General features: G+C 49.2%; 2 protein-coding genes across 2 annotated transcripts; one reads left to right on the top strand and one right to left on the bottom strand.

Moving 5' to 3' along the window:
* Positions 1 to 22,612: 22,612 nt before the first annotated feature.
* LOC144487903 (nodal-like) lies at positions 22,613 to 32,114 on the top strand. Its single transcript, XM_078205954.1, has 3 exons — positions 22,613 to 23,418; positions 28,097 to 28,908; positions 31,504 to 32,114. Exons 1-3 carry the CDS (start codon positions 23,124 to 23,126, stop codon positions 31,654 to 31,656), a joined length of 1,260 nt encoding a protein of 419 aa, XP_078062080.1. The 5' UTR covers positions 22,613 to 23,123; the 3' UTR covers positions 31,657 to 32,114.
* A 16,442-nt stretch (positions 32,115 to 48,556) lies between these two features.
* LOC144487904 (eukaryotic translation initiation factor 4E-binding protein 1-like) lies at positions 48,557 to 57,093 on the bottom strand (the record flags this gene model as incomplete). The annotated part of the gene is made up of 2 exons (XM_078205955.1): positions 48,557 to 49,215; positions 56,905 to 57,093. Coding segments are annotated over 2 exons (221 nt in total), but the record flags the coding sequence as incomplete, so codon positions are not given.
* Between the last annotated feature and the right edge of the window lie 6,036 nt (positions 57,094 to 63,129).

Below are 63,129 nucleotides of genomic sequence, written 5' to 3' on the forward strand. Positions count from 1 at the left end.
AGACAGACAGACAAACAATAGACAGACAGATAGAGAGGGATAGAGAGATAAAGAGAGAGGGATAAAGAGATAGAGAAATATATAGAGAGAGATAGAGAGAGAGAGACAGAGAGATAGATAGATAGATAGATAGATAGATAGATAGATAGATAGATAGATAGATAGATAGATAGATAGATAGATAGATAGATAGATAGATAGATAGACAGACAGACAGACAGACAGACAGACATATAGACAGACAGACAGATAGACAGATAAATAGACAGACAGGCAGACAGGCAGACAAATAGACAGACAGACAGATAGACAGATAAATAGACAGACAGATAGACAGACAGACAGATAGATAGACAAACAGATAGACAGACAGACAGACAGGCAGACAGACAGACAGACAGACAGACAGACAGACAGACAGACAGACAGACAGACAGACAGATAGATAGATAGATAGATAGATAGATAGATAGATAGATAGATAGATAGATAGATAGATAGATAGATAGATAGATAGATAGATAGATAGATAGATAGATAGATAGATAGATAGATAGATAGAATCCCTCAGGCTGTTTCCTAGCATCTGATCTGTATTCCTTCCAGACATACTGACTACCTGTAGAAAAAGCTGAGCTTTAAAACATTCTCCTGAAGCATAAAAAACACATTTCATATATACACATATGTATATACCATTTGTACCCTTTCATCACATGTGGCTGCCCATTTGCGCACAGCAAGATCCCACAAACAGCAATGTGATCATGACCAGTTCATCTGCGTTTGTGTTGCTGGTTGTGGGATTAAAATATGGGGCAGGCCGCCTTGGGTAGCTCACCTATTCTTCTTCGAAATAGTGCAATAAATCATTGACCACCACCTCGGGGTGCCTAAGCCTTTTCTTTCCAACAGTGCAGCACTCACTGAGTGCTGCACTGGAGTTTCATCCGAGACTTTCTTGGTCATCTCCTGCAGTCAGGAATAACCTTTGGACTCAGGTGAGAGCAACACCAACTGAGGAACCTTCTCCACGATGGCTGTCGATATAGGCAGGTCAAGAGAGAGACTTTTTTTATTCATTCATGGGATCCAGGTCTTTGTTAGCAAGGTTGGTGCGCACTCACACTATTTTATAACTTAACAGTGGCCCCATTATTAATTAAAATGGCTCGCAGACTGTCTTGGGAGTTTATATTCCATCCTGAAAACAGGCAGGGTGAACAATATTTCAAAGCCAGATTTCGTAAAATGGAATGTAAATATGTCCAATTTCTGGTCTCCAAATAGTGCGTTAAAGATGGTGCATCCTTGTAATGTAAACAGGGACTGCAGGATTAATGCTCAGGTTATTTAACCCAATAGTTACTGGCCTCCTAACCACGGAAAACCCGTCAGTCCAGAGATTGTGTTACACCGTTAACCGAACCAATCGGAAAGCCAGGGATTTGATATTGAGTTGCAGTGATGTTGCGATTTAACCATTCCTGGGAAGTGGCAGAGAGACATAAGCCAGGGTTCTAGTTCCACACTGCTGTCCTGCCGAGAGATAGAAATACAGTGGGCAGGATACAATAGAATCCTTACAGTGCAGAAGGAGGCCATTCAGCCCATCGAGCCTGCACCGACAACAATCCCACCCAGGCCCTATCCCCATAACCTCATGTATTTACCCTGCTAATACCCCTGACACTCATGAGCAATTTAGCACGGCCAATCCACCTAACCAGCACATCTTTGGGTACAAAGGGACAATTTAGCATGGCCAATCCACCTAACCGACAGATCTTTGGACACTAAGGGGTAATTTACCATGGCTAATGCAACCCGCGCATCTTTGGACACTAAGGGACAATTTAGCATGGCCAATCCACCTAACCTGTACATCTTTGGACACTAAGGGACAGTTTAGCATGGCCAATCCACCGAACCTACAGTTCTTTGGACACTAAGGGGCAATTTACCATGGCTAATGCAACCCGCGCATCTTTGGACACTAACGGACAATTTAGCATGGCCAATCCATCTAAGCTGCACATCTTTGGACTGTGGGAGGAAACCGGAGCACCCGGAGGAAACCCATGCAGACACGGGGAGAATGTGCAAACTCTACATAGACAGTGACCTAAGCCGGGAATCAAACCCGGGTCCCTGGCGCTGTGAGGCAGCAGTGCTAACCACTGTGCTACCGTGCTGCCCATTCAATGAGATCATATGTGTCATCTATTCCTTCATAACCATTTTCCTGAACTATCCTCTCTCGGCCTTCTTTTCCCGAAGGAAAACAATCCAAACTTCTCCAGTGGAGAAAGTCCCTGACTCTCGATTCTTGCCTGGAGGATGAAGATCTGCTCCCACATCTCTGCATCATCCCTAAGACCACATTTTCCCACCTCTGTGGCTTTGTCAGGCTTTTCCCTGTCTGACCTGCCCTGCTATTGGAACCCTTCATTCGTGCCTATGCTACCACTTTGACTCAAAGATGATCCAATGCTCGCCAGGTTTAGAACATGGCTTCCCTTCGTAAACCTGAGGTCAAGCAAAACTCTGCGGCCCATGTCTTACCTCACACCAAGTCCGCATCAGCCCTGTCTGCTCTGTTGGCTTTCAGTTAAGTAACTCCTTAATTTTAACACCAGTTTTTAATTCACTTCATGACTTTACCCTTCCCAATCTCAGTAACCTCTTCCAGCCCTCTGAGCTTTCTGCTTTCCTCAAATTTAGCCCTCCCTGGTACCTCTAATTTTAGTCTCTGAGCCCTCAGCTGCCTGGGGCTCAGGACTGGAAACCCCTCCCTAAATATCTCTGTCTCGCTTTAAGAAGCTCATCAAAACTCACTTCGATTTTTTTATTCATTCATGGGACATGGGCGTCGCTGGCTCGGCCAGCATTTTTTGCCCATCCCTAGTTGCCCGAGGGCAGTTGAGAGTCAACCACATTGCTGTGGCTCTGGAGTCACATGTAGGCCAGACCGGGTAAGGACGGCAGATTTCCTTCCCTAAAGGGCATTGGTTTATTTATAAAGTTTATTTATTATTGTCAGAGGTAGGCTTACATTAACACAGCAATGAAGTTACTGTGAAAATCCCCTAGTCGCCACACTCCGGCGCCTGTTCGGGTACACTGAGGGAGAATTTAGCCGATGCACCTAATCAGCACGTCTTTCGGACTGTGGGAGGAAACAGGAGCACCTGGAGGAAACCCACGCAGACACGGAGAGAACGTGCAGACTCCGCACAGACAGTGACCCGAGCCAGCAATCGAACCTGCGTCCCTGGCGCTGTGAGGCAGCAGTGCCACCCACTGTGCCACCGTGCTGCCCGGATGAGAACCAGATGGGTTTTTCCGACAATCGTCAATGGTTTCATGGTCATCAGTAGATTCTTAATTCCAGATTATTTTATTGAATTCAAATTCCACCATCTGCCGTGGTGGGATTCGAACCCGGGTCCCCAGAACATTAGCTGAGTTTCTGGGTTGAAATCCCACCACCGCAGATGGTGGAATTTGAATTCAATAAAAAATATTTGGAATTAAGAATCTACTGATGACCATGAAACCATTGTCGATTGTCGGAAAAACCCATCTGGTTCACTCATGTCCTTTAGAGAAGGAAATCTGTCATCCTTACCCGGTCTGGCCTACATGTGACTCCAGAGCCACAGCAATGTGGTTGACTCTCAACTGCCCTTGGGCAACTAGGGATGGGCAATAAATGCTGGCCAGCCAGCTACGCCCATGTCCCATAAATGAATTTTAAAAAAGGCCACCACTTGCCAATCACAAAATGAAGGCTCGCTTGCACACACGCGCACTAGGCCCCAAGTGATAGAGAGGCCTAAAGAGGAAACTGTCTCAGAGTAAAAATAGATTTCTTTTCTTCCAAGATGAAAGAAAGTGAAGGATGAGTTTTTGACCTGGTGTTCATTAAATCCTGACAGAAAGTACTGTGTATAGAAGGAGGTTTATTGATGAAACTTATGTTTATTAAACTGAGACATTTTTTTCTGTTGCTTTAGACTGATGGTTACCCTTGTCAAGGTGAAGCCACTTTAACCTTTTCTCAGCTAACCTTCCTGAAATAAAGCTTTGAGGTTCACCAATTTTGCACAAACAATTCATATGTCAAAACGGAATTTTTCTGCATATTCTGAATGGTAACCTCTCCCCCCCTCCCCCCACCCCCCGTGAGGAGAGATTGGGGCAAACTGGGCCTGTTTTCTCTGGAGTTTCGTAGGAGGAGAGGCGATCTCATTGGAACCTACAAAATACTTAAAGGAATGGACAGGGCAGATGTGGGTAAGATGTTTCCCATTGTTGGGGCGTTTAGAACCAGGGGGCGCAAATTCAAAATAAGGAGGAAACCACTTAGGACCGAGATGAGGAGGAATTTCCTCAATCCGAGGTGGTGAAACTTTGGAATTCTCTATCCCAGGGGAAGCTCAGTCATTGAGTCTTTTTAAAGCAGAGATTGATAGAGTTCTGAATACCGGTGACATAAAGGGACATGGGGATAGTGTGGGGGGAGAAAGCTTGAAGTGGATTATCCGCCATGATCATAATCAATGGCTCACTATGAACTGAATGGCCTACTCCTGTTCCCCTTAGTGTCCAAAGATGTGCAGGTTAGGGGGAATGGCCATGCTAAATTGCCTCTTAGTGTCCAAAGATGCGCAGGTTAGAGGGATTAGCCATGCTAAATCGCCCCTTAGTATCCAAAGATGTGTAGGTTAGGGGGATTGGCCATGCTAAATTGCCTCTTAATGTCCAAAGATCTGCCGGTTAGGTGGACTGACCATGCTAAATCGCCCCTTAGTGTCCAAAGATGTGAAGTTAGGCAGATTAGCGGGGTAAAAGTTTGGAGTTGAGCAAATGGGACGGTGGGTAGGCCTGGATAAGACACTCTGTCAGTGAGTCAGTGCAGGCTCGATGGGCCGAATGTCCTCCTTCTGCGCTGTTGGGATTTTATGGTTCTATGAAATGGATTTGTATAGTGCCAAAGCTCCAATAAACATGGAAAACATGAGATTGTCCCGATTGCTGTGAGTTTGAGGGGTTTAGGGAAGTTATATATTAAATGTCTTTGACCAGTAGTATTAACATGACAAAGGATGAGAAGAAATAGCAGTGGCTATTTACATTAACTCAGTTTATTTACACAACGTAGAATATGTCTAGGGTGGGTTACTGAGTATAGCTCCTCCGAGAGCTATATAGAACATATGTACAAACTGACAACCATACAACTGACAACATCTGGGGAGGTCCCAGAGGACTGGAGAGTAGCCAATGTTGTTCCTTTGTTTAAGAAGGGTAGCAAGAATAATCCAGGTAACTACAGGCCGGCGAGCCTTACATCAGTGGCAGAGAAATTATTGGAGAGGATTCTTCGAGACATGATTTACTCCCGCTTGGAAATAAGTGGATGTATTAGCGAGAAGCAACATGGTTTTGTGAAGGGGAGGTCATGTCTCACTAACTTGATCGAGTTTTTCAAGGAAGTGACGAAGATGATTGATGAGGGTAGGGCAGTGGATGTTGTCTACATGGACTTCAGTAAGGCCTTTGACAAGGTCCCTCTTGGCAGACTGGTGCAGAAGATGAAGTCTCATGGGATCAGATGTGAGCTGGCAAGGTGGATACAAAACTGGCTCAGTCAAAGAAGACAGAGGGTAGCAGTGGAAGGGTGTGTTTCTGAATGGAGGGCTGTGACAAGTGGCATTCCTCAGGGATCAGTGCTGGGACCTTTGCTGTTTGTAATATATATAAATGATTTGGAGGAAAATGTAACTGGATTGATTAGTAAGTTTGCGGATGACACAAAGGTTGGTGAATTTGCAGATAGCGATGAGGACCATCAGGGGATACAGCAGGATATAGATCAGTTGGAGACTTGGGCGGAGAGATGGCAGATGGAGTTTAATCCGGACAAATGTGAGGTAATGCATTTTGGAAGGTCTAATACAGATAGGAAATATACAGTAAATGGCAGAACCCTTAAGAGTATTGATAGGCAGAGGGATCTGGGTGTACAGGTACACAGGTCACTGAAAGTGGCAATGCAGGTGGAGAAGGTAGTCAAGAAGGCATACGGCATGCTTGCCTTCATCAGTCGGGGCATTGAGCTTAAAAATTGGCAAGCCATGTTGCAGCTTTATAGAACCTTAGTTAGACCGCACTTGGAATATAGTGTTCAATTCTGGTCGCCACACTACCAGAAGGATGTTAAGGCTTTGGAGAGGGTACAGAAAAGATTTACCAGGATGTTGCCTGGTATGGAGGGCATTAGCTATGAGGAGAGGTTGGAGAAACTTGGTTTGTTCTCACTGGAGCGACGGAGGTTGAGGGGCGACCTGATAGAAGTTGACAAGATTATGAGGGGCATGGACAGAGTGGATAGTCAAAGAACAAAGAACAAAGAACAATACAGCACAGGAACAGGCCCTTCGGCCCTCCAAGCCTGCACCGATCATGTTTCCTAACTAGACCATCCGTTTGTATCCCTCTATTCCCAGTCTGTTCATGTGGCTATCTAGATAAGTCTTAAATGATCCCAGCGTGTCCGCCTCAACCACCTTGCTTGGCAGTGCATTCCAGGCCCCCACCACCCTCTGTGTAAAAAACATCCCCCGCACATCTGTACTGAACCTTGCCCCCCCTTACCTTGAACTTTGACCCCTTGTGTTTGTCATTTCTGACCTGGGAAAAAGCTTCCAACTGTTCACCCTATCAATGCCCTTCATAATTTTATAAACTTCTATTAGGTCGCCCCTCAACCTCTGTCTTTCCAGGGAGAACAACCCCAGTTTACCCAATCTCACCTCACAGCTCATACCCTCCAGACCAGGCAACATCCTGGTAAACCTTTTCTGTACTCTCTCCAAAGCCTCAACGTCCTTCTGGTAGTGTGGCGACCAGAACTGGACGCAGTATTCCAAATGTGGCCTAACCATCGTTCTATACATCTGCAACATCAGACCCCAACTTTTATACTCTGTGCCTCGTGCAATAAAGGCAAGCATGCCATTTGCCTTCTTCACCACCTTTTCCACCTGTGCTGCCACCTTTAAGGATCTGTGGACTTGCACACCCAGATCAGAAGCTTTTTCCCAGGGTGGAAGAGTCAAATACTCGGGGGCACAGGTTGAAGGTGCGGGGGGCAAGTTTACAGATGTACGAGGCAAGTTTTTTACACAGAGAGTGCCTGGAACTCACTGCCGGGGGAGGTAGTGGAAGCGGATACGGTAGTGACTTTTAAGGGGCGTCTGGACAAATACATGAATAGAATTGGAATAGAGGGATACGGTCCCCGGAAGGGGAGGGGGTTTTAGTTCAGTCGGGCAGCATGGTCGGTGCAGTGAAGGGCCGAAGGGCCTGTTCCTGTGCTGTAATTTTCTTTCTTTCTTTCATACAGATTAGGCACAGTAGGCCACTCGGCCCCTCAAGCCTGCTACCCCATTCAACAAGATCATGACTGATCTGATTGTAACTTCAACCCCGCATTACTGCTGACCCCCTGATAACCTTTCACCCCCTTGTTAATCAAGAATCTATCCAGCCTTAAAAATATTCCCAGAATCTGCTTCCACTGTCTATTGAGGAAGAGAGTTCCAGAAACTCAGGAGTCAAGACTAGGGTGGCACGGTAGCACAGTGGTTAGCACTGCTGCCTCACAGCGCCAGGGAGCCAGGTTCAATTCCGGCCTCGGGTCACTGTCTGTGTGGAGTTTGCACATTCTCCCCGTGTCTGCGTGGGTTTCCTCCGAGTGCTCTGGTTTCCTCCCACAGCCCAAAGATGTGCAGGTTATGGATTGGCCTTGCTAAATGCCCCTTAGTGTCAGGGGGATTAGCAGGGCAAATACATGGGGTTATGGGGATAGGGCCTGGGTGGTATTGTGGTCGGTGCAGACTTGATGGGTTGAATGGCCTTCTTCTGCACTGTAGGGATTCTATGCACATCTTTGGACACTAAGGGGCAATTTAGCACGGCAAATCCACCGAACCAGCACACCTTTGGACTGTGGGAGGAAACCGGAGCACCCGGAGGAAACCCACGCAGACACGGGGAGTTGGGATAAAAGGTTCTTTCTCAGAATGGCAACCGGTGACAAGTGGTGTCCCGCAGGGTTCAGTGTTGGGGCCACAGCTGTTCTCTTTATATATTAACGATCTAGATGACGGGACTGGGAGCATTCTGGCCAAGTTTGCCGATGATACAAAGATAGGTGGAGGGGCAGGTAGTATTGAGGAGGTGGGGAGGCTGCAGAAAGATTTAGACAGTTTAGGAGAGTGGTCCAAGAAGTGGCTGATGAAATTCAACGTGGTCAAGTGCGAGGTCGTACACTTTGGAAAAAAGAATAGAGGCATGGACTATTTTCTAAACGGTGACAAAATTCATAATGCTAAAGTGCAAAGGGACTTGGGAGTCCTAGTCCAGGATTCTCTAAAGGTAAACTTGCAGGTTGAGTCCGTAATTAAGAAAGCAAATGTAATGTTGTCATTTATCTCAAGAGGCTTGGAATACAAAAGCAGGGATGTACTTCTGAGGCTTTATAAAGCACTGGTTAGGCCCCATTTGGAGTACTGTGAGCAATTTTGGGCCCCACACCTCAGGAAGGACATACTGGCACTGGAGCGGGTCCAGCGGAGATTCACACGGATGATCCCAGGAATGGTAGGCCTGACATACGATGAACGTCTGAGGATCGTGGGATTATATTCATTGGAGTTTAGGAGGTTGAGGGGAGATCTGATAGAAACTTACAAGATAATGAACGGCTTAGATTGGATGGACGTAGGGAAGTTGTTTCCATTAGCAGGGGAGACTAGGACGCGGGGGCACAGCCTTAGAATAAAAGGGAGTCACTTTAGAACAGAGATGAGGAGAAATTTCTTCAGCCAGAGAGTGGTGGGTCTGTGGAATTCATTGCCACAGAGGGCTGTGGAGGCCGAGACGTTGAGCGTCTTCAAGACAGAAATTGATAAATTCTTGATTTCTCGAGGAATTAAGGGCTATGGGGAGAGAGCGGGTAAATGGAGTTGAAATCAACCATGATTGAATGGTGGAGTGGACTCGATGGGCCGAATGGCCTTACTTCCGCTCCATGTCTTATGGTCTTATGGTCTAATGTGCAAACTCCACACAGACAGCGACCCAAGCCGGGAATCGAACCCGGGTCCCTGGCGCTGTGAGGCAGCAGTGCTAAACAGTGTGCTGCCCTAATGCCTGCTTTAGATAAACTAAGACAGCAAAAACATTAGTTGGCGAGTATACCCAGCAAGCCACAACAGTCGCCTGCATTTATATGGCGCCCTGAGCAAAGTCAAATATCCCCAGCTGCTATACAAGGGGCATCGTCAAACACAATTTGACGTCCTGGTTCGTAAGGGGCGTACGAGGTCAGGTGACCATTTTGGTTGGTTGTAAGGAGCGTCTTCAAGGAAGAAGGGGGAGGTAGAGCAGAGGAGATATTTAGGGAGGGAATTGAAGATCTTAGGGCCTCACAGCGGTGAGGAGATGGAGGGGAGAAGAGTGGGCAAGAGACCCAAATCTATACCTGCCAAAGATTTGTCTGGAACCCGCCCAGAGAGACACCCCCCCAAAAAATAAAATATCCCTTCAAAATAGCTGCCGGGAACACACCCAAGAAGCAAGCTGGAGTTTTGGGAAGTGACAGTTCGCCATCTTGTGGAACTGTGATGAACTTCGCCTCTATCCCATTTCCTTCACCACGATTGTTTCCCCCATTCCCTGGTTGTACAGAATGTGGTCTCCGCTCCCTCGCCCCGTTTGTCGCTGCCTGTGCCAGAAAATATAAAATATTGGACTTTTTGAAATGTTCTCCCCGTGTCAGTGCAGAGTCTGCACATTCTCCCCGTGTCTGCGTGGGTTTCCTCCGGGTGCTCCGGTTTCCTCCCACAGTCCGAAAGATGTGTGGGTTAGGTGGATTGGCCATGCTAAATTGCCCCTTGATGTCCAAAGATGTGTGGATTAGGCGGATTGGCCATGCTAAATGCGCATGGTGATGTGGCTAGGGCTGAGGGCTGGGGTAAGCTGCTCTATAGAGAGTCGGTGCAAACTTGATGGGCCAAGTGGCCTCCTTCTGCACTGTAGGGAATCCTGCGAACTGGGTTTGTTGCCTTTTTATGGGCCATTTTCTGATCTTCCGACCAGTCTTACCCACTGAGGGATCAGCCGGTTAAACCCCGGCACATCTGGATCCAGGCCCTCCGGCTATTAAATTCAGCAGGCCAGGAATCGCGCACGGTTCTGGACAAATGCGACACTCGGAAGGCCAGAATGTCCCAGTGAAAGGGAGAACGTGCATTCTTGTAGCGCCGAGGCCCATCCCGAAAGGTGAACAGGTACTTTTGAAGTGCCGTCGCTATGGAAAGGAGGAAATGCGGCGGCCATCTTGTACACAGCAAGATCCCACGCGCATTTGAGATAGGGACCAATCAAATTGTGGGGGAAGAACCACCCCCCCCACTTGCTGGAATTAGTTTCCCGGGCTGTTGAACATTTACCTGAGAGGCACTCAGTTTAATAATTTCACCAGAGAGCCAAAGAAAGAACAAAGAACAATACAGCACAGGAACAGGCCCTTCGGCCCTCCAAGCCTGCGCCAATCATGTTGTCCTATCTAGACCAACCGCCTGTATCCCTCCATTCCCCATCTGTTCATGTGCCTATCCAGATAAGTCTTAAATGTCGCTAATGTATCTGCCTCAACCACCTCACTTGGCAGTGCATTCCAGGCCCCCACCACCCTCTGTGTAAAAACCTTCCCCCGCACATCTCCACTGAACCTTTCCCCCCTTATCTTCAACTTGTGCCCCCTTGTAACTGTCATTTCTGCCCCGGGGAAAAAGCTTTCAACTGTTCACCCTATCCATACCCCTCATAATGTTATAAACTTCTGTCAGGTCAGATGGCATCAGTGACAGTGTCGCACTCCCCCAGTACTGCACGGCAGTGCCAGGTTAAGGTTATGATTCGGGCGACAGTACAAAATGGCCGCTTGCACGTCAGCGGGCTGAGTTTTATAGACAGCTCGGAGAGGTATAACCCGAATCGCTATCGGAGACCTAACAGGAATTGCACGAAGTTAGAATCCATCCTGGTGGACTCAAACACAGCCAGGATTTTCCATTCCTTCCGAGCGGGTTTGGAGTGGAAAATATCGCGTGAAATCCCATGTCGCGATTGCCCCCTCCCCCGTCAATGACAGCTCAACGTTTCCCGATATTCAACCTGCACAGCTTTGGACACTGGTTAGCGCTGCTGCCTCACACGGTTTGATTCCCGGCTTGGGTCACTGTCTGTGTGGAGTTTGCACATTCTCCTCGTGTCTGCATGGGTTTCCTCTGGGTGCTCCGATTTCCTCCCATAAAGATGCGCGGGTTAGGTGGATTGGCTGTGCTAAATTGCCCATTAGTGTCAGGGGGATTAGCTAGGGTAAATGCATGGGGTTTATGGGGATAGGGCCTGGTTGGGATTGTGGCCGGTGCAGACTCGATGGGCCAAATGGCCTCTTTCTGTAGGAATTCTATGATTCTATGAGTCCCGGCTTGGGTGACTGTGTGGAGTTTGCACATTCTCCACATGTCTGCATGGGTTCCCTCCGGCTGCTCAGGTTTCCTCCCACAAAGCTGTGCGGGTTACGTTAATTGAACATGGTGGATGCACGGGACTGTGGGGCCTGGGTGGGATGCCCTTTTGGAGGGCCGGTACAGACTTGATGGGCCGAATGCCCCCCCCCCCCTTCTGCACGATAGGGATTCTATGGTCCATTCCCTGAGGCAGCACCACCTACAGAACTCCAGACTATAGGAGGGAGTTGGGCCTTTGAGGATCATTCACGGATAATGAAGTGACAAGCAGTTTATAAGATGTTCCCTGGGATGCGGGCGACAGATATGGGGTGAGACTTTGATCTTTGGGAAGGGTTCTGTTGAATAACGCAGCCCAATCAGTGCTAACTAGCTGTTATTATTCAGTGTGTGGAATGTCACGGGGGGGGAGGGGGGGGGGCGGTGGGGGCAGTGGGGTGGGGGGGCAGGGGGGGGGTGGATACAGTTCTCACATTCCCCCCAAGGGCAGGGTAAGAGGATTACCTCAGAATGTCAGAAGGCGCAAATCCAATTAACGCCTTTTTAGACTGAACGCAACAAACTTCAAACAGAAACCAGGTGCCCCATCTACACATCGACAGAGACATCATTGACAAGCAGGCTGAGGGAACGATAACTGCAGGCAGGCCCTGTCACAGCACTTAGCTCAGGGAATATTCCATAAAACCATAAGATATAGGTGGCACAGTGTCACTGCTGCCTCACAGCTCCAGGGACCCGGGTTCGATTCCAGCCTCGGGTCACTGTCTGTGTGGAGTTAACACGTTCTCCCCGTGTCTGCGTGGGTTTCCTGCGGGTGCTCTGGTTTCCTCCCACAGTCCAAAAATATTAGGTTGATTGGCCATGCTAAATTGACCCGAGTGTCAGGGAGACTAGCTATGGTTAATATGAGGGGTTACGGGAATAGGGGCTGGCTGGGATTGTGGTGGGTACAGACTTGATGGGCCGAATGGCCTTCTTCTGCACTGTAGGGATTCTATGAGGAGCAGAATTAGGCCATTTGGCCCATCCTGTCTGCTCTGCCATTCAATCATGGCTGATATGTTTCTCAATCCCATTCTCCTGCCTTTTCTCCTTAACATAAGAACTAGGAGCAGGAGTAGGCCATCTGGCCCCTTGAGCCTGCTCCGCCATTCAATAAGATCATGGCTGATCTTTTCATGGGCTCAGCTCCACTTACCCGCCCGCTCACCATAACCCTTAATTCCTTTACTGTTCAAAAATCTATCTTTGCCTTAAAAACATTCAATGAGGTAGCCTCAACTGCTTCACTGGGCAGGGAATTCCACAGATTCACAACCCTTTGTGTGAAGAAGTTCCTCCTCAACTCAGTCCTAAATCTGCTCCCCCTTATTTTGAGGCCATGCCCCCTAGTTCTAGTCTCACCTGCCAGTGGAAACAACCTTCCTGCTTCTATCTTATCTATTCCCTTCATAATCTTATATGTTTCTGTAAGATCTCCCCTGATTCTTCTAAATTTCAATGAGTATAGTCCCAGTCTACTCAGTCTCTCCTCATAAGCCAACCCTTGGATCCCCTCACCAATCAAGAATGTCTCTATCTCTGTCTTAAACACACTCAATGACCTGCCCTCCACAGCCTTCTATGAGTTCCACAGATTCATCACCCTCTGGCTGAAGAAATTCCTCCTCATCTCGGTTCTAAAGGGTCGTCCCTTTACTCTGAGGCTGTGCCCTCGGATCCCAGTCTCTCCGACTAATGGAACATCTTCTCCACGTCCACTCTATCCAGGCCTTTCAACATTCTGTAAGTTTCAATGAGATCCTCCCCTCATCTTCTAAACCCCATCGAGTACAGACCCAGAGTGCTCAGACGCTCCTCAGACGTCAAGCCTTTCATTCCCGGGATCATTCTCGTGAACCTCCTCCGGATCCTCTCTCGGGCCAGCACTGTCGCTAAGGCTGAACAGCGAAAGGCCACCATCAAAGGCCCTCGGCCAGGGTACATCAAGGGGCTCGAACCCATGTAAATACCCCCCTGGACTGACGCACCAGAGAATGTTTGACGTCATAAACATAACCTGTAGCGGTGAGTGTAGTGGGGCAAACACTGCATTGTGTTCATCTCTCAAACACTTATGTAATAGACCTTTACATTTATACCATTCTCCAGGGCAATTAGGAATGGGCGGCACGGTGGCGCAGTGATTAGCACCGCTGCCTCACCAGGGAACCGGGTTCGATTCCCGGTTTGGGTCACTGTCTGTGTGGAGTTTGCACGTTCTCCCCGTGTCTGCGTGGGTTTCCTCCGGGTGCTCCGGTTTCCTCCCTCAGTCCAAAGATGTGCGGCTGAGGTGGATTGGTGGTGCTAAGTTGTCCCTTAGTGTCAGGGGAACTAGCGAGAGTAAACGCATGGGGTTATGGGGATGGGGCCTGAGTGGGATAGTGGTTGGTGCAGGCTCGATGGGCCGAATGGCCTCCTTTTGCTCTGTAGGGATTCTATGATTCTATGATGTGAAGTGTGACCGGAATTTTCTGACTGTTCCAACCGGATCTTCTGATCCCTCCGACGGTGAACGTTCGCTGCGGTTTTCTTGTGCCTAGAACGGGAAACCCCGTCGTCAGTGGCGGACCATCTCCGCCGAGGGGAAACATGCCACAGTCGGGGGAGGGGGAGGAGGGGTGGTAAATCCCGCCCTCTATTTTGAGGAATAAAAACCCATTAAGATGATGGAGCTGCTGCTGGTGTCAGAGAGTTATAATAGTACAGAAAGAGGCCATTCGGGCCATCACATCCATGCTAGCTCTCTGTAGGGCAACCTGTTCGGCCCCATTCCCCCGCCCGGCGACATAACGTGGGCGCCCAGTGCCCACACCCCGCCAGTCAAGGGCTCTTAAAACAAATCAAAATATTCACCCAATGTCACGGGATGGCCACTCCGCCAGGGTAGCACAGTGGCTAGCATTGCTGCCTCACAGCGCCAGGGACCCGGGTTCGATTCCTGGCTTGGGTCACTGTCTGTGTGGAGTCTGCACGTTCTCCCCGTATCTGCGTGGGTTTCCTCCGGGTGCTCCAGTTTCCTCCCACAGTCCAAAGATGCGCGGGTTGGGTGGATTGGCCAATTTCCCCTAAGTGTCAGGGGGACTAGCTAGGGTAAATGCATGGGGTTACGGGGATAGGGCCTCGGTGGGATTGTTGTTGGTGCAGACTCGATGGGCTGAATGGCCTCCTCCTGCACTGTAGGGATTCTATGATGATCCTGCCAACGACTCCAGGGGGAAAATGATGAAGAAGTTCTTTTCAAATCGGGGTTATTTTGGAACACCTTTGACAAACGGAACAGCATGATTGGGCTGGATAAGGGTTGGGTGTCAAAGGTCGTGCAATGAAACCTCTCGGAATGTGTCCAATCTGAGCTCCTGACCCCTACTTCACCATGAACTAATGGGGCAAAGGTTGACTGAGTTGAGGGTCAGAGTGTGCCGACTTTAGTTCCACTTTACAACAACTACTTGCTTCGATACACAGCCCAGTGAAACATCCCAGGTGGCTTCGAGCGAGCGTTCTCACGCAAATGTAACTCTGAACCGCCGAGGGAGGAGACATGCTTGGTCAAGGAGGTAGGTTTTAAGGCCTTAACGGAGGAGGCCTGAAGGAGGAGGAGGAGAGGAGGCAAGGGGCAAAGAGAGGACATTTTAGAGTTTAGGGCCCAGGCTGATGTGGCAATGGTGGAGTAATTGACATCAAGTTTGCACCAGAGGACAGGATTGGAGGATTGTGAGGCGCTCGGAGAGTTTTTTCGTTCTTCATTCGTGGGACATGGGCGTCGCTAGCTGGGCCAGCATTTATTGCCCATCCCTAGTTGCCCAAGGGCAATTGCTGTGGCTCTGGAGTCACATGTAGGCCAGACCGGGTAAAGACGGCAGATTCCCTTCCCTGAAGGGACATTAGTGAACCAGATGGGTTGTGGGGCTGGAGGAGATTCCAGAGGTCGGTGGGGATGAGGCAGCAAAAGAGGTTGACCCCAAGGATAGGAATTTCAAAATGGAGGATGGCAACATTCAATTCCATCCCCCCCTCCCCCCCACCACCGCCCCGAGGGCGTTCAGCGTGACATCACCTTGGATCCAGAGCGCGTGGAGGTGGCAGGTTCTCCTGGGAGGAGGACATTAGTGAACCTGATGGGCTTTTTTTTTTAGCTTGCAAATTTGCAAACAACAACAACAAACACAAAACACCGCAGGTGACAGAAATCTGAAACAAGAGGCAGAATATTCCGGAACCCTCAGTCAGCCGGGCAGCCTCTCTGTGGAATGCAGCGGAGGCAATGGTTCATCAGAAACTTGTCGCTGCCAAACTTTCTAGAAAGTTCTCTCACTCAGCGACCCTTTCGTCATCCACGGATTCTCGGGAATCTTTGTCTCTCCAACCCAAGTTTCCAAATCACTCAGTGAAACCAACTCAAAACAAAATCAATTTTACTGCGTTTCTGTCTGAAAGTTTCCTTTTCCAAAGCCCAAGAATGGATCTCAGTAACGAAAAGGCGTTTGTGGTTAAGATTTGCTGTCAAATCTACCATTGATGTTTAATCAAAGAACAAAGAACAGTACAGCACAGGAAACAGGCCCTTCGGCCCTCCAAGCCTGTGCCGCTCCTTGGTCCAAGTAGACCAATCGTTTGTATCCCTCCATTCCCAGGCTGTTCATGTGACTATCCAGGTAAGTCTTAAACGATGTCAGCGTGCCTGCCTCCACCACCCTACTTGGCAGCGCATTCCAGGCCCCCACCACCCTCTGTGTAAAAAACGTCCCTCTGATGTCTGAGTTATACTTCGTCCCTCTCACCTTGAGCCCGTGACCCCTCGTGATCGTCACCTCCGACCTGGGAAAAAGCTTCCCACTGTTCACCCTATCTATACCCTTCATAATCTTGTATACCTCTATTAGGTCTCCCCTCATTCTCCGTCTTTCCAGGGAGAACAACCCCAGTTTACCCAATCTCTCCTCATAGCTAAGACCCTCCATACCAGGCAACATCCTGGTAAACCTTCTCTGCACTCTCTCCAATGCCTCCACGTCCTTCTGGTAGTGTGGCGACCAAATGTGGCCTAACCAGCGTTCTATACAGCTGCATCATCAGACTCCAGCTTTTATACTCTATACCCCGTCCTATAAAGGCAAGCATACCATATGCCTTCTTCACCACCTTCTCCACCTGTGTTGCCACCTTCAAGGATTTGTGGACTTGCACACCTAGGTCCCTCTGTGTTTCTATACTCCTGATGACTCTGCCATTTATTGTATAACTCCTCCCTACATTATTTCTTCCAAAATGCATCACTTCGCATTTATCCGGATTAAACTCCATCTGCCACCTCTCCGTCCAATTTTCCAGCCTATCTATATCCTGCTGTATTGCCCGACAATGCTCTTCGCTATCCGCAAGTCCAGCCATCTTCGTGTCATCCGCAAACTTGCTGATTACACCAGTTACACCTTCTTCCAAATCATTTATATATATCACAAATAGCAGAGGCCCAAGTACAGAGCCCTGCGGAACACCACTGGTCACAGATCGATAATTTTTTTGCGTCACTTGCGATAATTAAATATTCAATTTCTTCCTCAGCTGTCTGCAATCTGCTTTTATCAAGGATAAGACCACAAGACGCAGGAGCAGACGTAGGCCATTCAGCCCATCGAGTCTGCTCCTCCATTCAACCCACACATCTTTGGACTGTGGGAGGAAACCGGAGCACCCGGAGGAAACCCACGCAGACACGGGGGAGAACGTGCAGACTCCGCACAGACAGCGACCCGAGGACGGGAATCGAACCCGGGTCCCTGGCGCTGAGAGGCAGCAGTGCTAACCCACTGTGCCACTCGGTGCGAGCTAAGACAAGTGTTCTTCGCCCCTATCCCAGCAAAGGTGAGCCAACGCCAGGCACGTCAAGGGGCCTCAATCCTGCGTCTTCGCCGGGGAGGCTATTATGAGACAAATGAGCAGGAAAACATGACGCAGCTTGTCAGCTAACATCTCGGGATCAGTTGAGCCCGTCGCTTTGAACTGAGGCTATAAATATGCAGTAGTTTGTAAAACGGACTCTTAACATCTAAAGCTCTTTGGTCGAGGCACTCGAGTTGTTTGCCACTGGAATTAATCAAACAATGTGGCTGCACATTCCTGATTCTGTAGCACAGACATTAATCAGCCCCCTGGGGTCCCATAACAAAGGCAGAGACTGCGTGAACAGCCTGATCTTCAAGGCCCAATGATGCCAATAACACATCATGTATAATACATCCACTGAGGGCATGGAGCGTCCTAACTCAAACACAAACAGGAATCCCCCTCCATCGCCTCGGCTTTCTTTCAGAGCAGCACCTTCGAATTTTCGTAAAATTAATACCTCGGTTTGGAGAGGCGATTCCGTAGGTGAGATGAGCACACTTTTGCTGTCATAGCAACCATTTTATTCCGGCACGGGATCTTCTGTTACGCTCTGTGTGAAACACTCTCCCCCCACCCCCCCCCGCCTCCGCCTCACGCACCCCTCCTACCCCCTCCATCCCAACACCAGGGCCTGCAGCCTGCCTGGCGAACAGGAGTGAGAGAATCCTTTGCGTAGAGCTGGCTTGGCTTTCCGTTGGGCCTACCTCCTCCATCGATCTCCCAAACCCGCTCCATCACCAAGCTCTCCGGGTGCGATCTTGCCAACTGTTCGCCCCCACGCTCCCGCCGCGAGCCAAAGTCGGAGAACTTGGCGCTCAGCCAGGTCACTGTTCGCTGCGGTGGGATGGGAAAGTCCCACCGGCGTGAATGGCCGTAACATTCCGGTCTCTGACTTTCCATTGGATAATGCCGTGGGGTCTTTTACATCCATCGATGCGGGCTTGTTCGGCATCCCATGAGAAGAATGACACCCTCCAACAACATGGCGCTAACTTGATGCCGCGCTGATGTAACAACTTCACTTATGGCACATTCAGCAAACTCCACTGAGAAATTGCATGTTCTCCCCGTGTCTGCGTGGGTTTCCTCCGGGTGCTCCGGTTTCCTCCCACATTCTGAAAGACGTGCCGGTTAGGTGCTAAATTCTCCCAAACAGGCGCCGGAGTGTGGCGACTAGGGGATTTTCACAGTAACTTCATTGCAGCGTTAATGTAAGCCTTACTTGTGACACTAATAAATAAACTTGAACTTAGAGGAAGCAACTTGAATAGCAACTTTGAAATCGAACATTATCACCTTCACATCAAAGATGGGTTTACATTTCTACAGCACCACTCACAATCTCAGTCAGTCAGAAAGTGTCGAAGGCAAACTTTATAATGTGATTCGGAAATGGAGCGGTTACTTTTCCCCGAGGAAACTCCTACAAACAGTAACGTTATAACAGCCTGATAATCTGTGTTGGTGAGGAAGATTCAGGGGTATATATTAACCGGGCCATCTGTTCTATTTTCCAATGCAGCCATGTCTCCACTTTACGTTTCATCTTTCCTGCTACAGTCCCAGGCGTCCAAAGCAGAATAGGACAATGAGGAGCCATCTTTGATGCTGGCAGTGCCAAAATCAGTCCATAAGACATAGGAGCAGAAGGAGGCCATATGGCCGATCAAGTCTGCTCCGCCATTTAATGAGATCACGGCTGATCTGATGACTCCACTTTCCCGCCTTATCCCCACATCCCTCGATTCCCTGACTGATTAAAGATCTGATCGTGAACTGACAACGTGACATCCCAGAAACACCGACTACCACCTGTGCCCGTTCCTTTGGGCACCGCCTGTACTTGGGACCCGGGTTCGATTCCCGGCTTGGGTCAGTGTCTGTGCGGAGTCTGCATGTTCTCCCCGTGTCTGCGTGGGTTTCCTCCGGGTGCTCCAGCTTCCTCCCACAGTCCGAAAGACGTGCTGGTTAGGGTGCATTGGCCGTGCTAAATTCTCCCTCAGTGTACCCGAACAGGCGCCGGAGTGTGGCGACTAGGGGATTTTCACAGTAACTTCATTGCAGTGTTAATGTAAGCCAACTTGTGACACTAATAAATAAACTTAAAACTTTCAACTTATTAATAACTGGAATTGTACAATCTGGGACTTTCAATGCATTTGCAATTTGCTATTGCAAGTAGTTTTATTTTAAATGCACAAAACAGGTTTATTTTAAGAGGCTGCTTGTTGTTTGATTAAGAAAATTTCCCCCCTCCCGGCCCCACAAACCAGTCCCTAACTTCATTAATCTTTTTCTTGCAAATTCAAACTTTTCCCTAAAATAAAAGCAAAATATTGCAGAGCTGGCACTCTGAAAATTGCCCCTTAGTGTCCAAAGATGTGTAGGTTGGGTGGATTGGCCATGCTAAATTGCCCCTTAGTGTCCAAAGATGTGCAGGTTAGGTGGATTGGCCATGCTAAATTGCCCTTAAGTGTCCAAAGATGTGCAGGTTAGGTGGATTGGCCATGCTAAATTGCCCCTTAGTGTCCAAAGATCATAGAATCATAGAATCCCTACAGTACAGAAATAGGCCATTTGGCCCATCGAGCCTGCACCGACCACAATCCCACCCAGGCCCTACCCCATATCCCTACACATTTACCCACTAATCCCTCTAGCCTACGCATCTCAGGACACTAAGGGCAATTTTAGCATGGCCAATCAACCTAACCCGCACATCTTTGGACTGTGGGAGGAAACCGGAGCACCCGGAGGAAACCCACGCAGACACGAGGAGAATGTGCAAACTCCACACAGACAGTGACCCAAGCCGGGAATTGAACCCAGGTCCCTGGAGCTGTGAAGCAGCAGTGCTAACCACTGTGCTACCGTGCCGCCCAGCTGTGTAGGTTGGGTGGATTGGCCATGCTAAATTGCCCCTTGGCGTCAGGAGGATTAACAGGGTAAATACATGGGGTTATGGGGATAAGACCTGGGTAGGATTGTTGTTGGTGCAGACTCGATGGGCCTAATGGTCTCCTTCTGCACTGTAGGAATTCTATGATTCTATGAGAAAAGGGATGGGGTGGGGGAGCTGAGAAGGAATATAAATTGTGCTAATGTGATTGATAATATACATCTGCACTCTTGTCGAATTAACTTTACCCAGTCCACCTTTCAATCAGTCTCTCATTCAAATGAAGTCAGTTCTGTTTTTTAAATCACTGATTTACATTCCTTTCATGTGGGAACATGTTCCCACGCTGTCCCTCCAGTGGGGCTAATTCAGAATTAACTCGACGGGTACAAATGGTAATTCAGAGAAAGAAAAGACGCATTGTTCTTGCTTTTATATGTTTGAATTGTCCTACTAAATATCCACTGGGAATCGACGCAGAATGAGATTGGGAATACCTTCTTCCCTGCTGCCATCCAACTTTTGAATGGACCTACCTGACATTAAGTTGATCTTTCTCTACACCCCTAGCTATGACTGTTTCACTGCATTCTGCACCCTCTCCTTTCCTTCTCCCCTATGTACTCTATGAACGGTATGCGTTGTCTGTATAGTGCACAAGAAACAATACGTTTCACTGTATAAAGTTTAAAGTTTATTTATTAGTCACAAAGAGGCTTACATCAACACTGCAATGAAGTTACTGTGAAAATCCCCTAGTCGCCGCACCCCGGCACCTGTTCAGGTACACTGAGGGAGAATTCATAGAATCATAGAATCCTACAGTGCAGAAGGAGGCCATTTGGCCCATCAAGACTGCACCAGCCACAATCCCACCCAGGCCCTATCCCCATAACTCCATACATTTACCCTGCTAGTCCCCCTGACACTAAGGGCCAATTTAGCATGGCCAATCCACCTAACCTGCACATCTTTGGACTGTGGGAGGAAACCGGAGCACCCAGAGGAAACCCACGCAGACATGGGGAGAATGTGCTGACCCCACACAGTCAGTCACCCAAGCCGGGAATCGAACCCAGGTCCTTGGCGCTGTGAGGCAGCAGTGCTAACCACTAATTTAGCATGACCAATGCACCTAACCCAATATCCCAATACATGTGACAATAATAAATCAAATCAAATATTAAGTTGATCTTTCTCTACACCCTAGCTATGACTGTAACACTATATTCTGCACCCTCTCCTTTTCTTCTCCCCTATGTACTATGTAAAGGGGGGGTCAGTTTAGGACAGAGTTGAGGAGGAACTTCTTCTCTCAGAGGGTGGTGAATCTCTGGAATTCTCTGCCCACTGAAGTGGTGGAGGCTACCTCGCTGAATATGTTTAAATCACGGATAGATGGATTCCTGATCGGTAAGGGAATTAGGGGTTATAGGGATCAGGCGGGTAAGTGGAACTGATCCACTTCAGATCAGCCATGATCTTATTGAATGGCGGGGCAGGCTCGAGGGGCTAGATGGCCTACTCCTGCTCCTATTTCTTATGTTCTTATGTACTCTATGAACGGTATGCTTTGACTGTATAGCGTGCAAGAAACAATACTTTTCACTGTATCCCAATACATGTGGGAATAATAAATCAAATCAAGTGAAGTTGAATCATAGAATCATAGAAACCCTACAGTGCAGAAGGAGGCCATTCGGCCCATCGGGTCTGCACCGACCACAATCCCACCCAGGCCCTACCCCCATTCTCCCCATTCTCCCCATGTCTGCGTGGGTTTCCTCTGGGTGCTCCGGTTTCCTCCCACAGTCCAAAGATGTGCAGGTTAGGTGGATTGGCCATGGTAAATTGCCCCTTGGTGTCAGGGGGACTAGCTCGGGTAAATGTATGGAGTTATGGGGATAGGGCCTGGGTGGGATTGTGGTTGGTGCAGTCTTGATGGGCCAAATGGCCTCCTTCTGCACTGTAGGATTCTATGATTCTATGAATTCTCCCTCAGTGTATCTGAACAGGTGCCGGAGTGCGGCGACTAGGGGATTTTCACAGTTACTTCATTGCAGTGTTGATGTAAGCCTACTTGTGACTAATAAATAAACTTTAAACTTTATACAGTGAAACGTATTGTTTCTTGCGTGCTATACAAAGCATACCGTTCATAGAGTACATAGGGAAGAAGGAAAGGAGAGGGTGCAGAATGCAGTGAAACAGTCATAGCTAGGGGTGTAGAGAAAGATCAACTTAATGTCTAAGTTGCTATGAGGAAGCTGGCTACTTTTGCAATGTGCTTTGATCTCGGGCTGGAAGAGCTGTGAGTTGCAGAGTTTAATTCCATTCTCTCTCTCCCCCCAACACAGCAGTTCCAAGGTGAGTCTATCACTTTTTTGCACATCTGAAAACTGTGCCGAAACATCGAAACTGTAAGTGACACTGAATAATCGCAGAAACCCCAAATGTAACATTGTGTGTGGGAGAGCAAAATAAATGGGGACTACAAGTCCAGATTCCTATTGTCTTGCAAAACTAATGACTACCTGTCATGAACGAAGCACATTAGCAAAATAATGCTTTTCGATGTGTCTGGGCGATGTGGAGAGTTTTAATCAGCATTGGCAGGCTTGGATATAAGCACTCTCTCTCTATCTCTCACACACGGAGCTGCCACCTCTCAGGCACCAATGCAGTTCCCAGCCAGTGCCCTGTTGCCCATTCTGCTCTCCATCTCAGTGGCCCTGGGGGATGATCGAGCCGGCAACTGGACCTGGCGTGTGCTGGGCACCAGGCCGGGCCCCCCGGCCAGCCTCCGGGAGGTGGCTGCCTTCATCAAGCGCCTGGAAGCCCGCAACATCAGCCTGAAGCTGCCCTCCCACATGATCAGCCTGTACCGCAGCTACAACACTGGGAACTACACCGGCCTCTCGCCCCATGAGAGGTTGTCGGATGCAGACACTGTGCGCAGCCTGGTGGCCAAAAGTAAAGTATAATCTGTTAAATCCCTTTGGATTCTGTGCTTTGCTCTGTGTGTGTTAATTTCGTGCTTTGCTCTGTGTGTGTGTGAGTGTTTATGTTAATTCTGTGCCTTGCTGTGTGCGTTATTAAGTTAAAGTTTATTTATTAGTGTCACAAGTAGGCTTACATTAACACTGCAATGAAGTTACTGTGAAAATCCCCTAGTTGCCACACTCCGGCACCTGTTCGGGTACACTGAGGGAGAATTTAGCACGGCCAATGATTTTTGATTTGATTTGATTTATTATTGTGACATGTATTAACATACAGCGAAAAGTATTGTTTCTTGCGCACAATACAAAACATACCGTTCATAGAGAAGGAAAGGAGAGGGTGCAGAATGTAGTGTTACAGTCATAGCTAGGGTGTGGAGAAAGATCAACTTAATGCGAGGTAAGTCCATTCAAAAGTCTGACAGCAGCAGGGAAGAAGCTGTTCTTGAGTCGGTTGGTACGTGACCTCAGACTTTTGTATCTTTTTCCCGAAGGAAGAAGGTGGAAGAGAGAATGTCCGGGGTGCGTGGGATCCATGATTATGCTGGCTGCTTTTCCGAGGCAGCGGAAGTGTAGACAGAGTCATAGAAATCATAGAAACCCTACAGTGCAGAAAGAGGCCATTTGGCCCATCGAGTCTGCACCGACCACAATCCCACCCAGGCCCTACCCCCATATCCCTACATATTTATCCACTAATCCCTCTAACCTACGCATCTCAAGACACTAAGGGCAATCTTTTTTTTAGCACGGCCAATCAACCTAACCCGCACATCTTTGGACTGTGGGAGGAAACCGGAGCACCCGGAGGAAACCCACGCAGACACAGGGAGAATGTGCAAACTCCACACAGACAGTGACCCAAGCCGGGAATTGAACCCAGGTCCCTGGAGCTGTGAAGCAGCAGTGCTAACCACTGTGCTACTGTACACTGTATGTTTGTGTGTGTGTGTGTGTAATGTGTGTGTATGAGTATGTGAGTGTATGAGTGTGCTGACTCTGTGCTTTGCCCTGTCCCTGTGTTATGTGTGTGCTGTGGTGGGGTGGTTGGTTTTTTTTGCAGTTGCCTTTTGATGTGGCCACTGCTTCCCGGCAATCTCCCTCCCAGACAGAGCCAGTCTGCTCCAATCCACATCCAGGACGTGAAGCCCTTTGAAAAGGGCGGATTTTCTCGAGGTGTGGCCACATGGTCTGGGTTGGAATGCAATAATGCCTGAACAATCTGTCTCCACCCCAGAGTGTATTGTTCACCAATTATCCCAGGAATTGTCAACTTCTAATCCACATTCACTTTTAACACATGAATGAGTTGGATTGGTGAACTTTTCTTTGATTTCCCTCTGCATTAAATTCGCTAAAGACTTGTTTTCACTCTCCCAAGTGCAGTTGGGAAATAGCCTGCATTTGTGTAGCCCCCTTTCATGACCCCAAGATGGCCCAGAGTGCTTGCCAGCACTTTTTAAGTATAGTGGCAAGATTTGTGTTACAATCAAAAGTTTTTTTTAAAGTTAAAGCTTATTTATTAGTCACAAGTAAGACTTACATTAACACTGCAATGAAGTTACTGTGAAATTCCCCTAGTCGCCACACTCCGGTGCCTGTTCGGGACAATGCACCCTAACCCGCACGTCTTTCAGACTGTGGGAGGAAACCGGAGCACCCGGAGGAAACCCACGCAGACACGGGGAGAATGTGCAAACTCCACCCAAGAATCTTAGAATCTTAGAATCCCTACAGCACAGAAAGAGGCCATTCGGCCCATCGAGTCTGCACCGACCACAATCCCACCCAGGCCCTACCCCCATATATTTTACCCACTAATCCCTCTAACCTACGCATCCCAGGACACTAAGGGGCAATTTTTAGCTTGGCCAATCAACCTAACCCGCACATCTTTGGACTGTGAGAGGAAACCGGAGCACCCGGAGAAAACCCACGCAGACACGAGGAGAATGTGCAAACTCCACACAGACAGTGACCCAAGCCGGGAATCGAACCCAGGTCCCTGGAGCTGTGAAGCAGCAGTGCTAACCACTGTGCTACCGTGCTAAATGTCTGAGTGGGAAACATGGCAAATGCTTTACTGCTGATCCAGGAAGTTCAGGAAGGCAAAGACCATTCCAACCCCTCCTCTTGAATGATAGTAACTCCACCCACAGGTTGCTTTCACCTGAGATTTAGGTGAGCTATTTGACCAAGGGGGCTATGCAAAGGTTTTTGGTGGGTCTAGCAAGCACACTTGGAACCTCACGACATTGTCAAAGTCAAAATTGGGAGCGGGGAGGCGGTGTCAGGGTATACTGAGGTTTTAAACAAAAAATGCTGGAAAATCTCAGCAGGTCTGACAGCATCTGTGGAGAGTAGCGCCAACGTTCCGAGTCTGGGTGACCCTTCGTCAGAGCTTGTATTGAGATTACTGAGTATTGAGTAGTTGGCACTGCTGCCTCACAGCGGCAGGGACCCGGGTTCGATTCCCGGCTCGGGTCACTGTCTGTGTGGAGTCTGCACGTTCTCCCCGTGTCTGCGTGGGTTTCCTCCGGGTGCTCCGGTTTCCTCCCAGAGTCCAAAAGACATGCTGATTAGGTGCATTGGCCTTGCTAAATTCTCCCTCAGTGTTACCCGAACGGGCGCCAGAGTGTGGGGACTAGGGGACTTTCACTTCAATGTAGTGTTAACGTAAGTCTACTTCTGACATAATAAATAAACTTTAAACTTTGAATTTATTCTCTCTAGATGGGAGGCAAGCTTCAACTAATATAGTTAAACTGAAATTAACTCAGCCATGAAGTTTTAAACAGTGTCCCCAATATCTTCTAATATCTGGGTGTTAGGGCATGGGGCATAGGAGCAGAATGAGGCCATTTGGCCCCTCAAGCAAGCTCCCCCCATTCCATAAAATCATGGCTGATCTGATCGTGGCCTCAACTCCATTTTCCTCTCTGTCCCTCCTTAACCCTTGACCCCACCTCTTGTCAATCCAAACTCTGTCTAACTCAGCCTCCAATATATTCAATGACCCGCCTTCCACTGCTCTCTGGGCCAGAGTTCCAAAGACTAACCCCCCCCTCAGAGAGAAGACATTCCTCCGCACCTCCGTCTTCAGTGGGAGATTCCTTATTTTGAAACTGCGGCCCCCCCTGTCCTCGATTCCCCCACGAGGGGAAACATCTCCTCACCCTGTCAATCCCCCTCAGAATCTTCCCTTTGTTTCAGTAAGATCACCTCTCACTCTTTGAACTTCCAATGGGCGCTCTTTCCTCATGAGGCAACCACTTGATCCCAGGATCCCTACAGTGCAGAAGGTGGCCATTCGGCCCATCGAGTCTGCACCAACTACAATCCCAGCCAGGCCCTATCCTGGAACCCCACATATTTACCCTGCTAATCCTCCTGACATGAGGGTCAATTTAGCATGGCCAATCAACCTGACCCGCACATCTTTGGATTGTGGGAGGAAACCGGAGGAAACCCATACAGACAGAGGAAGAATATGCAAACTCCACACAGACAGTGACCCGAGGCCGGAATTGAACCTGGGACCCTGACGCTGTGAGGCAACAGTGCTAGCCACCGTGCCACCGTGCCACTCCAGAGCTTAGTGAACCCTCTCTGAATTCCAATGCACATATATTCCTTTGTAAATAAGGAGCACAAAAATGCACGGAGTTCTCAAGGTGCAGTCTTATAGCAAGAATTTCCTACTTTTATAGAATCATAGAAACCATACAGTGAAGGCCATTTGGCCCATCGAGCCTACACTGACAACAATCCCACCCAGGCCCTAACCCCGTAACCCCCACGTATTTACCCTGCTAGTTCCCCTGACACTGAGGGAGAATTTAACATGGCCAATCCACCTAACCCACACATCTTTGGCGTGTGGGAGGAAACCGGAGCATCCGGAGGAAACCCACGCAGACACGGGGAGAACGTGCAGACTCCACACAGACAGTGACCCAAGCCGGGAATCGAACCAGCGTCCCTGGCGCTGTGAGGCAGCAGTGCTAACCACTGTGCCACTATGCCACCCCATTGTGCTTGTTGTTTAAACACCCTAAAAATGATGGAGATAAAACTGACTGTTCATTGTGTTTTCCTGTATTCACCAGCTGTAACTCCTCACTCGGTTTTCCAGCTCTGGGCAAGTATTCTTTAGAAGGAGGGCAGCTAGCTCATGGGGCGGCACAGTGGTGTAGTGGTTATCATTGCTGCCTCACAGCACCAGGGACCTGGGTTCAATTCCGGTCTTGGGTGATTATCTATGTGGAATTTGCACGTTCTCCCCGTGTCTGAGTGGGTTTCCTCCGGGTGCTCCGGTTTCCTCCCACAGTCCAAAGATGTGCGGGTTAGGTGGATTGGCCATGTTAAATTGCCCCTTGGTGTCAGGGGGACTAGGGTAAATACATGGGGTTATGGGGAAAAGGCCTGGGTGAGATTGTGGTCAGTGCAGACTTGACGGGTTGAATGGCCTCCTTCTGCACTGTAGGATTTTATGATTCTATGGGTAGAGAGGGATATGGGCCAAAATGCAGGTATTTGGGACTTAGTGGTACAAAAAAGGGCTGCATGGACAAGTTGGGCCGAAGGGCCTGTTTCCATGCTGTAAACCTCAATGACTCTATAACTCTATGTCGTTCTCCTGGTCCTAGGTTTCCACCACAATGGGAGCCGGTGGATTCTGACGTTTGACATGTCCACCCTGGCAGCCGGCGAGACGTTGCAGTTTGCCGAGTTGAGGATCAGCGTGCCGGCCTTTGCCGAGTCCTGCTCGCTCCTGGAGCTCCATCACCAATCGGAGTACCCGTGCGGATCGGCTACGTGCCGGGACCAGCTCTTCCTGGGCTCCTTCCCTCCGGATGCGGTGCTGGAGGATGCCGCTGACTGTGCCGTCTACAACGTCACGGACATCCTGAGGCACTGGATCGACCGCAGGGGGCCCAGCGGCAAGGCCGGGCAGGCTAGGCCACAGTGGCCAGAGAATCCTGCCTGTAGGAGGAGGAGGTCCCTGCCCTCGGCTGGTGCCAAGGAGGGCAAGATGGAGTCCAAGGAGACGGCGCTATTGCTGGTGTTCTCCCGGAGGCCCGAGCAGAGCTGTCCACCGGGCTCCTCACTCCTGAACGACGCCACGGGCTCCAAACACGTGCGCAAACACCGGAAGGGCCGCCGCCCAAAGCAGAAGGGCCAGCTGGCGCGACGGCTGAAGAACGCCCGCCGGCGCGCCGGGGGGAAGGGCCGGGACCAACGGAGCGGCCCCCCCTCCCTTCACCGGCGACCCCGGCACCACCAGCAGAGCGACGGTCCGGCCAAGTGCCGGAGGGTCAAGTTCCAGGTCAAATTCGGTAAGATTGGCTGGGGAGCCTGGGTCATCTTCCCGAAGATAATTAACGCCTTCCGCTGTGAGGGAGAGTGCCCGTCACCATCCGGGGAGGACACCAAACCTACCAACCATGCCTACATGCAGGTAATGCCACCCCACGCTATACGCCCATCTCTTGCCTACTTAACGCTGCCTTGGGGAAAAGCCCATTGTAACAAAAGGCTCGTCGTAACCAGTTTAAAGTTTATTTATTAGTGTCACAATTGGGCTGGCATTAATGAGGGGAGATCAAACTGAGGTGTACAAGGTGATAAAAGGTATGGATAAAGTAGACGTGGAGCGGATGCTTCCTCTTGTGGGGCATTCTAGGACGAGAGGTCACAGTCTTAGGATAAGGGGCAGCAAATTTAAAACAGAGTTGAGGAGAAACTACTTCTCCCAAAGGGTTGTGAATCTGTGGAATTCGCTGCCCCAAAGCACGGTGGATGCTGGGACAGTGAGTAAATTTAAGGAGGAGTTAGACAGATTTTTAATGGGTTGAAGGGTTATGGGGAGAAGGCAGGAAAATGGGGATGAGGAGCATATCAGCCATGATCGAATGGCGGAGCAGACTCGATGGGCCGAATGGCCTAATTCTGCTCCTATATCTTAGGAACTTATGAACACTGCAATGAAGTTACTGTGAAAATCCCCTAGTCGCCACACTCCGGTGCCTGTTCGGGTACACTGAGGGAGAATTTAGCATGGCCAATGCACCCAACCAGCACGTCTTTCGGAAACCGGAGCACCCGGAGGAAACCCACGCAGACACGGGGAGAACGTGCAGACTCCGCACAGACAGTGACCCAAGCCGGGAATCGAACCCGGGTCCCTGGCGCTGTGAGGCAGCAGTGCTAACCACTGTGCCACCGTGCCGCCCCTAGGGAGTTTTGGAAAATTAAGCCGGTGCATTAACCTCATAGGTTTAGAAATTAGGAACATAGGAACAAGAGTAGGCCATTCAGCCCATCGAGCCTGTTCTGTCATTCAGTGAGATCATGGTTGATCTGTGGCCTAACTCCGTATACCCAGCTTTGGCCCATATCCCTTAATATCTTTGCTTCACAAAAATTTATCTATCTCGGATTTAAAATTAGTGACTGATCTAGCATCAACTGCCATTGTGGAAGAGTTCCAAACCTCTAGCACCCTGTGTGTTTAAAAATGCTTCCACACATCTCTCCTGAACGGTCTGGCTCTAATGTTTAGACTATGCTCCCTAGTTCTAGAATCTCCAACCAGTGGAAATAGTTAATCTTTATCCACCCTGTCTTTTCCTGTTAATATCTGAAAGACTTCAATCAGATCACCCCTTAACCTTCTAAATTCTAGAGAAAACAGGTCTAAGTTGTTGAATCTCTCCTCATAATTAAACCCCTGAAGTCCAGGTATCATTCTTGTAAAGTTAGGCTGCACTCCCCGCAAGGCCAATATATCCTGCCTGAGGTGTGGGGCCCAGATCTGCTCACAGTGACTTCCAAGTGGGGTCTAACCAGGGTTTTGTAAAGCTGCAGCTTCTGCGTCCTTATCCTCCAGGCCTCTCGATATAAAGGCCAGCATTCTCAATTATTTTCTGCACCTCCTTGTGGCATTTTAAAGGTCTACGTACCTGAACCCTCAAATCTTTCATAAATCCATGTTGACTCTGCCTAATAGTATGAGGATTTTCTAAGTACTCTATCTATGTATGAGTCTCTTCCCAAAGATAACGGGTTCACGAGAATGATCCCGGGAATGAAAGGCCTGACATATGAGGAGCGTCTGAGGACTCTGGGTCTGTACTCGATGGAGTTTAGAAGGATGAGGGGGGGATCTCATTGAAACTTACAGAATACTGAAAGGCCTGGATAGAGTGGACGTGTGGAAGACTAGAATCTGAGGGCACAGCCTCAGAGTAAAGGCTTTAGAACCGAGATGAGGAGAATTCCTCAGCCAGAGGGTGGTGAATCTGTGGAATTCATTGTCACAGAAGGCTGTGGAGGGCAGGTCATTGAGTGTCTTTAAGACAGAGATAGATAGGTTCTTGATTGGTAAGGGGATCAACAGTAGGTGGGAGAATGGGGTTGAGAAACCTGTCAGCCATGAGTGAATGGCGGAGCAGACTCAATGGGCCGAATGGCCTAATTCTGCTCCGATATCTTATGGGTGAACACAATCGGGCGGCACGGTGGCACAGTGGTTAGCACTGCTGCCTCACATCTCCAGAGATCTGGGTTCGATTCCCGGATTGGGTCACTGTCTGTGTGGAGTCTGGACATTCTCCCACTGTCTGCGTGGGTTTCCTCCCACAGTCCGAAAGATGTGCGGGTTAGGTTGATTGGCCATGCTAAATTGCCAGTTAAGTGTCCTGGGATGTGTGATTTAGAGGGATTAGCGGGGTAAACATGTGGGGTTGTGGGGATAGGGCCTGGGTGGGATTGTGGTCGGTGCAGACTCGATGGGCTGAATGGCCTCCTTCTGCACTGTAGGGCTTCTATGATTTTATCCTCGGTAAGATAGAGGGAGATGGGCCAAATGTGGGCAATTGGGACTAGCTTAATGGCATGGACAAGTTGGGCCGAAGGGCCTGTTTCCATGCTGTAAACCTCGATGACTCCATGATTCTAAAAGTAAAGCTCAAAGATGGACGACCCTTCAGTAATAATGATACGGACTGCGTTTAAAGGTATTTATACAAATTGTACTTATTTTTATTTTCAGAGTCTGCTCAAATTCCATCATCCCAGGCTGGTCCCTTCCCCTTGCTGCGTCCCCATCAAGATGAACCCAATGAGTATGCTGTACCTGGAGAGAGGGGAGGTGCTACTGCGTCACCACGAAAACATGGTGGTGGAGGAGTGTGGCTGCCGCTGACCTGCCCTCACCTGGTCTCATTTCAGGAGTGTCCAGAATGCAGCCGGATTGGCGATGAGTGCGGTTTAAAAAAAAGAGTTTGCTCTGAATTGATGCCTCGCCCGGTCGAACAGCCGGTCTTCAGGCAGCTCTGGGGAGGGTGCAAAGGAGACAACCGGGGCCGTTCTCTGTTGGAAGCATAAGTCCCTGGACACGTTTGGACTGAACTGTGATGGTTACGGCAGTCGAATAGCCGCCAGTCCAGTGCTGGGTCCCAGGAAGGAGTAGACGCCTCCAGAAACAGTGATTGGAGGAAGGCAGGGAAGGGGACAAAATGGACAGATAGAAAAATGTGCACGATATTATAAATGAGCTTAAAATCTGAAATGTCATCTGATTAGTTTTTGTAACTCTCCGCTGAATATAGTTGTACAATCAGCCATGCAACCATTGATATAAAGCACTTACCAGCTGAATTGATTCTAGCATTGGTCCATTAAGCATTCCATAAATCTCCCGGGAAGCACAGCTGCCCAAACCACTGGCACTTTGAGCCAGGTCTCCATTGGGAAGCAGTGAGGCAGCAGTTCCAGATGTTGGAAAGGCGGACCTGAGGGAAGAATCCGCCTCTTCTTGTGCAGAGACACGAACCGGACAATGGCGGCCTTCCTTACCCATAGTGCACGGCGCAACAGAAAATGGCCTATCCAAAATGGCTTCAGAGGGGGGCAGTTGCCAACTTTCCAGGGCTGACCTGGAGATCCCTGTGATGTCTGCTGGGGGTTGGGATAAATATCATTCCCAATTTTTCTATCAACGCCGGCAGTTATTCGAAAAATATTCGAAACGGGGGAACAAGTGGGGTCTGAGTGGACAGGGCGGTGATAGATTTTATGATGAAATCTCCCAGTCGATGGCACTATGGGAGGGACAGTTGCATAATCATAGAATCCCCACAGTACAGAAAGAGGCCATTTGGCCCATTTAGCCTGCACGCAGGCCCCCTCACCACACCTATTTCCCCTGCTAATCCCCCTTTCACTCAGGGGCAATTTAGCACGGCCAATCCAGCTAACCTACACATCTTTGGACTGTGCGGGGAAACCGGAGCACCCGGAGGAAACCCACACAGACATGGGGAGAACGTGCAGACTCCACACAGACAGTGACCCAAGCCGGGAATCGAACCCGGGTCCCTGGCGCTGTGAGGCAGCGGTGCTAACCACTGTGCCACCGTGCCGCCCCAATCACCCTAGTGACAGGTGATTCGATAGTTAGCGGAATAAGACGGGCATTCCTGGGGCGCAGACATGAATCCAAGATGGTGCCAGGGTTAAGGGTGTCTCTGAGCACCCTGAGAGGGTGAACAGCCAGTAGGGGATGGTCCACATCACCACCGGCAACGGAGGAAGAAAGAGCGATGTGGTCCTGCAGTCAGTATTAATGGGGCTCGGTAGATTAGCAACCAGGAACCCAGATGTAATCATCTCTGGATTAACCCAGTGACTGCGCACGTGAGCACAGAAATGGGAGGACAAGGCAGATGAATGCGTGGCTGGCAAGACAGTGCAGGAGGGAAGGCTTTAGATTCCTGGGACACCGCAACAGGCCCTCCTGGCTCCTGTAGAGAGCGGACAGTTTCCACCTGATCCAAGCCGGGACTGAGTTCCTCCCGGGGTGTTTTGTTAGTGTTATTGGAGTGGATTTAAACTAACCCGACGGAGGTGTGGGATCCAGGAGATAATATTCGCGAGGAATACCAGGCTGTACACAATACCGGCGGAGATAGATAGCACTAGAATAGAAACAGTTACTCGAGAGATCAGAGTAAAGAGGAAATTATCAGAATCTAAATCAGGATTAGTGTGTATGAATGTGACTGCACAGAGTGTGGGGTAAGAGGGGAGGAATGTACCAGACCTGGGTGTCCTAGGTAAGCATGCAGGTGCAGCAGGCAGTAAAGAAGGGAAATGTTGGCCTTCATTGCGAGAGGATTCGAGTACAGGAGCAGGGATGCGTTGTTGCAACTATACAGAGCCTTGGTAAGGCCACACCTAGAGTATTGTGTGCAGTTTTGGTCTCCTTTTCTAAGGAAGGATGTTCTTGCTCTCGAGGGAGTGCAGTGAAGGTTTACCAGACTGATTTCTGGGATAGCGGGACTGATGTATGAGGAGAGATTGACTAGGTTAGGATTGTATTCGCTGGAGTTTAGTAGAATGAGGGGGGATCTCATAGAAATTTATAAAATTCGAACAGGACTACTCAGGGTAGATGCAAGAAGGATGTTCCCGATGGTGGGAGTGTCCAGAACTAGGAATCTCACAGTTGCTGGTGCAGAAGGAGGCCATTCGGCCCATCGAGTCTGCACTGACAACAATCCCACCCAGGTCCTATCCCCGTAACCCCACATATTTACCCTAGCTAGTCCCCCTGGCACTTAGGGTTAATTTAGCATGGCCAATCCACCTAACCCGCACATCTTTGGACTGTGGGAGGAAACCGGAGCACCCGGAGGAAACCCACGCAGACACGAGGAGAATGTGCAAACTCCACACAGACAGTGACCCAAGCCGGGAATCGAACCCAGCTCCTTGGCACTGTGAGGCAGCAGTGCTAACCACCATGCCACCCGGAAGAGTCATTATCTAAGGATAAGGGGTAAACCTTTTAGGACGGAGGTGAGGAGAAATTCCTTCACCCAGAGGGCGGTGAATGTGTGGAATTCACGCCCACAGAAAGTAGTTGAGGCCAAAACATTGTATGTTTTCATGAAGTAGTTAGATATCACTCTTGGGGGGAAGGGGCTCAAAGGATATGGGGAGAATGCGGGATTAGGCTCTTGAGTTGGATGATCAACCATGATCACAATGAATGGTGGAGCAGGCTTGAGGGGCCAAATGGCCTCCTCCTGCCCCTATTTTCTGTGTTTCCATTAATAAGATTGATGAACGATAGACGCAGGCTGCTATGTGGAAATAATTTGTTGTGGCGAGATTGTGAGAGGTCTGCCTGAGGTCAGGACTGGGTGTTAAATATTCCTGGAGACAAGGTGTTTAGGAAAGATAGCAAAGGGGGAGGGGCCACAGTGGTGATTAATGACAACATTGCAGAGCTGCAGGGAATGTCCCAGGGAGGTCAAGGGAAGAATCTATTTGACTTGAGATAGGAACAAAAAAGGTGCTTGGTGTAGTCTATAGACCACCAACTAGTGCAGAGAATGTAGAGAAAACAAACTTACAAGGAAATTACAGAGAGGTTCAAAAATTAAAGAGTAAGGAGTATGGACTTTAGCAAGGCCTTCGACAAGGTACCGCATGGTAGGTTGTTGTATAAGGTTAAATCTCACGGGATCCAGGGTGAGGTATCTAAATGGATACAAAAATGGCTTCCTGACAGAATGTGGAGATGCCGGCGCTGGTGTTGTTAAAACTCTTCCTGACAGAAGCCAGAGGGTGGTTGTAGAGGGTTGTTTTTCCAACTGGAGGCCTGTGACCAGCGGTGTGCCTCAGGGATCAGTGCTGGGTCCACGGTTGTTTGTCATTTATATTAATGATTTGGATGAGAATATAGGAGGCAGGGTTTGTAAGTTTGCAGATGACACCAAGATTGGTGGCATAGTGGACAGTGAGGAAGGTTATCTCCAATTGCAACAGGATCTTGATCAATTGGGCCAGTGGGCTGACGAATGGCAGATGGAGTTTAATTTAGATAAATGTGAGGTGATGCATTTTGGTAGATTGAACCAGGGCAGGACTTACTCAGTTAATGGTAGGGCATCGGGAAGAGTTACAGAACAAAGAGATCAAGGGGTATATGTTCATAGCTCCTTGAAAGTGGACAGAGTGGTGAAGAAGGCATTCAGCATGCTTGGTTTCATCGGTCAGAACATTGAATACAGGAGTTGGGACGCCTTGTTGAAGTTGTACAAGACATTGGTAAGGCCACACTTGGAATACTGTTTACAGTTTTGGTCACCCTATTATAGAAAGGATATTATTAAACTAGAAAGAGTGCAGAAGAGATTCACTAGGATGCTACCGGGACTTGACGGTTTGAGTTATAAGGAGAGGTTGGATAGACTGGGACTTTTTTCTCTGGAATGTAGGAGACTGAGGGGTGATTTTATAGAGATCTATAAAATAATGAGGGGCACAGATCAGCTAGATAGTCAACATCTTTTCCCAAAGGTAGGGGAGTCTAAAACTAGAGGGCATAGGTTTAAGGTGAGAGGGGAGAAATACAAAAGTGCCCAAAGGAGGGATTTTTTCCACACAGAGGGTGGTGAGTGTCTGGAACAAGCTGCCAGAGGTAGTAGTAGAGGCGGGTACAACTTTGCTTTTTAAAAAGCATTTAGACAGTTACATGGGTACGATGGGTATAGAGGGATATGGGCCAAATGCGGGCAATTGGGATTAGCTTAGGGGTTTTAAAAAAAAGGGCGGCATGGACAAATTGGGCCGAAGGGCCTGTTTCCATGCTGTAAACCTCTATGACTCTAGTACTTATAAAGGGGGACTTTAATCATTAAAATATAGACTGGGATAGTAGTGGTGTAAAGGGCAGAGCGGCAAGAGCTCCTAGAGTGTGTTTAGGAAAACTTTCCTCAGCCGTATGTTTCCAGTCCAATAAGGAGGTACAGTTAGATCTGGTTCTTGAGAATGAGCTGGGCCAAGTGGATTAAGTGTTGGAGAACATTTAAGAAACAGCGATCATTGTATTATAAGGTTTAGGCTGAGTATGGAAAAGGACAAAGAACAATCCAGAATAAGAATAAGTAACTGGGGGAAAGCCAACTTCAATGGGGTGAGAACGGAGCTGAGTCAAATAACTTGGAACTAAAGGAAGGAATAATCGCTGAACAATGGGCTACCCATAAAGGAATGGTGATTCAGGCACGGTCAGGGTATGTTGCCTCGAAAGGAAAAGGGAGGGCAAACAAATCCAGAGCTCCCTGAATGACAAACAGATATAAAGAAGGAAGAGTGTGTTTATGACAGGTGACAGGTAGAAAATACAACTGAGAACCAGCTTGAAACTGGCAAATCCCAGAATTGGCAAATCCCAGAATCCCCAAATCTCAGAGTCAGCAAATTGCAGTATCACCAAATTCCTGAATCCACAAACCCCTGAATCCACAAAGTTCAGAATCAGTAATTCCCAGATGAGATTCAATGGCATTGCCATCACTGAATATCCAACTATCAGCGTCCTGGGGACTACCCTAAACTGAACTGGATAGTTATATAAATGCTGTGGCTACAGGAGTTGGTCAGAGGCTGGGAATCCTGCGGCGAGTAACTCACCTCCTGACTCCCCAAAGCCGATCCACCATCTACAAGGCACAAGTCAGGAGTGTGATCCCCAGTTGCCTGGATGGGTGCAGCTCCAACAACACTTAAGAAGCTCAACACCATCCAGGACACAGCAACCCGCTTGATTCACACCCTATCCACAAACATCCACTCCCTCCAGCACCGACGCTCAGTAGCAGCAGTGTGTACTATCTACAAGATGCACTGCAGCAACTCACCAAGGCTCCTTAGACAGCACCTTCCAAACCCACCACCACTTCCATCTAGAAGGACAAGGGCAGCAGATACATGGGAACACCACCACCTGCAAGTTCCCCTCCAAGCCACTCACCATCCTGACTTGGAAATATATCGGCCATTCCTTCGCAGTCGCTGGGTCAAAATCCCGGAACTCCCTCCCTGACAGCACTGTGGGTGTGCCAACACCACGTGGACTGCAGCGATTCAAGAAGGCAGCTCACCACCACCTTCTCAGGGGCAGTTAGGAATGGGTAGTAAATGCTGGCCCAGCCAGTGACGCCCATGTCCCATCAATGAATACATTTTAGAAAGTCAGCAATGTGGGTTCCAATTGATCCTAGTGGGATTGGCTGATGCCATCAGAGTTGGCCAAGGCGTCCACCCAATGGGCAGGGTTGGCACAGATCCTGCTGATGGGTACAACAACTGGGGCAAAGCACTGACATGTCACAATGGGCCCCCAGTGATGCCATTGGTTGATGTTAGACAATCACTGACATTCTCGAAGTGATGCTATTGGCGGAGGGAAGAGTAGGTAATAAAGAGAGATGAGTTTAATTGGTCCGTTAACATAGTCAATCAATAGAAAATAGTCCCCAGCAAATCACAAGCCCTGTCCGCATTGGCTAATTGATGAAAGTCGTGCAGTTTCAGGCCCTGATTCGCATCCAATCAGCAACGCAAAGAGGCAGATCAAGAAGTTGCCACCTACAAGCTGCACAGCTCCGGCCCGGGGGAACACAACAGCTCGGAGCAGAGAGGACAGGTAAGGGGACAACTGGGGAAGCCAGCGTCCATTGGCATGGCAAGCAGAATGAAAATGAATCGTTCCACAAGGTGAGAGAGGATGGATTAACCAATAGGGACTCACCATTTTTACCAGCTTAGTAGTCAATAATAACTTGCATTTAGATAGCACCTTTGACCTAGTAACAATTCCCCCAAGTGCTTTACAGAAATTTGACAAGGTGCCGCTTAAGGGGGATTTAGAACTGATGGCAAAATGAGGGAAATTTTACAGAGCATCTAAAACAAGGAGGCGGACACATTGGGGTAGGCGGATGGAGGGAGGACATTTGAGGGCCTGGAGACTACCCCATTCCCAGTGACCAAGCGATTAATATCAGCAAAGCACAAAAAGCCAGCACAGGAGAAACAGATTTCTCATTGGGTTGGTGGAGGTTACAGAGATCATAGGGATCTACAGCATGGAAACGGGCCCTTCGGCCTAACTTGTCCATGCCACCCAGTTTTTACCACCTAAGCTAGTCCCAATTGCCTGCATTTGGCCCATATCCCTCTATACCCATCTTACCCATGTAACTGTCTAAATGCTTTTTAAAAGACAAAATTGTACCCACCTCTACTACTACCTCTGGCAGCTTGTTCCAGACACTCACCACCCTGTGTGTGAAAAAATTGCCCCTCTGGACACTTTTGTATCTCTCCCCTCTCACCTTAAAATAGATAAGAAAGATAAGATAGATAGATAGAGGTAAGATAGATGGATAGAGAGAAGATGGATGGATGGAGAGAAGATAGATGGATGGAGAGAAGATAGATGATTGGAGAGAAAATAGATGGATGGAGAGAAGATGGATAGAGAGAAGATGGATAGAGAGAAAATAGATGAATGGAGAGAAGATAGATGGATAGAGAGAAGATAGATGGACGGAGAGAAGATAGATGGATGGAGAGAAGATAGATGGATGGAGAGAAGATAGATGGATGGAGAGAAGATGGATAGAGACAAGATAGATGGAGAGAAAATAGATGAATGGAGAGAAGATAGATGGATAGAGAGAAGATGGATGGAGAGAAGATAGATGGATGGAGAGAAGTTAGATGGATGGAGAGAAGATAGATGAATGGAGAGAAGATAGATGGATAGAGAGAAGATGGACGGAGAGAAGATAGATGGATGGAGAGAAGTTAGATGGATGGAGAGAAAATAGATGAATGGAGAGAAGATAGATGGATGGAGAGAAGATAGATGAATGGAGAGAAGATAGATGGATAGAGAGAAGATGGACGGAGAGAAGATAGATGGATGGAGAGAAGATAGATGGATGGAGAGAAAATAGATGAATGGAGAGAAGATAGATGGATGGAGAGAAGATAGATGAATGGAGAGAAGATAGATGGATAGAGAGAAGATGGATGGAGAGAAGATAGATGGATGGAGAGAAGATAGATGGATGGAGAGAAAATAGATGAATGGAGAGACGATAGATGGATGGAGAGAAGATAGATGGATGGAGAGACAGGATAGATGGAGAGACGGACGGATGGAGAGATAAGCTAGATAGACAGACAGACAGACAGACAGACAGACAGATGGATGGATGGGCAGTCAGACAGACGTGCAGGGACAGACAGATTAGATGGACAGATGGATGGATTACAAAACAAGGATGAGAAGTTTAAAGCTGAGTGGTTGAGACGGATCTAGAAGGATCTGATGGGCACAGGGATGATGCTGTGAGTTCAGGTACGATCAGTAGAGTTTAGGATGGGTTGAAATTCCGGTGCAGAAGATTCCAGACACATAGCCCCTTCAGTCATCTGATTTGGACCCAGTGCCGGTGACAACGAGAAGGCGATGAGAGAAAGCGTCGCTGTTATACCAGGAATTATGTACAGCAGCCACCCCGTACAGAGGCGAATCACTAATCAGGAGGTACTTGCTGCCAGGGCCTTTCAATGGGTTGACAAGGTTCTTCAAACTTGTTCAGTGTTCGTCAGGCTTTACACACTTCCAATGTTCCAGCTTCCACCCTGATGGGCTTCCAGTAGCCAGAATCAATAGTTTTTAAGTTTAAAGTTTATTTATTAGTCACAAGTAGGCTTACATTAACACTGCAATGAAGTTACTGTGAAAATCCCCTAGTGGCCACACTCCGGCGCCTGTTCGGGTACACTGAGGGAGAATTTAGCATGGCCAGTGCACCTAGCCAACACGTCTTTCAGACTGTGTGAGGAAACTGGAGCACCCGGAGGAAACCCACGCAGACACGGGGAGAATGTGCAGACTCCGCACAGACAGTGACCCAAGCCGGGAATCGGGTCCCTGGCCCTGTGAGGCAGCAGTGCGAACCGCCGTGCCACCGATTCTTGGAGAACCAGGAGAGACTAAATAGTCTGGATCTGTGTTCCTTGGAGCGAAGGGTGACCTTATTCAGACATGTCAGATGCTGACAGGGTAGATGGTGAGATGTTTTCACTAGTGGGAGAGTTTTGAACACGGGGACGTAGCTACAAGTTAAAGGGCTGATCATTTAAAACTGAGGTGCGTGTGAATTTCACAAAGGGTGGGGAATCTCTGGAATCCTCTCCCCCAAAGGGGGGCGGTGGAGGCTGGATCATTAGAAGTATTGGATAAAGATTTGATAGATCGAGGGATAGAGGACGATGGGGGAATGACAATGGGGCTGGCACAGATCAGATCTAATTGTATTGAATGGCAGGGCAGGCTTGGTGGCGTACTCCTGTTTCTATTTCTTGTGTGTGTCCTTGGTACAGTTGTGGCCTCTCTTCAAAACAAAAGGGCAGACTGACCTGGTAAAGGGTTGGCTGGCTCACTTTCGATCCAAGGATGACATCCAATGCTGCAAGTATGATCGCCATGACAACTACTTTGCAGCTTTCGCTTTAGCCTGAGAGTATTTAGGATAAAGAAGCTTAACCACAATGTGATGAGGATCTTCCCTGTCCTCACGGTCTCATTGCCAATGCAGTATTTTCCCAGCATGAGCAGTTTTGAGTTTAGTTCCTGAAGCGCTGACATACTCCCCTCAAAACCTCCTTTCTCTCACCCTCAAAACCCACCCCTACGTCCAAGAGTTAGTTCACCTTCTTCCTTACGTGACAGACAGCACAGTATCACTGGAATGGTCTTCAAAGGGGAGGCGGTGGCCTAGTGGCATTATCGCTTGACTATTAATCCAGAAACGTTCTGGGGATCCAGGTTCGAATCCCGCCACGGCGGATGGCGGAATTTGAATTCAATTTAAAAATATCTGGAATTAAGAATCTACTGATGACCATGAAACCATTGTCGATTGTCGGAAAAACCCATCTGGGTCACTAATGTCCTTTAGGGAAGGAAATCTGCCGTCCTTACCCGGTCTGGCCTACATGTGACTCCAGAGCCACAGCAATGTGGTTGACTCTCAACTGCCCTCGGGCAACTAGGGGTGGACAATAAATCTGGGTGTTCGACAGTGTCGACAAGTTCGATTCCCGGCTCGGGTCACTGTCTGTGTGGAGTTTGCACATTCTCCCCATGTCTGCGTGGGTTTTCTCCGGGTGCTTCAGTTTCCTCCCACAGTCTGAAAGACGTGCTGGTTAGGGTGCATTGGCCGTGCTAAATTCTCCCTCAGTGCACCCGAACAGGCAACCAGAGTGTGGCAACTGGGGGAATTTCACAGTAACTTCATTGCAGTGTTAATGTAAGCCGACTTGTGACACTAATAAATAAACTTTAAACGTTTAAATGCTGGCCAGCCAGTGACACCCATGTTCCACGAATGAATAGTCACAATAAGCATGGCGACATCGGATGGAACTGGTCTAGGTTGCAATACCAATGAAGACGCTGGTCGGGGGGGGGTGGGGAAAGTGGGGGAGGTCAGGTTAAAAGCTCCAGATTATCATCCAGGGAGTTCTCCTGGGTAATAGGCCTGAGGAATGAGGTGAACAGGATTGATAACAGTAAGCCTTTGCTTTAACATTGCGTTTTGATGCTGCCCTGATTAGAAAGACAAGCCAGTGTTTGTCACCTCGGGGAGTTCCTCACAAATCATTTTGAATCCAAATTTTATTATTGAGATGGGTGGGCTTGGAGGGGGGTTTGAACTCTCGGTAACCGCTGGCCAGCCCCCCCCAGCGGCAGGCATCGTGGCAGACGGGACGGGGGCGTTTGGGGAGGGGATGACCTTTGGCCTCTCTCCATCTTTTCCCATCCTGCCCGCAACAGTGCCCTCTGCTGGTGGGGCCAGAAAGCCCCGCCCACTGTTTAACCGCCAGCCAATGGAGCGGGAGGCTGGGAGAATGCCCTGGCCCGTTCTTGGGTCTTGCCAGGGGAGTGTTTACACACCCACAGGGCGGACAGGGGGCCTGAGTTTCATATCTGATCTGAAAGAGGGCACCTCCGGCAGTGCAGCACGCCCTCAGAGCTGCACTGAAATGTTGTCTTGCCCTTCCAGAACCTCGAGTTGGTTCTCGACCGATTCTGGGATTTCCATTGATCTGTGGGGATCGATATTTAACTGAGTTTCTAGACGGGACCTTTCCTCCAGCCACATTGCACATCGTCAGTTCCCCTCAGCTGTGACTTTATCACATCCAAGGGTAGTCGCCCCATGGTGGGACTTGGATATATGTTTCAGCTCAGCACTGAGGGGGTGCTGCATTGTCCGAGATCGCGACTGTCTGGTGAGGTCTTGGGCCAAGTCTCTGCCAAATCCCATTACTCTAAAAGGTCCCTGAAAGAACGGGAGAGTTTTCCCAATCTCCTGGCTAATATTGCTCCCTTAATCAACACCACTGGCACAGATAAACTGTCAGGTAGATGGCCATCAGTTCAAAGCCTGCTCGTCCCCTCTGTGCTGCTGAGGGAGTGCTGCACTGTCAGAAGTGCCATCCTCCAGTAGAGAGGGTGAACCAAAGCCCTCGTGGGGCAAATGGAAAATTTTCCAAAGCTCCGATTGGAACCAAATCGAGGAAGTCTGTAGTCTTGTATCTTCACCCAGACACGGCGTCTTTCAAATTTCTAAGCTGCACAGTGGTTGGCACCGCTGCCTCACAGCGCCAGGGACCCAGGTTCGATTCCCGGCTTGGAACTGTGTGGAGTTTGCACGTCCTCCCCGTGTCTGCGTGGGTTTCCTCCGAGTGCTCTGGTTTCCTCCCACAGTCCAAAGACTTGTAGATTAGGTGGATTGACCATGCTAAATTGCCCCTTAGTGTCCAAAGATGTGCAGGTTAGGTGGATTGGTCATGCTAAATTGCCCCTTAGTGTCCAAAGATGTGCAGGTTAGGTGGATTGGCCATGGTAAATTGTCCCTTGGTGTCCAAAGATGTGTAGGTTAGGTGGGTTGGCCATGGTAAATTGTCCCTTGGTGTCCAAAGATGTGTAGGTTAGGTGGATTGGCTATGCTAAATGTGTGGGATTACGGGGATAGCGTGGGGGAGAGGGCCTGTGTAAGACACTCTGTCTGCGTGTCGATGCACTCGATGGGCCGAATGGCCTCTTCTGCACGTTTGGGATTCTATGATAATCTTACCCAAGAGCGCATCAACTCCTCAAACATCCCCTGGCGGCGAGCTCTTCGCTCATGAGGGCGTCACGGCAACCAGCATCCCATCCCTCGCAAAGAGGAGTGAAAGGTCTGGCCTCCTCTAGTCTGGGGGTACCGACTCCAGCCACAGGGCACCTCGAATACCTGGCGATGAGCGACTGGCACAGGACATCTCCGTGTTAACAGCTGCCTCAATGGGATCGTTGGACGGGTTCAGGGTTCAAAAGGGAGGAGGGGGAGAGCCAGAGGGGGTGGGCTGGGTGGGTTCATCAATGCTGGGGTGGAGCTGGCGTCGCTGTAACAGGTGTCCCAGGGCTGTAACGTGTACAGAGAATTCATCATAATATCCTCATACACACACCCGCAGCCGAGAGTGGCTGCTTTAGCCTGTAGTCATGGAGATTCTGAATACACGAGCTACAGTGGGGCTGTTGTTGAATCAGAGTAGCACTGGTCCACACTTTCAGACAGGGAACAGCGTGAACTCTGTGGGAATGGGGACAAACATGTAGATCCCTCCCCCCTCACCTCGGAGAAGAACATCAGTGAACATAGAGTGACTCATAGGCAAGTCCTGGACATCATGAGGGGGTGGGGGGCGGTGGTGTTGCAGTCTGGTGAACCCACGTTAACTCCACAGCGAGTTTACCAGGAGGGGGGGGGGGGGAGATCTACAAACCGGGAGAGGCAGTTTCAATCTAGACTCTATAATTTGGAATAGATTGGAATCTAAAGTTTAGTTATTAGTGTCACAAGTAGGCTTACATTAACACCGCAATGAAGTTACTGTGAAAATCCCCTCCTCGCCTGTTCGGGGACACTGAGGGAGAATTTAGCACGGCCAATGCACCTAACCAGCACGTCTTTTGGACTGTGGGAGGAAACCGGAGCACCCCGAGGAAACCCACGCAGACACGGGGGGAATGTGCAGATTCCACACAGACAGTGACCCAAGCCGGGAATCGAACCCGGGTCCCTGGCGCTGTGAGGCAGCAGCGCTAACCACTATTTAGCTGGAATGAAGGGCAACACAGCTTGTGCAGGTGAACCTACGCATGTCTGAACTTACGGCCTGTGCAGAGGAGGCAGCCCTGTGACACTGTCACAAACTACACTGTTCAGGAGGGCCCCAGGCCTTGGTGCCTTGCTCATTAGAACAAAGAATAAAGAAAATTACAGCACAGGAACAGGCCCTTCGGCCCTCCAAGCCTGCACCGACCATGCTGCCCGACTGAACTAAAACCCCCTACCCTTCCGGGGATCATATCCCTCTATTCCCATCTATTCATGTACTCGTCAAGACGCCTCTTAAAAGTCGCTATCGTATCTGCTTCCACTACCCCCTCCCCGCCGCGGCAGCGAGTCCCAGGCATTCACCACCCTCTGTGTAAAAAACTTGCCTCGTACATCTCCTTTAAACCTTGCTCCACGCACATTAAACCTATGCCCCCTAGTAATTGACTCTTCCACCCTGGGAAAAAGCTTCTGACTATCCACTCTGTCCATGCCCCTCATAATCTTGTAGACTTCTATCAGGTCGCCCCTCAACCTCCATCATTCCAGTGAGAACAAACCAAGTTTCTCCAACCTCTCCTCATAGCTAATGCCCTCCATACCAGGCAATATCCTGGTAAATCTTTTCTGTACCCTCTCCAAAGCCTCCAGATCATTCTGGTGGTGTGGCGACCAGAATTGAACACTATATTCCAAGTGCGGTCTAAATAAGGTTCTATAAAGCTGCGACATGACTTGCCAATTTTTAAACTCAATGTCCCGGCCGATGAAGGCAAGCATGCCATATGCCTTCTTGACTACCTTCTCCACCTGCATTGCCACTTTCAGTGACCTGTGTACCTGTACACCCAGATCCCTCTGCCTATCAATACGCTTAAGGGTTCTGCCATCTACTGTATATTTCCTATCTGTATTAGACCTTCCAAAATGCATTACCTCACATTTGCCCAGATTATACTCCATCTGCCATCTCTCTGCCCAAGTCTCCAACCGATCTATATCCTGCTGTATCCTCTGATGGTCCTCATTGCTATCCGCAAATCCACCAACCTTAGTGTCATCCACAAACTTACTAATCAAACCAGTTACATTTTCCTCCAAATCATTTATACATATTATGAACAGCAAAGGTCCCAGCACTGATCCCTGAGGAACACCACTTGTCACAGCCCTCCATTCAGAAACGCACCCTTCCACTGCTACCCTCTGTCTTCTATGACCGAGCCAGTTTTGTATCCATCTTGCCAGCTCACCTCTGATCCCATGTGACTTCACCTTCTGCACCAGTCTGCCATGAGGGACCTTGTCAAAGGCCTTACTGAAGCCCATGTAGACCACATCCACTGCCCTACCCTCATCAGTCATCTTCGTCACTTCCTCGAAAAACTCGATCAAGTTAGTGAGACACGACCTCCCCTTCACAAAACCATGTTGCTTCTCGCTAATACATCCACTTATTTCCAAGCGGGAGTAAATCCTATCTCGAAGAATCCTCTCCAATAATTTCCCTACCACTGACGTAACACTCACCGGCCTGTAGTTACCTGGATTATTCTTGCTACCCTTCTTAAACAAAGGAACAACATTAGTGAAGGAACCAATGCGAGCCTGATGTCCCAAGCGCGCCAGGGGGAGTGGAAGGAGAGGAATATAAAGTCCAGTGGGCTCCAGATGTTTTGGAGATGTGTGCGCCCGTTTGCGTGCGTGTGCATGCGCGTGGACTTGTGTGTGTTTGTGTGTGCATACACTTGTGTTTGTGCACATACATGTGTGTGCACATTGAGTGTGTGTGTGTGCACGGGTTTGCGTTTGTGTCCATGCATGAGTGTGTGTGTGTGTGTGTACAGAGTGAGTTTGTGGGTGCATGCACGCGTTTGCGTCCGTGCGTGAGTGTGCGTGCATGCACACATTTGAGTGTGCATATGTACATCATCATCATCAACTGTCATTTACTTGGGTTTGAGGTGAAAACAGGCCCAAAACGCTGGGGAAAGGCTTCGACCGAGAGCAGGCCGCAGCAGAGAGTGAGGCAAACACCATTCCTGACATGGTGCCCGGGCCCCTTCTGTTGGTTACAGGAGTAACCACCAACGCACTATATATATATATATATACACACATTTACCACACAACTATCCTGCTTCTTTTGTTGGCCATTTGAGATTAATTCCGCCGGCCTCAAATCAGCCGAACAGCTAATTTTATTCATTTCTTTGGAGAGATGGATGATTAATTGCATTCGTTACAACACTCCTCCCCTCGAAAGGAAAATGCTAACTCGCTGCAGCGTACAAAGAACAGACAAGGATAGAAATACACAGCGGGTCAGTCAGCGCCTGTGTGAGAGAGAGGGTGACGGCTTAAAACTCCCGCTGACAAATAAAAACAAAGTGGGATTGTCCCCCCACAACCCACTGTTACAGCCCATCAATTCTTTCAGAAAGAATTAGCTACTTAAAAAAAGGTATATCGAATTGTGTGGATGGTGGGACTCAAATACATCTCGTGTGTGAACAGCTCTCCTTTCTCAGGAGGCTAAGGAAATTTGGCATGTCCGCTACGACTCTCACCAATTTTTACAGATGCACCATAGAACGCATCCTTTCTGGTTGTATCACAGCTTGGTATGGGCTCCTGCTCTGCCCAAGACCGCAAGAAACTACAAAGGGTCGTGAACGTAGCCCAATCCATCACGCAAACCAGCCTCCCATCCACTGACTCTTTCCACTTCCCGCTGCCTCGGAAAAGCAGCCAGCATAATCAAAGATTCCACCTCACCCCGGACATTCTCTCTTCCACCTTCTTCCGTCGGGAAAAAGATACAAAAGTCTGAGGTCACGCACCGACCGACTCAAGAACAGCTTCTTTCCTGCTGCCATCAGACTTTTGAATGGACCTACCTCATTAAGTTGATCTTTCTCTACACCCTAGCTATGACTGTAACACTACATTCTGCACTCTCTCCTTTCCTTCTCTATGAACGGTATGCTTTGACTGTATAGCACGCAAGAAACAATACTTTTACTGTATTACAATACATGGGACAATAATAAATCAAATCAAAATCTTTGGAGTGTGGGAGGAAACCGGAGCACCCGGGGGAAACCCACGCAGACACGGGGAGAACGTGCAGACTCCACACAGACAGTGACCCAGGGCTGGAATCGAACCTGGGTCCCTGGTGCTGTGAGGCAGCAGTGCTAACCACTGTGCCACCATATCTATGAAGATAGCCCCTTCAGTTTCAAAGCTGGTTGTAAATGGTTAAGTCAGTTGTCCAGCTATGATGACAATATCCCACAGCTGTCTGTGTGATCTGCTCGCAGCTACGGACTCTGACATATACACCCACACTCACCTCTGAGACACTCATCTACCTGACCCTCACCCAAACCTGTTTCCTCGTTACAGAAATAAAGCACTTAGGACTCATGTTCCCATCATGAAGAAGAATAGGATGGGGTGACGAGAGATTCACCAAGGTGATGCAGCCGGTAGCACAGTGGTTAGCACTGCTGCCTCACAGCGCCAAGGTACCGGGTTCGATTCCGTGTAGGCCATTCAGCCCGAGTCTGCTCCGCCATTTAATGAGATCACGGCTGATCTGATGTGATAATCCTCAACTCCACTTTCCCGCCTTATCCCCACATCCCTCGATTCCCTGACTGATTGAAGATCTGATCGTGAACTGACAACGTGACATCCCAGAAACACCGACTACCACCTGTGCCCGTTCCTTTGGGCACCGCCTGTACTTGGGACCCGGGTTCGATTCCCGGCTTGGGTCACTGTGTGGAGCTTGCGCATTCTCCCCGTGTCCGCGTGGGGTTTCCTCCGGTTTCCTCCCACAGTACGAAAGACGTGCTGGTTAGGGTGCGTTGGCCGTGCTAAATTCTCCCTCAGTGTACCTGAACAGGCGCCGGGGTGTGGCGACTAGGGGATTTTCAGAGTAACTCATTGCAGTGTTAATGTAAGCCTACTTGTGACACTAATAAATAAACTTTAGAAACTTTACACCCGCGGAACAAAATGAGAAACGAAAAACAGCAGGCAGCCTGGGAGTTCAACGGATTATAATTGAACAGAGGTAAAGCAAGGCGCTCGCAATGGAGCTGTCACAGAAATCAAAACAGCATTCCCCAAAAAAATTCTCCCCCAAAATAAACCAGAGTACAAGCCGGCTGAGAGCCCAAAGAACCCTTTCCAAAGCTGAATTTAAACATCATTCTCAGCAGTTTTACATTGTGGCTAGGTTATGGGAATGGCTTCAGTATTGCTTCGAGTACAAACAGTTTAAAAAAAAAAGAATCTGTTTCCATTCTCTTACAAAACTTTCGGAAATAAGGACAATCCCACCAACCCCCCCTCCTCCGTTATCCCAAGAATTTGGAACGAAGACCAAATTATTCTGTCACAAAAAAAGAAGCATGATTTGACTTTGCACGGTCATCGCGGGATTAACCTCCGGCTGCTGTGGACAAAACTAAAAACAAGTTATCGGCGTTAACTTCTCTTTTCTTCTGTTTGGCAGATTTCAGCGGGCGGTGAGGGGCGGGGGGTTGGGGTGGAGGGGAGGGGAACTTGTATACCGCTGCGAAGGCCCCGGGGTTAGGTTGGGGGTGGTTTCGGAACACCAAGCAGTGTCATCGGGGAGTGGAGACTGGAATCAGCCCACTGGCACGATTAGATGTCCATCTCGAACTGAGCATCCTCCCCTGGATAAACAACAAGGAAGAGAGAGAGAGAGAGAGTTACCCGCTAATATTCCAGCATCTTAACTATTTTAAGTGGGATCCGAGGCGACGTATATCAAGCCGAAAGGTAGGCAGGGCGACTGAAGCTTAAGCAATGGAGACATCTGTGATGTTTTGTATACATGTTGTGCATTTTTTGTTGGTTTCAGGAGAATGCTCGATTCTACAGGTAGTCAGTATGTCTCGCAGGAATACAGCTCAGATGCTGGGAGAGCAGGATAACTCCTCATTTCAATATTGCAACTGGTATCCACTTCAGATCAGCCATGATCTTATTGAATGGCGGGGCAGGCTCGAGGGGCTAGATGGCCTACTCCTGCTCCTATTTCTCATGTTCTTAAATAGAGCTAACGGACTTTTGATCACTTACATTCCCCTGGGATTTCAGATTGGAGTGATCGACAGGGTCATGTAATGTTGTGGTTTAAAGGCGATGGCCTAGTGGTACTGTCGCTACGTTATTAATCCAAAAACTCAGCTAATATTCTGGGGACCCGGGTTCGAATCCCACCATGGCAGAATGGGGGAATTTGAATTCAGTAAAAAATATCTGGAATCACGAATCTACTGATGACCATGAAACCATTGTCGGAAAAACCCATCTGGTTCACTAATGTCCCTTCAGGGAAGGAAATCTGCCGTCCTTACCCGGTCTGGCCTACATGTGACTCCAGAACAACTGCAATGGGGTTGACTCTCAACTGCCCTCCAAGATCAACTAAGGATGGGCAATAAATGCTGGCCAACCAGTGATGTCATGAATAAAGGGGGGGGGGGGTATAACGCCTTCTAGAACCTCAGGACATCACTTCACAGCCAATGAAGCACTAGCTGAGGCAAAGCAGCACCAATTTACACACAGCAAGATCCCACACAAGGTGGAAGCTATTTTGGGTTGAAGATTGGCCAGGAGAGTCAGGGGGGTGAATGTTCCATTCTTCAAATATCGCTGCCTAATTTGTTTAGTCATTCATTTGTGGGACATGGGCGTCGCTGGCTGGCCAGCATTTATTGGGCGGCACGGTAGCACAGTGGTTAGCACTGCTGCTTCACAGCTCCAGGGTCCCGGGTTCGATTCCCGGCTCGGGTCACTGTCTGTGTGGAGTTTGCACATTCTCCTCGTGTCTGCGTGGGTTTCCTCCGGGTGCTCCGGTTTCCTCCCACAGTCCAAAGATGTGCGGGTTAGGTTGATTGGCCAGGTTAAAAATTGTCCCTTAGAGTCCTGAGATGCGTAGGTTAGAGGGATTAGTGGGTAAATTTGTGGGATTGTGGTCGGTGCAGACTCGATGGGCCGAATGGCCTCCTTCTGCACTGTAGGGTTTCTATGATTTCTATTGCCCATCCTTAGGTGCCCGAGGGCTGTCGAGAGTCAACCACATTGCTGTGGCTCTGGAGTCACATGTAGGCCAGACCGGGTAAGGACGGCAGATTTCCTTCTCTAAAGGGACATTAGTGACCCAGATGGGTTTTTCTGACAATCATACTCAGAGTTTTACAGCGTGGAAACAGACCCTTCGGCCCAACTTGCCCATGCTGCCCAGTTTTTACCAATAAGCTAGTCCCAATTGCCCACATTTGGCCCATATCCTTCTATACCCATCGTACCCATGTAACTGTCTAAAATGCTTTTTAAAAGACAAAATTGTACCCGCCTCTACTACTACCTCAGGCAGCTTGTTCCAGACACTCACCACCCTCTGTGTGAAAGATATGCCCCTCTGGACCCTTCTGTATCTCTCCCCTCTCACCTTAAACCTATACCCTCTTGTTTTAGACTCCCCTACCTTTGGGAAAACATATTGACAATCTCGCTGATCTATGCCCGACAATGAATGGTTCCATGGTCATTCGTAGATTCTTATTTCCGGATGTTCTTTATTGAATTCAAATTCCACCATCTGTTGTGGCAGGATTTGAACCCAGTTCCCTCGGCCATCACCTCCCCCTTGGAGGGAGGCGAGAGGTAGTTTAATAGAGAATGCCCCTCTGTCGCTCGTGAGCATGTCGCAGTGGGGGCTGTGGAGATTCTGCCGCGTGGAGGGAGCCCCCTCCCCCCTCGAGGGGAGATCAGGAACCGACAGTCCGCACCTCAAACCCTCATACCGCACCTTGCTGCCTCTGACAAAGTCCGCCAAAACGGGAAGTTAAAATCAGGAGGAGGATGGTGCACGGGGTAAGGAATTGTTAACACACGAGAAGAAAGAGTGAAGTATTTTACAAGGAGCAACCGGGAGAATTGAGTCGGCTTTGAGAGAAAAACCTGTGAATCCATGGATAATCCAAACTCTTGTGAAGGGATTCGAAGGCGAATCTCAGCACAGAGTTGAAGGATAAAGAGACAGGAAGTCAATCGTGAAGTGGCCAAGATCTCTCCTTGATGTCCGTCTTTCATGGCATCCCTCCAATCAGGTTTCTGCCCCTGCCAATGGTGGCCAATCAGCTCTTACCAGGTTAACCCCATGACCTGGATCATTAACTCTTTCCCTCCACAGCTGCTGCCTGTCCAGCTGAGTGTTTTCCAGCATTTTCCCTTGTGTTTCTTGCCCCAGGTTGCACATCCCGTCCTGACAGGTAAACTACTCCCCCCTCGTCCGATCAGATCATTCCATCCTCTCCCAATGCCTCCCCCCTGTCGCCCAGCCGGGGGTAGGCCAGACGCTCACCCAGGCCCGTTCTTGTCTATCTAATCGTCCTCAGAGAATCACTTTTTATTCATTCGTGGGACATGGGTGTCGCTGGCTGGGCAGCATTTATTGCCCATCCCTAGTTGCCCCTTGAGAAGGTGGTGGTGAGCCGCCATCTTGAATCGCTGCAGTCCACGTGCTGTGGGTTGACCCACAATGCCGTTAGGGAGGGAATTCCAGGATTTTTACCCCGTGACTGCGAAGGAACGGCGATATATTTCCAAGTCAGGATGGTGAGTGACTTGGAGGGGAATCTCCAGGTGGTGGTGTTCCCATGTATCTGCTGCCCTTGTCCTTCTAGATGGAAATGGTCATGGATTTGGAAGGTGCTGTCTAAGGAACCTTGGTGAGTTGCTGCAGTGCATCTTGTAGATGGTACACACTGCTGCTACTGAGCGTCGGTGGTGGAGGGAGTGAATGTTTGTGGATGTGGTGCCAATCAAGCAGGGCTGCTTTGTCCTGGATGGTGTTGAGCTTCTTGAGTGTTGGAGCTTCACAGGCAAGTGGGGAGTTTTCCATCACACTCCTGACTTGTGCCTTGTGGATGGTGGACAGGCTTTGGGGAGTCAGGAGGTGAGTTGCTCACCGCAGTATTCCTAGTCTCTGATCTGCTCTTGTAGCCACTGTGTTTATGTGGCGAGTCCAGTTGAGTTTCTGGTTAATGATAACCCCTTGCAATGGCTTCTCTCGCTGCTCCTGCACTGTCATCCCTGCTGCCCCGCAAGGATCAATCTTTCATACCCACCCTCCCAACGGCCCACCTTCTATTTCTCATCTACATCCTGTACCACAGCAAGGCCATGGACAAAGCAATGAAGGGATTAAAACAGGAGGGTGAGAATTTAAATTGGAAAAATCCTACAGGGCAGAGGGAGGCCATTCGGCCCATCAAGTCTGCACCGACCCAGGCCCTATCCCCATAACCCCATGCATTTACCCTAGCTAGTTCCCCCTGACACTAAAGGGCAACTTAGCATGGCCAATCCACCCAACCGGCACATCTTTCAGACTGTGGGAAGAAACCGGAGCTCCCGGAGGAAACCCACGCAGACACGGGGAGAACGTGCAGACTCCACACAGACCGTGACTCAAGCCGGGAATTGAACCTGGGTCCCTGGCGCTGTGAGGCAGCAGTGCCAACCACTGTGCCACCGTGCCACCCCAAAATAATGCATTTGATGCATCAGTGTCTCTTTGACACACTTTTGCTGCTAAAGTGAAGTTTCTTTATTAGTGTCACAAGTAGGCTTACATTAACACTGCAATGAAGTTACTGTGAAAATTGCCTGTTTGGGTGTACTGAGGGAGAACGTAGCCCACCCATCCTTCTTCCCTACCTCTCTTCCCGGCCTCTTAAACCTGGGATTGTAAACCATCAGCCTTCCTTCCTGGAGACTGGATTTTCCAATTGGAGCTTTCCATAGAAAGAAATTCATAGAAACCCTACAGTGCAGAAGGAGGCCATTCGGCCCATCGAGTCTGCACCGACCACAATCCCACCCAGGCCCTACCCCCACATATTTACCCGCTAGTCCCTCTAACCTACGCATCCCAGGACTCTAAGGGGCAATTTTTAACCTGGCCAATCAACCTAACCCGCACATCTTTGGACTGTGGGAGGAAACCGGAGCACCCGGACGAAACCCACGCAGACACGAGGAGAATGTGCAAACTCCACACAGACAGTGACCCGAGCCGGGAATCGAACCCGGGACCCTGGAGCTGTGAAGCAGCAGTGCTAACCACTGTGCTACCGTGCCGCTTTTAAACAGTTTGGTTTTGCCCAACTATCTTACCCCCATTAATCTACCAACCCAATCGAAGGAAGGATGTGTTGGCCTTGGAGAGATTCCAGAGGAGGTTCATGAGAATGATCCCGGGAAGGAAAGGCTTGACGTATAGAACATAGAACAGTACAGCACAGTACAGGCCCTTCGGCCCACGATGTTGTGCCGAACCTTTTCCGAAACCAAGATCAAGCTATCCCACTCTCTATCATCCTGGTGTGCTCCATGTGCCTATCCGATAACCGCTTGAAAGTTCCTAAAGTGTCCGACTCCACTATCACTGCAGGCAGTCCATTCGACACCCCAACCACTCTCTGAGTAAAGAACCTACCTCGGACATCCCTCCTATATCTCCCACCATGAACCTTATAGTTATGCCCCCTAGTAACAGCTACATCCACCCGAGGAAATAGTCTCTGAACATCCACTCTATCTATCCCCGTCATCATCTTATAAACCTCTATCAGTTTGAGGAGTGTCTGAGGACTCTGGGTCTGTACTTGATGGAGTTTAGAAGGATGAGGGATCTCATTGAAACTTACAGAATACTGAAAGGCCTGGATAGAGTGGATGTGGGGAAGATGTTTCCATGAGTGGGAGAGACTGGGATCCAAGGGCACAGCCTCAGAGTGAAGGAACTGAGGTGAGGGGGAATTTCTTTAGCCAGAGAGTGGTGAATCTGTGGAATTCATTGCCACACAAGGCTGTGGAGGCCAGATCATTGAGTGTATTTAAGACAGAGTTAGAAAGGTTCTTGATTGGTAAGGGGATCAAAGGTCACGGGGAGAAGGCAGGAGAATGGGGATGAGAAACTTATCAGCCATGATTGAACGGTGGAGCAGACTCGATGGGCCGAATGGCCTAATTCTGCTCCTATATCTTATGCCTGGTTAAAAACTGTATGATGCTTCTAACTATTACCGTGTGTTCCATAGAACTATAGAAATGATACAGCATAGAAGGGGGCCATTTGGCCCATCCTGCCCATGCTGACCCAAAGACACCCAGGTTCCCCTTTCTAATCCAGGCAGGGGCCAGTAACTGTTTGTTAATGTAGACAATGTTTGAAACCCGCGTGGAGAATAAAGCCGCAGGATTTCACGGTTCTGCTGTGTACGTGGTGCCTGTCTCTTTAAGACAGGACAGCGGAAGAGTCACCTGACTTGATGGACCAATGGGAACCCAGAGGGTGGCGTATTCTCTCAGGCAGAATCACCAGGGAGCCATGTAGTTAACATCATAAAGACTGGAGCCCGACTCCAGCTGCAACTCCTCTATCTAGCTTCTCTTATCAAGAAATACTTTCTGTCCCTAACAAAGTCTGAAATGTCCTGACGATACGACAAGTGCTGCAACCTGACAGGTTTTAAACAAGAATAAACTTTACCATACAAATTCAGGAGAAGTAAAACAATCTACAATATCTAGCCTGTCCTTTAACATTCAAAACACGAGGTAAATATGAATTAACAGGCAAACTGTGTTCAAACACAGCACGCTAACTTGCAAATGTGACCAAGGCAGATCCCACAGATTTGTCAACTACTCACCCAGACATCAGTAACCAGAGTGAGTCACCACATCTTGGCAAAACTCTTCTTTCCCTCAGCAGGGATTTCAACTCTTCACTTTCGAAGATCCAGTCTCTAAATTCCCTCAAATGCCACTCCATCCTGGACTGCTTCAACAACTGCGCACCTCCCGAGGGTTCAATCTCTTCTCCCGAGACTGCGCTCCACGAGATTCACAAAGTAGCCCGCCCACCTCCAATTACCGGCTCAATTTCATCTATTTCGTAGACCGCTGAGCTTTATTGAGCCGGCACTGCCCCCAGGTTTCCTGGAGCAGCTGCACCGAGCAATAAATGGCTCCCAGGGATTCTCTGAGCCCTAGCTGTCTGGAATCTGCTAACAACTGCATCTCTTTGGCATCCTGTTCCCCCGCTACACAGAGAATCCTCGTAAGCTCTACCCATCTCCATGACGAAGGACCTTTCAGGGTTCATTAAACTAATCCCAGCTCTAACAAAACATCAACCTGGACTGCACTTTTTTCCCAGCAGTGCAGACATCATGTCTCCAGTTCTCCAGCTAAGTAAGCCCACCTGGTGTTTTATAGCTCCAGCTCTTCCACTCTGACTCTCTGAAACAAACATGGTAACCTTCCGCACTGCCATTTTCTTTTATGTGTCCTGGCAATCTCGAAAGCCGGGCATTTTATGTACCGTACCTTCACAACACCCACCCTCCCAGAACTAAACATTACGGCCGGAATTCTCCAACCATTGATGCCGGCGGGATTCTCCAGTCCCGCCGGCAGGGGAACCCCCGCCTGCGGCTTTCCCACTGGCGTGGGGTGACATCAATGGGAATTCCCATTGACAGCGGTGGGACTGGAGAATCCCGTCGCGAGCAAATAAGGCACCACCTCCCGGCGGCGGGAAACACGGAGTTGGGAGGCCGGGGAATCTCGGGGAATTCTCGAGTGCGTGACCCAGGAAAGGAGATCCTGGGGAATTCTCGAGTGTGTGATCCAGGAAGGGAGATCCCGGGGAATTCTCGAGTGTGTGATCCAGGAAGGGAAATCCCGGGGAATTCTCGAGTGTGTGATCCAGGAAGGGAAATCCCGGGGAATTCTCAAGTGCGTGACCCAGGAAGGGAGATCCCGGGGAATTCTCGAGTGCGTGACCCAGGAAGGGAGATCCCGGGGAATTCTCGAGTGTGTGATCCAGGAAGGGAAATCCCAGGGAATTCTCGAGTGTGTGATCCAGGAAGGGAAATCCCGGGGAATTCTCGAGTGCGTCACCCAGGAAGGAATGTGGCAACAGGGAGGAGAATGAGAGGGGAGAAACATTTTAGGAAAATGGGCAGGAAGAAAAGAAAAACAGAGAGAAGGAAAACGGGAAGGAAAGTGGGACAGCAAATGAGTGCAGACGAAAGTGTTCAGGAAGAGAGGGTGGTGTATATGTGCAGAGATAATATGCACAAATGCGGTTCAGATACATTTAATAACAATGCGAATTGTTATGACTAGACCAGCCAGACCTGGGAACATGCTGTACGCGGTTTATCTATTCTGGTCTGTTATCACCCGTAACTTCAACACGCACAAGTTGCAGGGTCAAAACCTTTCGCCGTAACGGCCATCGCTCTCGTGGTTTAGATATTGTAAAATCTCACCGGTGGCCGGTTTCCCCTCGCGGTTGATGTCGGTACAATGGCTGGCGTCGTTCGCTTCGAGCTTGGGGTTGTCGGCAGTGCCAGGGGTGGTCACGCCCGGGATGTGTGGGAGGTAGCGAGGCGGGGTCTTGGCAATCGGGGAATGGCGGCACTCCATGAGAAACTTCCGATCGTAAATAATCCGGGTGCCTGCAAACAAGACGCAGGGAACCTGGACTCAGCTTCTTGGCAAAGCAAACTGCTGGAAGACAGCGCAAATCCCGGGGGGGGGGGGGGGGGGGGGGGAATTACTATTACGCAAGCCCCCGTGGACTAAGGGGCGTAAAGAATCACGAGGTAGGCTTGAATCATACAGGGCAGAAGAGGCCCTTCAGCCCATCGAGTCTGCACCGACCCGTGAGAAACACCTGACCTCCCACCTAATCCCATTTACCAGCACTAGGCCCAGAGCCTTGAATGTTATGAGGTGCCAAGTGCTCATCCAGGTACTTTGGGCAGCACGGTGGCACAGTGGTTGGCACTGCTGCCTCACAGCGGCCAGGGACCCGGGTTCGATTCTCGGCTTGGGTCACTGCCTGTGCGGAGTCTGCACGTTCTCCCCGTGTCTGCGTGGGTTTCCTCCGGGCGCTCCGGTTTCCTCCCACAGTCTGAAAGGCGTGCTGGTTAGGTGCATTGGCCGTGCTAAATTCTCCCTCAGTGTACCCGAACAGGAGTGTGGCGACTAGGGGATTTTCACAGTAACTTCATTGCAGTGTTAATGTCAGCCTACTTGTGACTAATAAATAAACTTTACTTTGCTTTGAAGATTGAGAGGCAACCCGCCTCGAGCACCCTCCCAGGCAGCGCATTCCAGACCATCACCGCCCTAAAAAAGGTTTTCCTCACATCCCCCCCCAAAACCTCCTGCCCCTCACCTTGAACCTACATCACCTCGTGACTGACCCTTCAACCAAGAGGAACAGCTGCTCCTTACCAACTCTGTCTGTGCCCCTCAATTAATTAAGTAAATCCTTCAACACTGGGAGCTGTTTAGTGAGGGTGTACACTCATTCACACTCAGGTCTAAGACTGCCCAACAGGGTCCCAGGACAGAGCTAATAGCCCGGGGGTCACCTGACCTGTACCCTTAAAGGGGCCGTGCGCATCCCAAACTCCAATATGTCTATGTACATCACAATTACATCTTACTAAAAATTAATGACATTAGACCTCATTCATGTGCACTTTCCGCTAAGACCTTGGAAGCGGGTGCAGAGGAGGCCCACCAGGACAGTGCAGTGATGAAAGCTGGTTCACAGATAGAAAGCAAAGAGCTCGTGGCACAGCAGTCAGCACTGCTGCCTCACCGCTCCAGGGACCCGGGTTCGATTCCCGGCTTGGGTCACTGGGTGTGTGGAGTTTGCACGTTCTTCCTGTGTCTCCATGGGTTTCTTCCGGATGCTCCGGTTTCCTCCCACAGTCCAAAGATGTGCAGGTTAGGTGCATTGGCCAGGCTAAATTGCCCCTTAGTGTCCTGGGATGCGTAGATTAGCAGGGTAAATGTGTGGGGTTAGAGGGATAGGGCCTGGGTGGGATTGTTATCGATGCAGAGTTGATGGGCCAAATGGCCTCTTTCTGCACTGTAGGATTCTATGATTTCTATGATAAATGGGTCTTTTCTCTGATTAACTAGTGGGGTTCCGCAGGGATCTGTGCAAGGACCCCAACTGTTCACATTATTTATTAATGAGTTGGAAGAGGGAACTGAATGTATTAGCTCCAAATTTGCAGATGATACAAAGTTGGGTGGGAGGGTGAGCTGTGAGGAGGATGCAGAGATGCTTCAGCGTGATTTGGACAGGCTGAGTGTGTGGACATCTGCATGGCAGATGCAGTATAATGTGGATAAATGTGAGATTATCCACTTTGGTAGCAATAATAGGAAGACAGATTATCTGAATGGATGTAAATTGAGAGAGGTGGATACTCAACGAGACCTTGGTGTCCTCGTGCATCAGTCGCTGAAAGTAAGCGCGCAGGTACAGCAGGCAGTAAAGAAGGCAAATGGTATGTTGGCCTTCATAGCGAGAGGATTTGAGTATCGGGATAGGGATGTTTTGCTGCAATTGTATAGGGCGTTGGTGAGGTCACACCTGGAGTATTGTGTGCAGTTTTGGTGTCCTTATCTGAGGAAGGATGTCCTTGCTATAGAGGGAGTGCAGCGAAGGTTTACCAGGCTGATTCCTGGGACGGCAGGTCTGTCATATGAGGAGAGACTAAGTCAGTTAAGATTATATTCACTGGAGTTTAGAAGAGTGAGAGGGGAATCTCATAGAAACTTATAAAATTCTAACTGGGTTAGACAGGGTAGATTCAGAAAGAATGTTCCCGATGGTGGGGGGAGTCCAGAACTAGGGGTCATAGTTTGAGGATAAGGGGTAAACCTTTTAGAACTGAGGTGAGGAGAAATTTCTTCACCCAGAGGGTGGTGAATGTGTGGAATTCACTACCACAGAAAGTTTTTGATTTGATTTATTATTGTCACATGTATTAGTATACAGTGAAAAGTATTGTTTATTGCGCGCCATACAGACAAAGCATACCGTTCATAGAGAAGGAAACGAGACAGTGCATAATGCAGTGTTACAGTCATAGCTAGGGTGTAGAGAAAGATCAACTTAATGCGAGGTAGGTCCATTCAAAAGTCTGATGGCAGCAGGGAAGAAGCTGCTCTTGAGTTGGTTGGTACGTGTCCTCAGACTTTTGTATCTTTTTCCCCGACGGAAGAAGGTGGAAGAGAGAATGTCCGGGGTGCGTGGGGTCCTCGATTATGCTGGCTGCTTTGCCGAGGCAGCGGGAAGTGTAGGCAGAGTCAATGGATGAGAGGCTGGTTTGCGCGATGGACTGGGCTTCATTCACAACCCTCTGTAGTTTCTTGCAGTAGAAAGTAGTTGAGGCCAAAACGTTGTGTGATTTCAAGAAGAAATTAGATATAGCTCTTGGGGCTAAAGGGATCATGGGATATGGGGGAAGGGAGGAATCAGGATATTGAATTTGATGATCAGCCATGATCAAAATGAATGGTGGAGCAGGCTCGAAGGGCCGAATGGCCTCCTCCTGCTTCTAGTTTCTATGTTGAGGGTATTAGTTCCGTTGCGAGAACACAAGGAGCTTGGATTGATCTCTCCTTGGGACAGGGCAGATTATGGAAGGGGGGGGGGCGGAAATGGGGCGGGGAGGCGGGGGAGCTGCCAGCAGAGTTATTGAAGGAATGTTCAGACAGAAAGTTACTCTCACTGGCAGGAACTTTGGAACCTTGGATTTGAGGCAATAAACAGAAGAGGGTGACGCGGAGATTGATTCAATTGCTTCCCGCAACGACTGTGCGGGATCCGGAATTGGGAAACGATGGGAGCAGGCGAATTCAGCAGCAAATTCCAGCAGGGAATCTGTATAAATCGCTGGTGAGGCCACAGCTGGAGCTTGGTGCGCAGTTCTGGTCGCCACATTGTAGGAAGCATTGTGATTGCACTGGAGAGGGAGCAGAGGAGATTCACCAGGACGCTGCCTGGGAGGGAGCGTTTCAGCTATGAAGAGCGGCTGGTGAGGCTGGGGTTATTGGAGCAGAGAAGGCTGAGGGGGGGGATGGACAAAATTATGAGGGACAGAGAGAGGATAGACAGGAAGAAACGTTTCCCCTTCGTAGAGGGGCCAATGATTGAAGGCATGGATTTAAAGGTAAGAGGCAGGAGATTGAGAGGGGATTTGAGGAAAACCTCTCTCACACAGAGGGTGGTGGGAATCGGGAACTCGCTGCCCGAAAGGGTGGTAGAGGCGGGAATCCTCACAACATTTAAGAAGCATTTAGATGAGCACTGGAAACACTATAGTGTACACGGCTACAGACCAAGTGCTGGAAAATGGGGTTAGAATGCTTGATGGCCGGTGCAGACACAGTGGGCTGAAGGGCCTCTTTCTATGCTGGAAAACTCTATGATTAAATACTTGAGGAAAAAAAGAATAGGTTGGATATTGGATGAGGGTGTAGAATGGGACTAGTTATCATTGTCTGAGGAGCTAGCACTGATATAATGGGCCTACTGGCTTTTTCTGGGCTGTATGGTAGATTCATACCAACCTTTCAATCGGACTCAGGCAGTCACCTGTTTATTGATCCCGCCTTAGCCCAAGGTCTGATATCACTACAGCAGCTTTGTTGGATGGAAAAGTAGCTCAGTTGCCACAGGCTGCCTATGGCGACACTCCAGACACAACAATCATCTCAGCGAAACTAAACGCTGCTCACACAAAACAGGAAGCTGCACTGCCTTCACACCTGAATATGGAACAAATATTTACCCCCATTCAGTCACCAAGGAAATGAAACACCCACACAGGTTGGCCTTTATAAATCGGAGTATCGAGGATAAAAGTTGGAGTGTTATGGTAAGGTTATATAAGGCATTGGTGAGGCCGAATTTGGAGTATTGTGTACAGTTTTGGTCACCTAGTTACAGGAAGGATGTAAATAAGATTGAAAGAGTGCAGAGAAGGTTCACAAGGATGTTGCCGGGACTTGAGAAGCTGAGTTACAGAGAGAGATTGAATAGGTTGGGACTTTATTCCCTGGAGCGTAGAAGATTGAGGGGAGATTTGATAGAGGTGTATAAGATTTTGATGGGTATAGATAGAGTGAATGCAAGCAGGCTTTTTCCGCTGAGGCTAGGGGAGAAAAAAACCAGAGGGCATGGGTTAAGGGTGAAAGGAGAAAAGTTTAGAGGGAATATTAGGGGGGGCTTCTTCACGCAGAGAGTGGTGGGAGTGTGGAATGAGCTGCCGGATAAAGTGGTAAATGCGGGGGGTCACTTTTAACATTTAAGAAAAACTTGGACGGGTTCATGGATGAGAGGGGTGTGGAGGGATATGGTCCAAGTGCAGGTCAGTGGGACTAGGCATAAAATGGTTCGGCACAGACAAGAAGGGCCAAAAGGCCTGTTTCTGAGCTGTAATTTTCTATGGTTCTAGGTACAAAACACCCGCTCGCTCTGCTTTACATTTCACCCACGTTATAACGCTCTCTCACACACACTCATTCACACCATGCCCTTTTGCAAGGTTCACTAGAACATATGGACAAGACCATAAAGAATTAGGAACAGGAGTAGGGGCCATTCAGCCCTTCGAGCCTGCTCCAACGTTCAATAAGATCATAGCTGATCCAACACCCACTAAATACATGTTTTTGCCTTTTAGCATCTTGACTCTGTCTGGCACCTTTCAATGAGACCCTGGCTGACCTGTGACCTCACTCCATGCACCTGCCTTCCTCCCATTTCCCATGATAGCTTGAGCTAACAAAAAACTATCAATGCCAGATTTAAAATGATTATTTAGTCCCCTTTGGAAAATCCAGTGTCCTAAATTCCTAATCTGCTCAGTCCCTCTATATAAAACCATGAGGGCAATGACTCACTACGTTCCAAGAACCCAGTGCCCTCCTCCTCAGAGAGGTGGGTTTTGAAGACTTTTTGCTATTGAAACCCTCATTCATGTCTTTGTCACCTCAGGATTTGACTATTCCAGCACACTCCCAAATGCTCTCCCATATTCTAACCTCCATAAACTTCAGGCCATCCAGTACCCTGTGTGTGAACTCCCACAGGGCCCGTTCTCCTATCGCCCCTGTGCTCACTATCCCACATCATCCCCCAGACAAACAACATCTTGATTTTTAAATTCTCACCCTTCATGGCCGCACCTACCTCGATGGGCTGAAGGGCCTCTTTCTGTGCTGCACAATTGCCCATTGCTGGCGACTGGGATTCTCCGGGGCCGCTAGGAGCGAACCGGAATGCTAAATTCTCCGATCTCACTGGCAACGGGATGGCCAAGGCGAGATCGGAGAGTCCTACCCCGTGACTGTAGAAGTGGAGGCAACTGAGGGGGAGGAGGGGAATGGAGAGGGTGGCAATGCTTAGGGTAGGCATGTCTCAAGCCAGCCAGGGTGGGCTGCTGAAGGAAGTGGGACAGGTGGTGGGGGAGGACATTGGAGACAACAGGAGGGTCTGCCATGATCTCCCAATCTTCCGGGTGCTACGGTGGCACAGTGGGTCGCACTGCTGCCTCACAGCGCCAGGGACCCAGGTTTTATTCCCAGCTTTGGGTCACTGTCTGTGCGGAATTTGCACGTTCTCCCCGTGTCTGATCTTATTGAATGGCGGGGCAGGCTCGAGGGGCTAGATGGCC

This window comes from Mustelus asterias, unplaced genomic scaffold (genome assembly GCF_964213995.1).
Source record: "Mustelus asterias unplaced genomic scaffold, sMusAst1.hap1.1 HAP1_SCAFFOLD_1116, whole genome shotgun sequence".
NCBI lineage: Eukaryota > Metazoa > Chordata > Chondrichthyes > Carcharhiniformes > Triakidae > Mustelus > Mustelus asterias.

What these genes read in the sequence shown, in the direction of transcription:
- LOC144487903 (XM_078205954.1), top strand. Translation starts at nt 23,124, where the DNA reads ATGCAGTTCCCAGCCAGTGCCCTGTTGCCCATTCTGCTCTCCATCTCA. An exon ending in GCGCAGCCTGGTGGCCAAAA is followed by an intron (nt 23,419 to 28,096) that starts GTAAAGTATAAT and finishes TCCTGGTCCTAG; the next exon opens with GTTTCCACCACAATGGGAGC. An exon ending in CCAACCATGCCTACATGCAG is followed by an intron (nt 28,909 to 31,503) that starts GTAATGCCACCC and finishes TTTTATTTTCAG; the next exon opens with AGTCTGCTCAAATTCCATCA.